This window comes from Salmo trutta, chromosome 10 (assembly GCF_901001165.1).
Source record: "Salmo trutta chromosome 10, fSalTru1.1, whole genome shotgun sequence".
In the NCBI taxonomy this organism is placed as follows: Eukaryota; Metazoa; Chordata; class Actinopteri; order Salmoniformes; family Salmonidae; genus Salmo; species Salmo trutta.
Window position 1 is genome coordinate 21,599,337 of NC_042966.1, and position 72,089 is coordinate 21,671,425.

The 72,089-nt window shown below is 43.9% G+C and overlaps 2 protein-coding genes across 2 annotated transcripts; one reads left to right on the forward strand and one right to left on the reverse strand.

Annotated features, from left to right (window-relative positions):
* Positions 1-2,362: 2,362 nt before the first annotated feature.
* On the reverse strand, positions 2,363-49,259 carry shisa9a (shisa family member 9a). Its single transcript, XM_029763939.1, has 4 exons — positions 48,284-49,259; positions 46,487-46,593; positions 9,729-9,857; positions 2,363-5,054 (listed from the first exon to the last, which is right to left on the reverse strand). Exons 1-4 carry the CDS (start codon positions 48,799-48,801, stop codon positions 3,760-3,762), a joined length of 2,049 nt encoding a protein of 682 aa, XP_029619799.1. The 5' UTR covers positions 48,802-49,259; the 3' UTR covers positions 2,363-3,759.
* A 13,777-nt stretch (positions 49,260-63,036) lies between these two features.
* LOC115200812 (serine-rich adhesin for platelets-like) lies at positions 63,037-64,612 on the forward strand. The gene is made up of 3 exons (XM_029763940.1): positions 63,037-63,780; positions 63,825-64,373; positions 64,470-64,612. Exons 1-3 carry the CDS (start codon positions 63,037-63,039, stop codon positions 64,497-64,499), a joined length of 1,323 nt encoding a protein of 440 aa, XP_029619800.1. The 3' UTR covers positions 64,500-64,612.
* Positions 64,613-72,089: the final 7,477 nt, after the last annotated feature.

Consider the following 72,089-nt stretch of genomic DNA (forward strand, 5'->3'; position numbering starts at 1 on the left):
AGAGAATAACGGTGTAGTGGCTTCAAACATCGTCCCAACATTCTAATGAGTCACTTCCTTTAGACACCTTTACAAGAATGGTTTCAACACGTTTTCAGGTTTCCAAGAAAATGAACAAAAATCACATTTATTATACACACGAAATATTTCCGGGTTCACACAGTTCTTTAATGTAGCCTCTTTGAGTGACAATTGGTACTGTACAGGTTTGCCTCAATTGTTCCCTCAATCAGGGTTAGTTTATGTTAATTGGTCTCTCAATCAGGGGTAGTTTATGTTCAAGCCATACAGAAATCCAGGGTGATTGTTGTTATTAACGAGCAACACTATACTACACAATACTAAATCATATTCAGCCAGGCAGTTAATACAAGACTTCAGCTGCATGCCTGGCAGCCCTGATTGTATCGACCACCCGACTCCTTCGATCAATTTGCTACCGTGAGGCAAGAGCAGAGTGGGGGAACGAGAGGGTCTGATTCCACTAATTAGGCCACTCGCACCATCCAGTCTTAATTTCGCTCCTTTCAGCAGAGCAGAAACAATTTTCTTTGGCAGCAGGTCAATCAGGAACTAGGCTGGGTAGGCAGGAGCTGGCTGGCTCGGCGATCTGCTAATTTCAGACACCTGGCTTTAGAGGGGAAGAAAGGATCAGATGTGATGAGGGGGAATTAGGCTCCATTCCAATATCCAGACTGGCACACTTAGAATGAGGGAATGCATTGGCATGGCCATGCATTCTAAATGGTGTGCTAGTGTGGAATGGTCTGCTAGGGACCTTATACACTTTGTCCGAGTGGGCCGAATCAAGCCAGGTAAAACTATGGAAATGATAAAGCTATGATATCATAACATTACTATAAGGACAGTCACGAGAAGGCAATCATTGACAAAGTAGTAATATACTACACTAGTAATACTCCAGTATCTCCTGCCCTCTCAGCGTCTCAGAGCTGTATGACTGCTACTTCAGAGTGAGTCCCGCTGACCAACTGTGCTCTGAATGCACTCCGAGTCTGCTGCTGGGAAGAACACAGTGTGAAGGATGACTCTTCTCTATTAAGTTATGCTGAGTGCAGAATGCTGCTCAGACAAAATATGTTATGCTTGAGCTGCTTTGACTCCCTGGTTTGCCTGCCTGCCTCCTCCTCTGCCTGTAACCCTACCTGCCCGCCTCCCTCCCTGCATCTCTGACTGCCTCCCTGCCTGCCTTCCTGCCTCTCTGCCTGCCTCCCTCCCTGCCTTCCCGGTGCACTGCTCAGACAAAATATGTTCTGTTTGAGTTCCTTTGCCTGCCTGGTTTGCCTCCCTCCCTGCCTGCCTTCCCATCTGCCTTCCCGCTGCACTGAGAGCAGTGTGAACTTTAATGTTGTTGGTTTGGGGTTCATATTTCCAGATTTCCGCATAGCTGGATTAATTCAATTGAATATTGTGATAATGCACATCCTGAAAACATTGATGTTATTTATCATGGCTTACACAGTGGAACCACCAGGGGAGTGTAGCACATGGAGATGTATGAGACTTACTCCTAATCATGAAGTGTCCCTACTTGCGCCAGCGAATAGCTAGCTTTTCACGTGGAACCGACTTGTAAATCGCTTTAAGAGGATGGTCAGGTGTAAGGAGGATGGTCAGCCAGGCAGAGGTCCTGAGTTCGCGCCAAGTATGGGCCAACTTGGGAGGAAGTGGTACTGGCTAAGCAAGCAGCGTGATGTCCTTTACAGTGGTGCCTAGTGACTCAGATGTACAGTTGCGCTCAGCTCAAAGCTGGGGTCGCAGTTGAGTAAGTTTGGGGGTGAATGTAGCACATGGAGATGTGTGAAACTTACTCCTCAGCCTGAAGTGTCCCCACTTGCACCAGTGTACATTTACATTTACATTTAAGTCATTTAGCAGACGCTCTTAGCTAGCTTTTCGAGTGGCGCTGACTGGTAAGACACTTCAGGAGGGTGGTCACGTGTCCTAGCAAGGCAGAGTTTGCGCTAGGAATTTTTTATTTTTTTATTTAACTAGGGAAGTCAGTTAAGAACAAATTCTTATTTGGTATGGGCCGAATCGGGAGGAAGTGGTACTCGATAAACAAGCAGCGTGACGTCCTTTACATGAACAAAGAAGAGAAAGAAAATAAACACATGAGGGGTTTGTTTGCAATCAGAAACACATGGGGGATGTTTACAATCAGAAACACATGGAGGATGTTTACAATCAGAAACACATGGAGGATGTTTACAATCAGAAACACATGGGGGATGTTTACAATCAGAAACACATGGGGGATGTTTACAATCAGAAACACATGGGGGATGTTTACAATCAGAAACACATGGGGGATGTTTACAATCAGAAACACATGGGGGAAGTTTACAATCAGAAACACATGGGGGATGTTTACAATCAGAAACACATGGGGGATGTTTACAATCAGAAACACATGGGGGATGTTTACAATCAGAAACACATGGGGGATGTTTACAATAAGTACATGAATGCAGTATGCTTTCTATAGGCTGAAATGGGACTATAAATTCAGCTTGTATAGATTTGACTGTTCAATTTGCTTGAAGAGGTTTTGTCTTCTACTTTTAGACCATCATATATTTGGATGCCCTAGCAACAGTATTTTCCACAAATGCCAGAGTGAAGAGATGGCCACGAGGACACAGTCATACAAAAATACAAACAGAAATACAAATGTTGGTACATTATATAAATCACAATACCGTGTAGCAATAATACAGGTGAGGGATATCTCTCAATAGGGTTTCATAGTTCTTATTGGGGCCTTGCCATACACTGTAGAACAGAAACGATTCAGAACCACTTTCTCTCTCTTTACATTGTCTTTACCTGAAGGTTGTCTTTTCTCAGAGGGATAGAGAGAATGAAAGAGAGAGAAAAAGGGGAATATAAAAGCTTGCTGGTATCACTACAGATGGCCATGGTCTGTAGTCACATCTTTAAATATTGGATCACAGATTCTCTGTGATTCTATGTGTGAACAGCATTGGGACTGATGAGTCTTTCAGGAGTACAGTACAATCCTCCAGATAATACTTCCGCCTCCTTGCCTTCGGGTCAGCTGTGATCAAGTACTGTACTTCAAATATACAGGACAATGGCCTCCATTCTCTGTGTTGATGACCAAGAGACTTTTCAAGGCTACAAGCACAGAACAAAGCCCATAATGTTCATAGCCATATCCCATAACCCTAAAACTATGGCTGATTCAATGGCTTTGTAGGAGAGAGCCTCCTTAATGAATGTCTTTTCCTTTCCCCACAGTTTGTTGTTTCCCTGCTCAATGTTTTAGCCCCAGCCATTGTGGTGTCCATAGATCTCATATTGCTTGTCAGATTTGGTAATGCAATCCATGGCAATCTCATGTTTCCTTTTGCTGTTGCTGTATTCACGTTTCACTGTCATTGGTTGATAATGTTGTCATTACACAGATATTATAACACACACAATGAATTTGATACTTCTGTTGGACGTTGCCATGGTTATACAATCCCGCCCCCCTGCCCTCTGACTGAGGATCTGTGTAGGATTGACTGACAGTCACATGTGCAGTTACCCACTCATACTGGACAGCACACGCAAGCACACTGCCACACCACCAGGGTGCACTGTTCTGGCCCCCGCTCCCAGAAAGACACAAAACAACCTGGGCCTTACACACCACCATCTCTGTCCTCTCCCTCTTTGCCTATTGGGTGACTCTGCTTTGGGCAACCTTCGTCCCCCTCTCCCACTCTCTCACACAGTTACCTCCGTCTTACTGTTGGTCACAAAGTAAGGCTGGGTGGGCAGGAAGTGCTGACTGTGGCTCTGGGAGCGGGACTGACTGTGCAGCTTGTTGATCTGCTCCACTGTACACTGGGGCCTCTTGGAGCCGTAACCCTTCCTCCTGCCTACCGTCTCAGTCCCGTCCCAGCCCTTCAGACCCATCCCCCCCCCCATCCCCCTGAGGGCTGCGATGGTGTTGGAGCTGTAGGCCAGTGGGTGGTGTTGTTGCTCTTGATGTTGGTGGTGGTGTTGTTGTTGGTGGTGAGGCCCGGGAACCGTCCCGGTGTGGCGGTGAGGCCCCGGGAAAGTCCCTGTTCTAGTCATGCTGGACATGGTCATGGCTCCTGAACCTTTATTACTGACTCTGTCGCCGCCACAGCCACTGCTGCAGAGTCTTTGGGGCTTCTGTGCGTTCAGCTTGGGCGCGGCTGGCATGGTGGAGCCCTGGTGGGAGCTGGATAGAATGGGCAAGCTGCTGGGCATCTCTGTGATGTAGGTGGCCACGGGCTCTGGGCCTAGGGAGCCCAGGGGGCTAATGGGATTCATGGGATTGTGGGCCATGGGGTTGTTGTGGGCCATGGGATTGTTGTGAGCCATGGGGTTGTTGTGGGCCATGGGGATGCTGTGGGCCATGGGGTTGGTGTGGGCCATGGGGATGCTGTGGGCCATGGGGATGTTGTGGGCCATGGGATTGGTGTGGGCCATGGGGTTGTTGTGGGCCATGGGGTTGTTGTGGGCCATGGGGTTGGTGTGGGCCATGGGGTTGTTGTGGGCCATGGGGTTGTTGTGGGCCATGGGGTTGTTGTGGGCCATGGGGTTGGTGTGGGCCATGGGGTTGTTGTGGGCCATGGGGTTATTGTGGGACATGGGGTTGTTGTGGGACATGGGCTTGATGTAGGACATGGGGGTTTTGTGAGACATGGGGTTGTTGTGAGACATGGGGTTGTTGTGAGACATGGGGTTGTTGTGGGACATGGGGTTGTTGTGGGCAGTGGGGTTGATGTGGGCCGTGGGGTTGATGTGGGCCGTGGGGTTGATGTGGGCCGTGGGGTTGATGTGGGCCGTGGGGTTGATGTGGGCCATGGGGTTGTTCATTGGATTGTGGGTCATGGTGGGGTTATTAATTGGGTTGTGGGAAATAGGGTTGTTGGTCATGGGGTTCATAGGTCGCATGGCGTTCATGTGTTGGAGGGGGAGGCCGCCTTCGGATGGCAGGTCCACCATCAGACGCCGCTTGTTGTAGAAGTCGCCGTTGGCCTTGGCCGCTGCATGGAGATAGAGGCAGATGCATATGTTTAAGATGTTTTGTAGTTTATAATACTACAGTAATACTGCCCTATAGCACCTTTAGTAGCCTACGCTCCCAAAAGTCGTCTCTGGTTGTGCACTTACCATTACCTTTAACTCTAGTTCTTTCCCCTACTGTAATACCATACCAAAACAAACATGGAGCATTGTTCAGATCATAAGGAATCCACATACTTCAGCCATGCCGTTCAGGGTACATTCATCACATTCCAAACTTTATTATAAATGTTAGTTCCTTTATCGAGCACTGAGTCTGAAATAAAACATGTTTTCTACTTCACCCTGTTGGAGGAGAAACTTGCTCAGAAGGAATTATATTTCGCTCAACCTTTCCAACGGCCCTGGAATCACCCAGACAGCCTACAACCATCAAAGTAACACAGAATGCTTTGGTTGAAACCCTATGATATAATACAGACACTGCAGGCTACTACTTCTACACATGTACTGTAAATACCGTAAATGAGGAGAATTTAAATTGGACTCTGCTGATCAATTGATATGAAGGCATTTCTAGGCAGGTGAACATTGTCTAGGCTATAGCATTCTCTGCCTCATATGCTTCCTGTCTCCCAAGACCTGTGCCCTCCAGCTAGCCTACATCATTCAATTTAGTCACGTTAAATTGAACTCATTAATTTCTCTGTCGTTCATGTCGGCAATCTGTAATCGCTCTTATCACTGAGAAATGTGTCCTTTTTACTGGGTGATTCACATTCCCCGGTTCACTCAATAATCTTTAACCTTAGCTGTTGAGCAATGAGCATCCTAGTGTGACTCTTAGGTTAAGGTGGATGGCCCTTCGCTTTTCACATCCTTGAAGATAAAGTTAACATACTAGGGGAGTTTGACTTGCCGCTGCAACTATGCATCGAGTTTATTGCTCTGCTCTCCTTCTAGTGCAGGAAAACGAGCCAGGAGGGCATGGCGAGGCACTGTGAACGGTGAGCTCGCCTCATGTCTGCCTGTCTGCCTGGCTGCAAGAAAACCGCCCCTGGGATCAAACTCAGTCAGGCGACACATAAATCAATCTAGCAACAGTCAGCTCAACGGCACACACACATTCACAGGGAAACGTGACGAGAAACAGAATAACCACAGACAGACAGAGTAAGTTCCTCCGTCACAAAAGGCCACAGACATACAAAAACAATTCAAATGTGGATGCTTGGCGTCGGGACTGTAGGGACTAAATGATGTGTCAACTCCAATTAGGCTACAATAGTATCTGAGAAATGCCAGCGATAGCCTAACTGTTGGTCTCTATGGTATTGGGGTGGTGGAGTAGTGAGACACAAATGCATTTGCAATGCCATACATAGTAATTGGCCATTTGCTCCAGTGAAAGATAGAGATATCCAAACCGTCTTCAGGGTTACGTTTTGGGTACTGGGTCCCTTTTATTAGTCCGTCTCTCCATGTCTGGTTCTAAAATCCAATAGTGTGACCTTATAGATTCGCTTGGGGACAGTACAGATACATATTGATTTGCAGAATTGTGGCTTATCAGCTCTCAGCCTGAGGATTCTGTAGCTACCGTTGGGAATGTGACAGAAAGGCAATTAAAGAAAAAAGGGGAAAACAACACTGTGGTTTCAAACTAGAGTGTTTCTTTCCTTCAGGCCACTTGTGATGAGTGGAATAAGGGCAGAGCAATATGGGGGAGAGAAGAAAAAGTGCTCAGTTAAAGTTTCGCAATAACACAGCTCAAATGAAGGCACCATTTATCGTCTGTCTCCGTGCCGCTCTCTTTCTCTGTCTCCGTCTCTCTCCCTCTTCCTGTCCCTCTCGGCTGCCCTCGTTATTGTGCGTCTCCACGTGCATATCATCGGTTCATGACTCCAGGAGATGGAGATGGTCTCTTGGGACTATGCGTCCATTCCTTTCTAAAGCAGATTAAAATAACTCCCGTGCAATCTCATTGGAGAGCGGCTCTAGAATGAGAAGCTATCAGTTAGGCCGTAGTCAAGGCTCTGAATACTGGGGGTGGGAGACCCTCTATTACAGACATTAAATCAGATAGAGTCCTGGGGAGCGGAAAGGTGAAGATGAGAAAAGGAGAATCACATTGAGATTAGGCTTGGAGGTAGAGGGAGAGGAGCACGGGAAAGAGGGGAGGAAAAGGATGATGAGGGGGAGAAGGAAGAGGAGGGGGAGGAGGAGGAAGAAGGGGAGGAAGAGGGGGAGGAAGAGGAGGAGGAGCAAATATAGGTGTCTCTAAAAAAGTTGCTGGTATTGTGGACCTACTCCAGTATGCAGATAGCCTCATGAATACCAAGCTACTAAGCTCAATTTATTAGTCAAACATAGGAGATATGGGCCATACCAGTCAACATTTCCCATTCTTAATTGTCTCAGATTGAATAGCTAATGGTTATATAAACTGTGTGGCATAAACACAAAACAGAAAAACACTTCATCTTCTCTACTCCCTCTGAATGCCCCAGCATAATGGAGTGTCTTTGTGTAAACAATCACAACAATCTGTTCAAAATGAGTCAGGGACTGAATGGTAAAGTGATGGATTGGGAATTGCATTTAAAATTAAGAGCTTTACTCCTACATTTAACATCTCAATGAGATGTGGGTATTTTGCATTCCCGTGATGTTGTGTTTTCCAAAGGTAGTGACTGGGATTATACAGTACTCAGAGCCAGATGGATCCTATCATTTTGTTTCTGGGGGAGCTGCCTTTAGCATACTAAAGAATAAGACTCAGCACGACTTCTACTCAAATAAATTGTTGTTTGCTTTGCTCGTATGTATTATGGTATTGAAATTAAAAAGTGGTTTAGGCTCTATTCAAATCAAATATGCCGTCAGTGGAATGAAATGTACAGAATGTCAACCACCAAACAAATTGATTCTGTTTTTGACTGTGACTGTGAGACTTTTATATTAGACACCCACCGGTCTTTAGCTCCAGCGAAAGTGGGCAATATACAGAAACCCTTTATGAAACGTAGTGTACAGTTGTGGCCAAAAGTTTTGAGAATGACACAAATATCAATTTTCACAAAGTCTGCTGCCTCAGTGTCTTTAGATATTTTTGTCAGATGTTACTATGGAATACTTAATTATAATTACAAGCATTTCAGAAGTGTCAAAGGCTTTTATTGACAATTACATGAAGTTGATGCAAAGAGTCAATATTTGCAGTGTTGGCCCTTCTTTTTCAAGACCTCTGCAATGTCAATTGACTTCTGGGCCACATCCTTACTGATGGCAGCCCATTCTTGCATAATCAATGCTTGGAGTTGGTCAGAATTTGTGGGGTTTTGTTTGTCCAGCTGCCTCTTGAGGATTGACCACAAGTTCTCAATGGGATTAAGGTCTGGGGAGTTTCCTGGCCATGGACCCAAAATATCGATGATTTGTTCCCCGAGCCACTTAGTTATCACTTTTGCCTTATGGCAAGGTGCTCCATCATGCTGGAAAAGGCATTGTTCGACACCAAACTGTTCCTGGATGGTTGGGAGAAGTTGCTCTCAGAGGATGTGTTGGTACCATTCTTTATTCATGGCTGTGTTCTTAGGCAAAATTGTGAGTGAGCCCACTCCCTTGGCTGAGAAGCAACCCCACACATGAATGGTCTCAGGATGCTTTACTGTTGGCATGACACAGGACTGATGGTAGCGCTCACCTTGTCTTCTCCGGACAAGCTTTTTTCCGGATGCCCCAAACAATCGGAAAGGGGATTCATCAGAGAAAATGACTTTACCCCAGTCCTCAGCAGTCCAATCCCTGTACCTTTTGCAGAATATCAGTCTGTCCCTGATGTTTTTCCTGGAGAGAAGTGGCTTCTTTGCTGCCCTTCTTGACACCAGGCCATCCTCCAAAAGTCTTCAGATGCACTCACACCTGCCTGCTGCCATTCCTGAGCAAGCTCTGTACTGGTGGTGCCCCGATCCCGCAGCTGAATCAACTTTAGGAGATGGTCCTGGCGCTTGCTGGACTTTCTTGGGCGTCCTGAAGCCTTCTTCACAACAATTGAACTGCTCTCCTTGAAGTTTTTGATGATCCAATAAATGGTTGATTTAGGGGCAATCTTACTGGCAGCAAAATCCTTGCCTGTGAAGCCCTTTTGTGCAAAGCAATGATGACGGCACGTGTTTCCTTGCAGGTAAGCATGGTTGACAGAGGAAGAACAATGATTCCAAGCACCACCCTCCTTTTGAAGCTTCCAGTCTGTCATTTGAACTCAATCAGCATGACAGAGTGATCTCAAGCCTTGTCCTCGTCAACACTCGCACCTGTGTTAATGAGAGAATCACTGACATGATGTCAGCTGGTCCTTTTGTGGCAGGGCTAAAATGCAGTGGAAATGTTTTTGGGGGGGATTCAGTTAATTTGCATGGCAAAGAGGGACTTTGCAATTCATCTGATCACTCTTCATAACATTCTGGAGTATATGCAAATTGTCATCATACGAACTGAGGCAGCAGACTGTGAAAATTAATATTTGTGTCAGTCTCAAAACTTTTGGCCACAACTGTATACATAATGGTATACACTACTTAGTCGTTGGGCCGTTCTGGCTCGAACAAGGCTTACTCGTTCTAGACTTAGTCGAACCCAGGCCTCTACAGACACAGACAGCGTCAACAAAGCAGGACAAAGCAGACACTCACCGACGAGCTTGAGCGAGGCGTACTTGTTGAGTTCCTTCCCAGGTTGTTGTTGTTCATAGACGTGAGCCAGCTGGCTCAGAGCAGGGTAGGGGTGTGGCTGGCCCACGGTGTTGTTAATCTGACCTCCCTCTGAAGAGACAAGACACAAAATGGAGTAATGATAGAGGGATTTGGAATAAGTCAAGATAGTGACATTTAACCATTGTAGTTATATGTCAATAACACACAAATATTAGGTATGTCACTTGTGGGGACATATAACACATCAATAAACAGCTATTCTCACTTTACAATACACATGCCTTGTCCCAGTATCAGCCCACCATGGGTCGAAATAATGAACAATTAGTAATATTGATGTTTTTGTTAGGTAAGTACATGACAGGTCTGGTAGTGTCTTTTTTCTCATGATAATGACAGTAAAAAAAAGAGCAAGCTCTCATTTAGAACCATCCTCCTACTGTAATGGAGATGAACGTTAATTGCCATCTTACTCAAGGTAAAGTGATACTTTATAAGAGACTACAGCCCTTGAAAGCCGGATTAAGCGAAGGAGAAGGAGTGGAGAGCGAGTGAGAGAGAGAGCGTGAGAGAGAGAGCGTGAGAGAGAGAGAGCGTGAGAGAGAGAGAGCGTGTGAGAGGGAGAGAGAGAGAGAGAGAGCGCAGGAGAAGGAGTGGAAGAGAGAGAGCGATACAGTATATAGAGAAAGCAGAGCAAGAGGGAAAAAATGAAAGAAAGGGAGAGGGCCGATAGAGAGCAAATAGAGACGGAAAGAGTGAATGAGACAGAGAGCAGAAAAGAAAGAGCTTTGTATGTCTGGAGGATTTACCCAGTCCTCATATTAATATTCCCAACCGACTCCGAGTAGCTTCGTCTAGCTTAAGTCTCAAAATCAAACAGAGAGCCCTACAGAGAGCTAAACGCTGCGCCGCCCAAGAGAGAGGAGAGAGCGGCAGCGGTCTTGTTTACTTACGGCAGCGGCGACATCACCCTTTTGTCTTCCTCCCGTCACAGAGAGACAGACAGAGGAAGGGGAGCCATGTCAGCAACAAGCGCCTATTGATTCAGACAGTTGTTTCCCTCTGTTTCATCTCTTTGGGCTGTCAGAGTGGCGGAACAATCAAAGCACCTGTAACCTCCACGTCACACCTGTCAGACAGGCAGCTAAAGCTGTGACTAATTAATAATCTACCCTTGATGCAGGGTCTGTGACAGAGGGGGAAAGAGCGAGAGAGAGAGAAAGAGAGAGAGGGAGAAGGACTGATTGCAGTCACACCATAACTTCAAGCCCACTCACACACACTTCAGCAGAACCCCTCAGAGTCAGAGGTTAAATCAGGATGAATGCTGTGAGAGGAGTAAACGCTTTTCATACCTCACTGTAAACAGCAATGTTTTCAATTTCCACAGTGTACCACCGTATAGAATGGCTCAATGGTTGCTTCTGATCTGGCTCTAATCTACACACAACAGAGAACACAGGAGACTAACATTTACATTTTAGTCACATGAGCGTACACACACACGCACGCACGCACGCACACACACACACACACACACACACACACGCACACACACAGTAAGTCTGTGACCTTGCAGTACCGTCCCACCTCAACACACATGTAGTCAGTAAGCATCTCAATCTCATCCACTGACTGTGTATCCAAACCCCCATCTGAGTGACAGATGTCAGCCTGTGCATCAGCATGATGAGTCGGCCCAGTGGAAGGCTGAGTTCAAGGGGAGTGCAGTAACATCACTACACATTCACATGGTCTATAGGTAGTAACATCACCACACATTCACATGGTCTATAGGGAGTAACATCACTACACATTCACATGGTCTACAGGTAGTAACATCACCACACATTCACATGGTCTATTGGGAGTAACATCACTACACATTCACATGGTCTACAGGTAGTAACATCACCACACATTCACATGGTCTATAGGCAGTAACATCACTACACATTCACATGGTCTATAGGTAGTAACATCACTACACATTCACATGGTCTATAGGTAGTAACATCACTACACATTCACATGGTCTATAGGTAGTAACATCACTACACATTCACATGGTCTATAGGTAGTAACATCACCACACATTCACATGGTCTATAGGTAGTAACATCACTACACATTCACATGGTCTATAGGGAGTAACATCACTACACATTCACATGGTCTATAGGTAGTAACATCACTACACATTCACATGGTCTATAGGTAGTAACATCACTACACATTCACATGGTCTATAGGTAGTAACATCACTACACATTCACATGGTCTATAGGTAGTAACATCACTACACATTCACATGGTCTATATGTAGTAACATCACTACACATTCACATGGTCTATAGGTAGTAACATCACTACACATTCACATGGTCTATAGGTAGTAACATCACTACACATTCACATGGTCTATAGGTAGTAACATCACTACACATTCACATGGTCTATAGGTAGTAACATCACTACACATTCACATGGTCTATAGGTAGTAACATCACTACACATTCACATGGTCTATAGGTAGTAACATCACCACACATTCACATGGTCTATAGGGAGTAACATCACTACACATTCACATGGTCTATAGGTAGTAACATCACTACACATTCACATGGTCTATAGGTAGTAACATCACCACACATTCACATGGTCTATAGGTAGTAACATCACTACACATTCACATGGTCTATAGGTAGTAACATCACTACACATTCACATGGTCTATAGGTAGTAACATCACCACACATTCACATGGTCTATAGGTAGTAACATCACTACACATTCACATGGTCTATAGGTAGTAACATCACTACACATTCACATGGTCTATAGGTAGTAACATCACTACTCATTCACATGGTCTATAGGTAGTAACATCACTACACATTCACATGGTCTATAGGTAGTAACATCACTACACATTCACATGGTCTATAGGTAGTAACATCACCACACATTCACATGGTCTATAGGTAGTAACATCACTACACATTCACATGGTCTATAGGTAGTAACATCACTACACATTCACATGGTCTATAGGTAGTAACATCACTACACATTCACATGGTCTATAGGTAGTAACATCACCACACATTCACATGGTCTATAGGTAGTAACAGCACGGCACATGATGCACTCCGCAGTATGAGAGCATTACTTTTTGTATCTGTACTCCTCTACTTGTGCCTCTGAGGTCTGTATGGGGTATCGAATGACTCACCTTCACACTGTTTCTGAATTGCATGAATCGCGGCACGAATACAACAGTACTCTATCTGGACTTTTGCTCCATCTCTGCTGAAACAGTAGCAGTGCAGTAAGAACATGTACATGATGAAGAAACTGACAGTTTAACAGCAGCACAGTACATGTGATCCATGTACATGGGAGTTATTCACATGCTTAGTGCTTGGCATGGCTTCATATCGAGCTGCATGTGGAATTCAGTGTTTGTTTGGTTTGGTGTTTAAGAGCGGTGTCATAATAAACCTCCTCTCCAGGATTCAGATACTGATTGCTTTTATGTTCTCCCGTTCTCACGCTTTCACTTTGTCATGGCAACATGAAGTGTGTATGTGTGTGTGTGTGTGAGAGAGCTCTTTTCTGTCTTGTGCGCATCGCCCACACATACCAACAGGCTACTGTGTAGGCATACAGTAAATTGAGAAATCACGTAACTAAACTGAACAAGGAGAAGGAACTATACTATGGAACAAAGATAAAAGATATAAAGAATGCTAGAAAAAAGCTCTGGACTACTTTAAATGAAAAATGAACTCGGCTCCATCCTTCATTGAGGCAGATGGCTTCTTTATAACAAAACCCTTTGATAATGCCAACCACTTTAATAACTTCAGCAAACTTAGGCATGACATGCAAACAACACACGATGAGCCTTCATATTCATGCATAAAGACCAAATAATGAAAGAGAAGCACTGTAGTTGTGAGTTCCACAAAGTGGGCGTGGAAGAGGTGAGAAAATTGCTGCTATATATAAAAATATATATTTTTATTTTATTTTACTTTACCTTTATTTAACCAGGTAGGCCAGTTGAGAACAAGTTCTCATTTACAACTGCGACGTGGCCAAGATAAAGCAAAGCGGCGCGACACAAACAACAACACAGTTACAAATGGAATAAACAAACATAGTCAATAACACAATAGAACATTCTACATACAGTGTGTGCTAATGAGGTAAGATAAGGGAGGTAAGGCAATAAATAGGCCACAGTGGCGAAATAATTACACTTTAGCAATTAAACACTGGAGTGATAGATGTGCAGAAGATGAATGTGCAAGTAGAGATACTGTGGTGCTAAGGAGCAAAACAAATCAATAACTGTATGGGGAGGCACGACTCCAACACCCTCACTAAGTTTGCAGACTACACAACAGTGGTAGGCCTGATCACCGACAACGACGAGACAGCCTATAGGGAGGAGGTCAGAGACCTGGCCGGGTGGTGCCAGAATAACAACCTATCCCTCAACGTAACCAAGACTAAGGAGATGATTGTGGACTACAGAAAAAGGGTCTGTAGTGGAGCAGGCTGAGAGCTTCAAGTTCCTTGGTGTCCACATCAACAACAAACTAGAATGGTCCAAACACACCAAGACAGTCGTGAAGAGGGCACGACAAAGCCTATTCCCCCTGAGGAAACTTAAAAGATTTGGCATGGGTCCTGAGATCCTCAAAAGGTTCTACAGCTGCAACATTGAGAGCATCCTGACTGGTTGCATCACTGTCTGGTACGGCAATTGCTTGGCCTCCGACCGCAAGGCACTACAGAGGGTAGTACGTACGGCCCAGTACATCCCTGGGGCTAAGCTGCCTGCCATCCAGGACCAGGTGGTGTCAGAGGAAGGCCCTAAAAATTGTCAAAGACCCCAGCCACATAGACTGTTCTCTCTACTACTGCATGGCAAGCGGTACCGGAGTGCCTAGGACAAAAAGGCTTCTCAACAGTTTTTACCCCCAAGCCATAAGACTCCTGAACAGGTAATCAAATGGCTACCCAGACTATTTGCATTGTGTGCCCCCCCCCAACCCCTCTTTTACGCTGCTGCTGCTCTCTGTTTATCATATATGCATAGTCACTTTATCTATACATTCATGTACATACTACCTCAATTGGCCCGACCAACCAGTGCTCCGCCACCCACCACCCGCCAAACCCTCTTTTACGCTACTGCTACTCTCTGTTCATCATATATGCATAGTCACTTTAACCATATCTACATGTACATACTACCTCAATCAGCCTGACTAACCGGTGTCTGTATGTATGCCTCACCTTGTTTTTATTTCTTTACTTACCTATTGTTCACCTAATACCTTGGTAGTTGGATGGGCTGTTTACAGATGGGCTATGTACAGGTGCAGTGATCTGTGAGCTGCTCTGACAGCTGGTGCTTAAAGTTAGAGAGGGAGATAAGAGTCTACAGCTTCAGTGATTTTTGCAATTCGTTCCAGTCATTGGGAGCAGAGAACTGGAAGGAAAGGCGGCCAAAGGAAGAATTGGCTTTGGGGGTGACCAGTGAAATATACTTGCTGGAGCGCATGCTACGGGTGGGTGCTGCTATGATGACCAGGGAGCTGAGATAAGGCAGGGCTTTACCAAGCAAAGACTTATAGATGACCTGGAGCCAGTGGGTTTGGCGATGAATATGAAGCGAGGGCCAGCCAACGAGAGCATACAGGTCGCAGTGGTGGGTAGTATATGGGGCTTTGTTGACAAAACGGATGGCACTGTGATAGACTGCATTCAATTTACTGAGTAGAGTGTTGGAGGCTATTTTGTAAATGACATCACCGAAGTCAAGGATCGGTAGGATAGTCAGTTTTACGAGGGTATGTTTGGCAGCATGAGTGAAGGATTTTTTGTTTGCGAAATAGGAAGCCGATTCTAGATTTAATTTTGGATTGGAGATGCTTAATGTGAGTCTGGAAGGAGAGTTTACAGTCTAACCAGACACCTAGGTATTTGTAGTTCTCCACATATTCTAAGTCAGAACTGTCCGGAGTAGTGATGCTGGACGGGCGGGCAGGTGCAGGCAGCGATCAGTTGAAGAGCATGCATTTAGTTTTACTTATATTTAAGAGCAGTTGGAGGCCACGGAAGGAGAGTTGTATGGCATTGAAGCTCGTCTGGAGAGTAGTTAACACAGTGTCCAAAGAAGGGCTAGAAGTATACAGAATGGTGTCGTCTGCGTAGAGGTGGATCAGAGAATTACCAGCAGCAAGAGCGACATTATTGATGTATACAGAGAAAAGAGTCGGCCCAAGAATTGAACTCTGTGGCACCCCCATAGAGACTGACAGAGGTCCGGACAACAGGCCCTCCAATTTGACACACTGAACTCTGTCTGAGAAGTAGTTGGTGAACCAGGCGAGGCAGTCATTTGAGAAACCAAGGCTGTTGAGTCAGCCGATAAGAATGTGGTGATTGACAGAGTCTAAAGCCTTGGCCAGGTCGATGAATACAGCTGCACAGTATTGTCTCTTATTGATGGCAGTTATAATATCGTTTAGGACCTTGAGCGTGGCTGAGGTGCACCAATGACCAGCTCGGAAACCAGACTGCATAGCGCAGAAGGTACGGTGGGGGTCAAAATGATCGATGATCTGTTTGTTAACTTGGCTATCGAAGACCTTAGAAAGGCAGGGGAGGATAGATATAGGTCTGTAACAGTTTGGGTTGAGAGTGTCTCCCCCTTTGAAGAGAGGTTGAACAGGCTAGTAATAGGGCTTGCAACAATTTCGGTGGATCATTTTAGAAAGAGAGGGTCCAGATTGTCTAGCCAGGCTGATTTGTAGGGGTCCAGATTTTGCAGCTCTTTCAGAACATCAGCTATTTGGATTTGGGTGAAGGAGAAATGGGGGAGGCTTGGGCAAGTTGCTGTATGGGGTGAAGGGCTGTTGACCAGGGTAGGGGTAGCCAGGTGGAAAGCATGGCCAGCCGTAGAAAAATGCTTATTGAAATTCTCAATTATCGTGGATTTATCGGTGGTGAAAGTGTTTCCTAGCCTCAGTGCAGTGAGCAGCTGGGAGGAGGTGCTCTTATTCTCCATGGACTTTACAGTGTCCCAGAACTTTTTGGAGTTTGTGCTACAGGATGCAAATTTCTGTTTGAAAAAGCTAGCCTTTGCTTTCCTAACTGCCTGTTTATATTGGTTGCTAACTTCCCTGAAAAGTTGCATATCGCGGGGGCTATTCAATGTTAATGCAGCACGCCACAGGATGTTTTTGTGCTGGGCTATATCTGTTCCTGGTTCTACATTTTTTGAATGGGGCATGCTTATTTAAGATGGTGAGGAATGCACTTTTAAAGAATAACCAGGCATCCTCTACTGACGGAATGAGGTCAATATCCTTCCAGGATACCCGAGCCAGGTCGATTAGAAAGGCCTGCTCGATTATGTGTTTTAGGGAGCGTTTGACAGTGATGAGGGGTGGTCGTTTGACCGCAGACCCATTACGGATGCAGGCAATGAGGCAATGATCGCTGAGATCCTGGTTGAAGACAGCAGAGGTGTATTTGGAGGGCAGGTTGGTTAGGATGATATCAATGAGGGTGCCCATGTTTACGGATTTGGGGTTGTACTTGGTAGATTGTAGGACGGCCAGGGTGTTAAGCATGTACCAGTTTAGGTCAAGTAACAGTATGAGCTCTGAAGATAGATGGGGGCAATCAATTCCCATATGGTGTCCAAGTCACAGCTGGGGGCAGAAGGTGGTCTATAGCAAGCGGCAAGGGTGAAAGACTTGTTTCTGGAAAAGTGGATTTTTAAAAGTAGAAGCTCAAATTGTTTGGCCACAGATCTGGATAGTGAGACAGAACTTTGCAGGCTATCTCTGCAGTAGATTGCAACTCCGCCCCCTTTGCCAGCTCTATCTTGTCGGAAAATGTTATAGTTAGGGATGGAAATTTCAGGGTTTTTGGTGGCCTTCCTAAGCCAGGATTCAGACACGGCTAGGACATCCAGGTTGGCAGAGTGTGCTAAAGCAGTGAATAAAACAAACTTAGGGAGGAGGCTTCTAATGTTAACATGCATGAAACCAAGGCTTTTACATTACATTCAAGTCATTTAGCAGACACTCTTATCCAGAGCGACTTACAGTAGTGAATGCATACATTTTCATACATTTTTTTTTGTGCTGAGCCCCCGTGGGAATCGAACCCACAACCCTTGCATTGCACACACCATGCTGGCATTGCAAACACCATGCTCTACCAACTGAGCCACAGGGAAGGCCATGGTTACAGAAGTCAACAAATGAGAGCGCCTGGGGAATTGGAGTGGAGCTAGGCTCAGCAGGGCCTAGCTCACCAGAGGAACAGAGGAGGAGTAGGATAAGGGTACGGCTAAAGGCTATAAGAACTGGTTGTCTAGTATGTTCGGAACAGAGAGTAAAAGGAGCAAGTTTCTGGGCGCGGTAGAATAGATTCACGGCATAATGTACAGGCAAGGGTATGGTAGGATGTGAATACAGTGGAGGTAAACCTAGGCATTGAGTGACGATGAGAGGAATTGTCTCCAGAGACACCATTTAAACCAGATGAGGTCACCGCATGTGTGGGAGGTGGAACAAAAGGATTAGCTAAGGCATATTGAGCAGGGCTGGAGGCTCTACAGTGAAATAAGACAATAATCACTAACCAGAACAGCAATGGACAAGGCATGTTGACATTGGGGAGAGGCATGTGTAGCTGAGTGATCATGGGGTCTAGTGAGTAGCTAAGCGAGCTGGAGACACGGCGATTTAGACAGCTAGCGGGCCGGGGCTAGCAGAAGGGCCTTAGGGGGACATCGCGACGGAAGAGTCTGTTGTAGCCCCCTCCTGCGGTTACATCGGCAGACCAGTCATGATGGATTGGTAGGGCTCCGTGAAGTAAAAAGGTCCAGTCCAATTGGCAAAATAGGTATTGTAGCCAAAGACATTGGCTGATGGACCTCTTCAACTAACAGTCCGATATGCTCTAGACAGCTAGCGGGCCGCGGCTAGCAGGCTAGCAGATGGGCATTCAGGGGACGTCACGACGGAGGAGCCTGTTGAAAACCCCCTCGGGCGGATTACGTCGGTATTCCAGTCGTGATGGATCGGTGGGGCTCCGTATCGGCAGTAAAAGGAGTCCAGGCCAATTGGCAAAATAGGTATTGTAACCCAAGGAGTGGCTGATGGACCTCTTCAGCTAGCCGGGAGATGGGCCTAGCATAGGCTAGCTCCAGGCTAATTGGTGCTTGCTTCGGGACAGAGACGTTAGCCAGGAGTAGCCACTCGGATAGCAGCTAGCTAGCTGTGATGATCCAGGTGAAAAGGTTCAGAGCTCGCGGTAGGAATCCGGAGATGTGGAGAAAAAGAAGTCATGTATGCTCTGGATTGAATCGCGCTGTGCAGACTGGCAGGAGTTGTCTGGGCTAAAGGTTAGCTGATGACTGCTAGCAGTGGCTAGCTGACTACTAGCTAGTAGCTAGTTAGCTGGCTAGCTTCTGTTGGGGGTTCCGGTTCTAAAGTACAGAAAATAGCAGATCCATACCACATTGGGTGAGGCGGGTTGCAGGAGAGTGTTGTAGTTGAGGTTAAAAAAATATTTTAAAAATAAATATGAAATATATGCGAAGAAAAAGACATATACACGGGACACGACAAGATGAAGACAAAGACTCCTGACTGCTACGCCATCTTGGATTCAGATAAATAAGGACAAGCCACCTCGTACCAACAACCTGGATGGTAAATTGCTGAGGTAGGTAGCGGAATACATTACGACTCCTGTTTGCCACATCTTCAATTTAAGTCTAGAAGATGGTGTGTTTTCTCGGGCCAGGAGGGCGGCAAAGGACATTCCACTGCCCAATAATAGCAGAGGACCCTTTATTGGTTCAAATAGCCAACGAATCAGCCTGTTACCAGTGCTTTGCAAAATTTGGGGAAAAAATGGTGTACAAAGTAAATTTACAGAAAACAAGTTAGCAACAGACTTTCAGCATGCTTATAGGGAAGGGCACACAATCCGCTCGGCACTGACACAAATGACTGATGAGTGGCTGAAAGAAATTGATAGTAAGAAGATTGTGGGAGCTGTTTTGTTAGGCTTCAGTGCAGCTTTTGATATAATTGATTTGCATCCTCTGCCTTATCATGGATTGAGAGTTACCTATCTAATAGAACACAGAGGGTTTTCTTTAATCCAAGTTGCTAAATATTTTTTATTTCAATTTTTTACCCCTTTTTCATGATATCCAATTGGTAGTTAGTCTTGTCCCATTGCTGCAACTCCCATTCGGACTAGGGAGAGGCAAAGGCCAAGAGCTCTGAAACATGACCCTGCCGAGCCGCACTGCTTCTTGACACACTGCTCGCTTAACCCAGGAGCCAGCCGCACCAATAAGTCGGAGGAAACACCATACAACTGCCAACCGAAGTCAGCGTGCATGTGCCCAGTGCACAACAAGGAGTCACTAGAGTGCAATGGGACAAGGACATCCCAGCCTGCCAAACCCTCCCCTAACCCGTACGACGCTGGGCCAATTGAGTGCCGCCTCATGGGCCTCCTGGTTGCGGATGGCTGCGACACAGCCTGGGATCAAACCTGGGTCTGTAGGGATGCCTCAACCACTGCAATGCAGTGCCTTAGACTGCTGTGCCACTCGAGAGGCCTAATGAAAGCCCCTCTAAAGCAAATTCAGTTGAGTGTGGTGTACCGCAGGGAAGCCGGCTTGAGCCATTATTGTTTTCTGTTTTTACTGACCTTGAATAAAGCATGTGTCTCTATGTAGGTTGATGACTCAACAGTATACATGTCGGCTACGACAGTAAAATAAATAACTGACACCCTTAATATAGAGCTCCAGTCAGTTTTTTAACTAGCAATAGGCTGGTGCTAAATATCTCCAAAACGAAATGCATCGTTTTTGGCACAAATCACTCACTCAACACTAAACCTCATGCTGTGGGGATGTTTTTCAGCAGCAGGGACTGGGAGACTAGTCAGGATCGAGGGAAAGATGAACTGAGCAAAGTACAAAGAGATCCTTGATGAAAACCTGCTCCAGAGTGCTCAGGACCTCAGACGAAAGTTCACCTTCTAATTAGACAACAACCCTAAGCACACAGTCAAGACAACACAGGAGTGGCTTCGGGACAAGTCTCTGAATGTCCTTAAGTGCCCCAGCCAGAGCCCGGACTTGTACCTGATCGAACATCTCTGGAGAGACCTGAAAATAGCTGTGCAGCGATGCTCCCCATCCAACCTGACAGAGCTTGAGCGGATCTGCAGAGAAGAATGGGAAAAACTCCCCAAATACAGGTGTGCAAAGCTTGTAGCGTTATACCCAAGAAGACTCAACACTGTAATCGCTGCCAAAGGTGCTTCAACAAAATGCTGAGTCTCAATGAACGTCTCAATACTTTTGTAAATGTGATATTTCTTATTGTAATTTTTTTTTAATGCAAAAAACATCTCAAATCCTGTTTTTGCTTTTTCATTATGGGGTATTGTGTGTAGATTGATGAGGGGGGAATGCAAGTTAATCCAATCCAACAAAATGTGGAAAAAGTCAAGGGGTCTGAATACATTACAAATGCACTGTATATGTATACTAAAACTTGCCCTCTAAGCTGGTTAATCTGCTCTGAGAAGTGTGAGGTCAGTGTGAGCGTGTGTGTGTGTTTGTATGTGGATTTATGTGTGTTTTCTCTATCTGTAAGAGTGTGAGTGTATACTGTATGTGTGTGTATGTGTGTGTGTTCGGCATTTCAGATGCCGTATCTTGATACAGCAGGTAAATAACCCTACAGCATCAGGAAATGTGAATTATAATGTGGATTATAAATAATTTACATATTTTGTAGGGGTTGATACACTTTTTGTTTTAGGAAAATCAAGTCTGACATTTTTAAGTGGAAATTACAAACTTTAGAAGCATTTTTAAACCTTGAATACACTACATGTTTGGATTTTCTTCTGTGCAGGAAAATTCTCAGCAACAAAATAGTGATCAAATTAAGATCCTACATCTGTATCCGTAAATGTGTGATTGTACAGATTGTGGTATTACTGTGTGTTCTATTTCTCACATAAAGGTGGCCATGCATTGTTTTTGCGCATTTGACGCTGAATCTGTCATTTACATTAGCCTCCTCCTGATATACTGTATGCAATCATTTGGAGTGTTGTTCGAGAGTGCACTTAACCGGACTATGCAGATACCTGTCCCTGCACTTATTCCAAGTGTACACTTATCCAGTAAGTATCAACTGATCAGGAGTCTGTATAGCTGCTGTATAGCTGCTGTATAGCTGCTGTATAGCTTAAATTCATAGGTTTTGCAGTAGTCATACTGTACGTTGGCGAAGACAATGTGTGAGATCCACAGTACGGTGCTGTACAATACATGGCTTGTTTTCTAAACATTGTGGTGCTCATTATCATCACCATATGTACATCTCTTCAGCATCTGTCATTAGCAGGACAGGATGTATTCATTAATGAGAATACAGTTAAAGGAGACTCAGAGGGGAACAAGATACAGAACCTGACTGTGTTTTAAATTTCAGACCCAGGCCCTGCACACAGAGCATCCATCCTGCTGCAGAATATAACCTACTAATGTCTATTCCAATTCCTAACTAACATACAGATCACTCATTCCAAGTAATGCTCTTGAGAATCTGTTTGGTATTGTGAATGGTAAACATTGTCCTGAAACATTGTCATGATAATGAAAAATCACTTGGGAGTGCAACCAGTGTGAAATGGCTAGCTAGTTAGCGGTGCGCAATAGTAGCATTTTAATTGGTGATGTCACTCACTCCGAAACCTTGAAGTAGTTGTTTCCCTACAAGGGCCACAACTTTTGTGGAGTGGTAGGTAATGATGCTTCGAGGTTGACTTGTCGATGTGTTCAGAGGGCCCCTGCTTCGAGCCCAGGTTGGGGCAAGGAGAGGGACGGAAGCAATACTGTTACAGGAGCATACAAAATGTGCAGGGTTTCATATATTTGCTTAGAGTGAGATGATCACAGATAAAGCACTGGCTTCTGTTGCTTTCATTGTCCTGCCCGTACCTTTCTGCTGTGATTAGTTGTCTGTGTCTTTTATGCTATGATACAACGTGTTGGATCGCGCTATGAATTCCACTTGGCTCCTGTTATAATATTCCACCCCTATTCCGTAGACCACATATTTATCTCCATTGTTCTATTCACTCACAATTGAATATAGTCTTCCCAGATGGATTCACAAACAAGCAGCCTTCTCCACCATTGTCTTGTCTGGTGAATAAGGAATTGGATAATGAGGGACCTAAACCTAAATATGAGGAAATCAGAAATATTATCTCTCAAAAAGGATAGTTTATAAATTCCAACAGACATTTTGTTATGAAATGTACACATCCAGTTTCTGTCATGCTAGGTGGTTACAGGTTTGCTTTCTGTCTCAGGTCATGCTCTAGTTTCCGGGCAGGTAGGACACTGAACAGGAACCCCCCTCTTGTTTCCCCTGTGACTAGCCTTTGTGTCTCCTCCTTGACAGCTTCATCAGTCAGACAGATAGATAAACAATGGTCCACTAAACAATAGGATTGACAAAGAGCAGCTTGTTCATCATAGTGATGGACCACCACAGCACCACAGAGACCGGAGCAACAACTGTCAAGTTCGTATTGTTCAAGGTGTTCTCTCCAAGCCCTACATGCGTAGAAAAGGTCCATGGTTGCTTCTGTGAGTATAAAGGGGGCCAGCCTGGCTGACAGTCACCCCTGTTAAGTTTTTAATCTTTGGTTTTCCCTGAGTGGTCTGCTGAGAGCATTTTGTTTTGGTCTTCTGAGTAGCTCTTTGCCACCGTCAGGGTGAGTTATATTCCCTGCCTGCTCACAGTTCCTGGACAGCTGTATGAGTCAGCAGCCAGCAACCCTTCGTAATAACAGCTGATAAAAACATCCTACAGGTCTCGGAGAGAGACAGACAGGCAGGGAGGAGATGTGATGAAAACATCCTCTCCGTCAGAGAGACAGACAGGGATGTGATGTGATGAAAACATCCTAAGAGAGACAGACAGGGATGTGATGAAAACATCCTCAGAGAGACATGAGCTCTGATTGTCTTTGGACCCCATCCCTATCAAAGTTGCCCATCCCTGGCCTAGAGTGTAACAGTCTGGCTCCTGTGAAACGACTGTGCGTTAAATAACTAATACCGCCAGCCTCAGCCTGCATGGCCTTGTGTTGTAGGCCTTGGCAGGTGTGAGAGAGTTCCAGGCAAAGCCCGTTCTCTGAGGGAGTTTCTTGGCCCTGAGAAGAGAAGACAGAGCAGAGTAGTTTGATTGCCAGCAGTTCTGCAGTTCATCCCAAGCTGGGTTCCCGAGTAGCGCAGCGGTCTAAGGCACTGCATCTCAGTGCTAGAGGTATCACTACAGACCCTGGTTCAATTCCAGGCTATATCACAACTGGCCGTGATTGGGAGTCCCATAGGGCGGCACACAATTGTCCCAGAGTTGTCCGGGTTAGAGTTTGGCCGGGGATTATTATTTGACCCTGCTGGTCATCTATGAACGTTTGAAAATCTTGGCCATGTACTGTTATAATCTCAACCTGGCACAGCCAGAAGCGGACTGGCCACCCCTCAGAGCCTGGTTCCTCTCTAGGTTTCTTCCTAGGTTCCTGCCTTTCTAGGGAGTTTTTCCTAGCCACTGTGCTTCTACATCTGCATTGCTTGTTGTTTGGGGTTTTAGGCTGGGTTTCTGTATAGCACTTTGTGACATCAGCTGATGTAAGAAGGGCTTTATAAATACATTTGATTGATTAATTGTAAATAAGAATTTGTTCTTAACTGATTTGCCTAGTTAAATAAAATACAAATATTCTTTCAAATTCCTATACAACAGAAGCTGGATGAGAGAGGCAAGTGATTATACGTGGGTTTACGGGACAAACAGGAATAATCAATTAACGGGCCCACTATTTACACGGCAACGCTGCAAACGAATCTTTCACCAGGTCCAAAAAAGAACTCTAGTGTTTTACAAAAAACTATTGATTCTACAAAATTGCTTCTTATTGCACAGTTTGACGTGTTAGCCTACAGTCCATTAAAGTATCATAATCTACTCATCAATAAATGCACCAGTGAATCTACATAGGGATCATAAAGGGGGATGTTTAGAAATGTGTGGTGGTAGCATCAAAACCCTAGCACTCAAACTCACATCAAATCATCTCTGGTAATACTCTCACTGCCTTTTAAAGTGTCCATGACCTTGAATAGACCTGACCCTCTGACCCATCTAAATGTACAGTATGTAACTGGAAGAAGTCATCTGAAATTGTAAATCATGAAATGTGTAATAACTTGAAATATGAAATATGAAAACTGGGAAAAACCTGAATAAATACATATATTTATCTCTGGTTAAAAAAAACAGAGCGAAATCCCAAACAAGTGAGTCAAAGGCATCTGCTTGCCTTTCCGTAGCAGGCAGATCACTCAAGATTGACTTTAAAATTGGACCCCTGTCCTGAGGAAGTCAGGAAATGTCTTCAAAACCGACCACTATGGGTAACGGTGAGTGCTATTACATCAAGAAGGTTTGGGGTTTGCTAGGGTGGATGGGGTTGGTGGTTAGGCGTAATCCCATGACTCCAGATCCGAAAGGCTGCGTGTTTGATCCCAGTGATACACACACACATTTTTTTTGTTTTGTTTTAACCCTATCCCAAACCTTAACCCTAAACTTAACCATTCGGAATGAATGCCTAAACGTAATGTTTTAACCCTATAAAAAACCTCAACCCTTAACGTTGAAATTTGACGCTTGGAGAAACGTGGATAAACGTCAGAATCAAATTGGTAAAACCGTGAGATCTGACTTAGATAATACTGTACGTCTGTCCCCCTGTTCTTTAAACGGCACTGTCATTCTCTTCCTGTTCGGGCCCTCAGGCTACTTCATGCTTTTAATCTGTGTACTGATGTTTTTCTAAATCAGCCCAGACAGGGTAGCTGGGTAGGAATCTTCTGGAGAGGTTTTACCCAGCATGGGGATTAGCGTTTGTGAAAGGCAGCAGTGAAACTATAATTAGCTGAAATTGAACATGATTAAGCTGCTCTTTTTACAGGTTCACTTTCCATTACTGAGAGAAAATGCTAATAAGAGACATTAAACCTCAGGACTGTGTTTTTAGGGCATGGGGAGCTTGATGTGTGTGTGTGTGTTCATGTGTGCACGTGTGTGACTACGTATATGTCTGCCAGTCTGTCCATGTGTGTCTAGTTGTCCGTCTCTTCGCTTTGCTCTCATTTCTCTCTCATTCTCTCTCATTTCTCTCTGTGTTTGGAAAGCAGTGACGGGCCACTGTGTGTTGAAGGTTGCTGCAAAGTCTGTTGACACAGAGAGACTAGGTCAACACTCCAGCAGCAGATACCTTTCCTCTCCTATAGCTCATAAAAGATGCAGAGGCATATCTTTCAGGAGGAGCAGAAGCATCCCAAAGGAATGCAGCAATGAGAAGGGCATATTAGCTCACCAGTGATGTCCACCCTGCATTGGACAAGCCAATCCATCTACATTCTAGATGGATGCACATCATTTTTATTATTAGCTAAAACTGAACATGTAACTTAGTGGCGATCTGAGAGATGAAAATCAATTCAAAGAAGACAACTATACTCCCTTGGAGAAAAATACAAGCTAGCACATTTAGCAGAGAGAAAACTAGGTTACTGAGCACAGCGTGTGGCTCTGTTGGTGAGGGCACAAGCAGAATGAGCAGTAGTTTTGGGTGTGCTTTGCCATTGCGGCGTCTTGGAAATGGTGAGAAAAATATATTGGTCCAAGACAAAGGATCTCCTTCTTCCTAATATGAAGCAGCGCCAGGGAGGGACTACTTTTTTTATGGAGGAAGAAGTGGGTCACTAGGAAAGCCCATATGGAACCCCGGGCCGTTCGGCTCAGCCCCACTGCCTTCAGGGCTGCAGAACTAACTCATCGCCTTCAGCAAGGAACTGTGTATGTACGGTATGCATGCTTTCATGCACACAGACATGAGTGTGCGCAAGCACAAGTGCACACATGCACGCACACACACAAAGATACACACTCCGAGTGAACTAAAATTCTAAAATAGTTAATTATGAGATTCATCCCAGTTAACACCTGTTAGGTAATTAATGCCAATCACTGCCTGAGGAGAAAATGAAACGCTGCCACGACGGAAGAACTTCAGTTTTACCAGCAAGACTCTCTACCCTTCTCCTGCTGCTAGCAAATCATTTAGATAATAAACTAACAAATAAACAAACACTCAGCTGTCTGTTGTGGTCCAGGAGACGAGAGACAGAAGAATAGAGACATGCAACGTTCTTGTTTTTTATCAGGACAATATGTCAATGTAAAGTTATGATACTGTATGTAATGGATTATAATTGGGTACATAAACATACATGCTGCCAATTTTGGAGCTAATTGAGGAACATTGATGTTTGTTAATCATATTTTCATCATTACCAAACTGAGGGGTATACGGTAAGTACTGCAGTACTGTGCTGTAGTGTAGATAAAATACAGAAAACCATAGCAAGCGCAGAATTCCTATGACAACATGTAAAATAATATTCCCGTTTCTCTTACTTCACCCAAGAAAAGTGAGTAATGCATTAAAATCTAGAGAGTTTCCACAAGATAAATATTCTAGGTCAAAAACAGAAATCAGACATACATGCTATGAATTATACATGATTTAGGCCTGTAAAAGGTTTTTTTGAGGACTGCAGGTCCTGGCACACAATCAGTCATTTACCCGAGATGTGGGGGGGTGGAGGCTGGAAGAGCCACAGGTACAGATTAAAATCAATACACACATACACCTGCTAAGTGACTGAGGTCAGGATAGATGCAATTCTATATGATACTAAAATAATTGCAAATGTGGGTGTGCGTCATGCAGACACACACATAAGCACACCGACACACACACAGTCTTGTACAGCTAACCTTGTGATGACACACAATTCAGTCCCATTCAAAATCCTATTTTCCCTAGCCCCTAACCCTAACCCTAACCATATACCATACTATTACCCTAACCCTAATCCTAACCATAACCTTAACCAAAAAGCCTACCGTAATTTCCAGACTATTAAGCGCACCTGAATATAAGCCGCACGTACTGAATTTAAAAAAAATATATATTTTGAACATAAATAAGCCGCACATGTCTATAAGCCGCAGGTGCCTACCGGTACATTGAAACAAATGAACTTTACACAGGCTTTAACGAAACACGGCTTGTAACAAAAATAAATAGGCTTTAACGAAACACGGCTTGTAAAAAAAAAAAAATTAGCAGTAAGCTTTAGTTGTCTTTTTGCACTGAGTCAATTCTTCACATTGCTGTTTCCAACGTCTTATCATCGACTCATTAATACCAAGCTCCCGTGTAGCAGCTCTATTTCCTTTTCCAACAGCCAGATCAATCGCCTTCAACTTGAAAGCTGCATCATATGCATTTCTCCGTGTCTTTGCCATGATGAGGGTGACAAAATGACTACCGTAATCAGAATGATGAAGTTTGAGAGCGCTCGATTTAATCTAAACAGTAAACAAAAAAGTTGTTTGACCTTAACCCGTTCGGCAATTTCATTGGTCTAATGAAAGCTTCATGCCGCCAAAAAACTGAGCACATCACAGAATGTTTTTTTGGAGAAAAAAAAATTGAAAGCGGGAAAATCCATATATTAGCCGCGTCATTGTTTAAAACCTCTTACATCTACACGTTCCGCTAGCGGAACGATTGCTCCAATATCCAATGATGGGCGGGGCGCGAAATTCAAACTCCTCTAAATCCGAAAACTTACACTTTTCAAACATATGACTATTTTACAGCTATTTAAAGACAAGGCTCTCCTTTATCTAACCAAACTGTCCGATTTCAAAAAGGCTTTACAGCGAAAGCAAAACATTAGATTATGTCAGCAGAGTACCCAGCCAGAAATAATCACACAGCCATTTTTCAAGCTAGCATATCATGTCACATAAACCCAAACCATATCTAAATGCAGCACTAACCTTTGATGATCTTCATCAGATGACACTCCTAGGACATTGTGTTATACAATACATGCATGTCTGTTCAATCAAGTTCATATTTATATCAAAAAACAGCTTTTTACATTAGCATGTGACGTTCAGAACTAGCATTCCCACCGAACACTTCCGGTGATTTTACTAAATTACTCACGATAAACGTTCACAAAAAGCATAACAATTATTTTAAGAATTATAGATACAGAACTCCTCTATGCACTCGATATGTCCGATTTTAAAATAGCTTTTCGGATGAAGCACATTTTGCAATAATGTAAGTACATAGCCCGGCGTTACAGGGCTAGCTATTTAGACACCCTGCAAGTTTAGCCTTCACCAAAATCACATTTCCTATAAGAAAAATGTTCTTACCTTGCTTGTTCTTCATCAGAATACACTGCCAGGACTTCTACTTCAATAACAAATGTAGGTTTGGTCCCAAATAATCCATCGTTATATCCAAACAGCGACGTTTTGTTCGTGCGTTCTAGACACTATCCCAACGCTAAATCTCGGCCACGAGCATGACGCAAAATATGACAAAAAATTTCTAAATATTCCATTACCGTACTTCGAAGCATGTCAACCGCTGTTTAAAACCAATATTTATGCAATTTATCTCGTAGAGAAGCGATAATATTCCGACTGGGAATCTGCCTGTCTGTAAACTGAGGAAAAAACCGAAAGCCGGGGGCGGGGCGTGTCACGCGCCTAAGGCTTAGTCCATTGAGTGACCACTTAGCTTTTGCTCTCCTTTGTTTCAGCCAGGGCTTTGAATTACGTCATTCCTGTTTTTCCCGGGCTATGAGACCTCATTGGAGACGTGTGAAGTGTCACGTAAGAGCAGAGATCCTTTGTAAACGATAGAGATAATAAAGAAGGGCAAGAAATGTTCAGACAGGGTACTTCCTGAACAGAAGCATCTCAGGTTTTTGCCTGCCATAGGAGTTCTGTTATACTCACAGACACCATTCAAACAGTTTCAGAAACTTTGGAGTGTTTTCTCTCCAAAGCTAATAATTATATGCATATTCCAGTTTCTGGGCAGGACTAATAATCAGATTAAATCGGGTACGTTTTTTATCCAGCCGTGAAAATACTGCCCCCTAGCCATAACAGGTTAATTAAGCCGCGAGGTTCAAAGCCTGGGAAAAAAGTTGCGGCTTATAGTCCGGAATTTACGGTAACCTTAACCCTAACCCTAAACTTAACCCTAACTCCTGACCCTAACCCCAAAACTAACCCTAGCTCCTAACCCTAAACTTAATTCTAACCTTAAACCTAAACCCCCTAGAAATAGCACTTGACCTTGTGGGGACCAACAAAATGTCCCCGGTTGGTAAAATTGTTGTTTGTTCACTATTCTTGTGGGGACTCCACAATAATAGTTAAAGATGTACACAGACACACACACTGCCCAGCAGGTCAACCAGGCCAAATCTTTTCATCATGATCGTACTGTATGACTATAAAACTGCAGCCAAGTCCCTCAAGGAATCAGTTATCAATGACGCTTCATACAACTGGCTGCTATCTTTTCAAATGAAATTCTACTAGAATGATGCAACCGATTTCCTATTGGGCTCGGGCAGTTCTTTACATACTGAGAATCATTGACTAATTATAAACCCTTACAGAAAAACCACATGATTTCACATATGGAAAATCATATGATTTCATGCGAAGTTTTATGTGAAATCATGTGAAAACGTGTTTTTGGAACACTTCTCATGTGATCACGTTTTCACATGTTGTGTTACATGTTATCACATTAACTTCACATGTGACCACGTGATCACATGAAAATGTGTTTTTTACGTAAGGAAAGTCGAAGCCGTCACCAAAACATTGTGCCAGAATCCAGCACCAGGTGACCAACTGGGAGAATTCTCTCCTGAGCCGTCAGGCACTCTGCAAAGCATGGCTCCCAGATCAATATTCCGAAGAGAGGTGCTCCTGCGGGTGTGTGACACGACTTACTCCCCTTCGGGCTACAAACCATATCAGGGAAAAATATCCTTTCAACTCCTGTGTTCTTTTATTTTCCAGGAATCCTAGGGGTAAACTCAATATAATTTCTAGAGAGAATGACAGTGACATTCAAGGTATTTTTCTCCCTTTGGAGCTCTTTCTCCCCATGCCCTGTTTGAATTTCAACTTTACAGAGTTCTTATACCTTTTCAGTCAATCTCTGTTCTATGTTTTCAAGATGTCTAGATGTTTGATTATATGCTGTGTGACCGTGGGAGTAGTATACTTACTGCCTGCTTGAGTTTAGCCTGTGCATGTTCAGACAATGGACATGTTTCACTTTGAGGAAAGGACAGAAATCCTAAAAGTAGGGTTGGAGTATTCTGCAGTGTGCCATACTGACAGATAGATAGACAGATTCAGACGTTTTTGATCCCCAAGGGGAAATTCGCTGTCAAATCGCAGAGAGAAACATACTACTGACAAGACAGAAAAAATGTCAGAGTCAAAACATGTCAATATGTCACAGTGCTGGATACAGTACGATGTGACAGTGCAAGATAAAGTCATTAATCAACCTGTAATAATATCATATTGTAAGCTAAGTAGTAACATTAACACTATGCCATCCAATTGCAGTCGCTGTGCTCATAATATACAGGAGAACTATAACCTTATGGTGAGGCTCAACCAGTGTCGCTCATTCAGCCGACAGGAACATTCAACCTGTAATAATATCATATTGTACCAGTGGAGGCTCCTTAGAGGAGGAAGAGGAGGACTGTCCTCCTCAGTGGATTTCATTTTTTTAAAAAGCATAACATTACAAAATTATGCTTTTTAGATAAAACTATACTAAATATATTCACATCACCAAATAATTGATAAAAACACACTGTTCTGCAATGAAGGTCTACAGTAGCTTCAACAGCACTCTGTAGGGTAGCACCATGGTGCACCATCAAAGGATCAGAGAATGAATCTAGTCCTGAAAGCATAAGTTACAGCTAGCTAGCACTGCAGTGCATAAAATGTGGTGAGTAGTTGACTCAAAGAGAGAGAAAGACAATAGTTGAACAATTTTGAACAAATTCATTTCTTCTAAAATAAAGGACAAGCAAGAGAGAGATAGAGACGGTCATTTCTTTAAACTTTCAGTTTCACTTACTTAGCTAGCAAATGCAGAGAGCTAGTTTAGCCCACTCAAACACCCAGCTCAAACAGAGAGATGCTATGTTAGCTAGCTGTCTTTGACTATCCAACACAACACTGGAAGTCTTCCAAGTCAAGGTAAGCTTTTGGTTTTTCAAAAATATTGCCACCGGGCCGCTGGTGTAAGTTCGAAACTGCTTACTGACTGTACACTGTAATGTTACTGCATGATTGTAGCGGATTTACTAACTTGTTAGTTCTATTAGCTATGCTGACTGACGTTAATATAGCTAATATGATGACTACAATGTAGGCTGTCTGTAGCGGTTATGATATGGTCTGGCATGGATTTTTTTTTTTGCCTGGTCACATACAGCTGATGTGTTGTGCATTGAAGTCCACAAGCAAAGGGAAAAGGTGAGAGGAGAGCGCATAGATGCGAGAAGGAATACAACGTGGCTGCTATGAAAGTGAACTGTGTTTACCCGTGATCAGGGGTGTATTCTTTCCGCCGATTCTGTTTAAAAAAAATCTTAAACGGACGCAAACGGAACGAAATGAGGATAAACTTACCTGAATTTGTCCAATAGAAAAACTGTTCGAATAATGATTACACCCTAGATCAGCTAGATGCATGAAAGAGTGTGCAAGCGGTATTGAATGTGTCACTGTCTGTCCATGTGTCACTGTCTGTCAAATCAAATCTTCTCTCAACCTGTGTGCACCTACATTGTAAACATGTATTCATAGGCTAGGTTGTAGCAACCTTATGAAGGGTATAGGGAACATTGGAGTATCATGTAGTAGCATTTGCATATATGCATGAGACGAAATATAGTGGGTGACAAAAAGGCAGAGAAACTGCCAGCATTTCCAGAACAGTCACCAGATTCACAAACACACACTGAGAAATCTATGAGAAGAGTGAAGGGGATGATACTGTACATGATAATAGATCAAGCTATGTAGAGATGATGATGGGTGGAGATTATATCATTTGATCTCATCTATTCAAACAGATTTTATCCCTGGATTTATTTTGAAGGCAAGGTTGTATGAATGTCTTTGATGTTATACATTCAATCAGGAAGGGTAACATTAAAAACTTTGACCAATCTCTTTGATACTGCGTCTCTGTGAGTGATCGTCTCAGATTCAAGGTTGCAGGTATCAGAGGTATCAACGTTTCTGAAGGACAGTCCTGACCTTTGATGGAAGTATTACCTGTCAAACAAAACACTTTTTTCACTCTGAGAAAATCTGGCTTTAAATGAGATACTGTTACGACCTGACAGTATGAAGAAATATTATTACTTTGAAGGCCACTATAAAAATGTAAAATACACTATATGTCTCTGTATGTCTCTGTTAATTGTAAAACATGTTTACTAGCTACTTAGCGCATTGGATGAGTTCTGTACAGCTGCTATCTTGATTTTTGAACACTCCCAGACAGTCCTAACAAACTTCCGGACTTGTCTCCATGCTGCTGTGCTATTTGTTGCTACTTGACTATCTATCTGCCAAACATTTTGGTTTTTTCCTCGCTCAACTTTTTTCAGTAAAAATCTTCACCCCGGACGCTATATATGTTTCTACAGGACCTCCACCCGCAGAAAAAGCTATGTAGTAACATTAACACTATGCCATCCAATTGCAGTTTCTGTGCTCATAATATACAGGAGAACTATCACCTTATGGTGAGGCTCAACCAGTGTCGCTCATTCAGCCGACAGGAACATTCAACCAGTGTCGCTCATTCAGCCGACAGGAACTTTCAACCAGTGTCGCTCATTCAGCCGACAGGAACATTCAACCAGTGTCGCTCATTCAGCCGACAGGAACTTTCAACCAGTGTCGCTCATTCAGCCGACAGGAACTTTCAACCAGTGTCGCTCATTCAGCCGACAGGAACATTCAACCAATGTCGCTCATTCAGCCGACAGGAACTTTCAACCAGTGTCGCTCATTCAGCCGACAGGAACATTCAACCAGTGTCGCTCATTCAGCCGACAGGAACATTCAACCAGTGTCGCTCATTCAGCCGACAGGAACTTTCAACCAGTGTCGCTCATTCAGCCGACAGGAACATTCAACCAGTGTCGCTCATTCAGCCGACAGGAACATTCAAGCAGTGTCGCTCATTCAGCCGACAGGAACTTTCAACCAGTGTCGCTCATTCAGCCGACAGGAACATTCAACCAGTGTCGCTCATTCAGCCGACAGGAACATTCAACCAGTGTCGCTCATTCAGCCGACAGGAACATTCAACCAGTGTCGCTCATTCAGCCGACAGGAACATTCAACCAGTGTCGCTCATTCAGCCGACAGGAACATTCAACCAGTGTCGCTCATTCAGCCGACAGGAACTTTCAACCAGTTCTCCCCATTAAGCAATGAGTCGGAGTCAGAGGCCGAGCATTCTCAGGTCTCTCCTCCACCCGTTACGGGGTCTGAGCCGCTGAAGCGTCCCACCATTAGCTCTGACAAATTGAAAACCCTAGTCATTGGCGATTCCATTACCCGCAATAAAAATTCAATACTCATCCAGCGACCATACACTGTTTACCAGGGAGCAAAGCTACTGACATAAAGGCTCATCTGAAGATGGTGCTGGCTAAGGCTAAAACTGCAGAATGTAGAGAGTATAGGGACATTGTTATCCACGTCGGCACCAAGGATGTTAGGATGAAATAGTCAGAGGTCACCAAGAGCAACATAGCTTCAGTGTGTAAATTAGCTAGAAAGATGTGTCGGCATCAAGTAATTGTCTCTGGCCCCCTCCCAGTAAGTGGGAGTGATGAGCTCAACAGCAGTCTCACAACTCAATCTCTGGTTGAAAACAGTTTTCTGCCCCTCCCAAAAGATAGAATATGTAGATAATTGGCCTACTTTCTGGGACTCACCCACAAACAGGACCAAGCCAGGCTTGCTGAGGAGTGACGGACTCCATCCAAGCTGGAGGGGTGCTCTCATCTTATCTATCAACATAGACGGGGCTCTAACTGCTCTAGCTCCACAGGCAGGCTTAGTGGAGTCTGCCACTAGCACAGTCAGTGTAGTCAGCTCAGCTATGCCCATTGAGAACGTCTTTGTGCCTCAATCTAGGTTGAGTAAAACTAAACATGGCGGTGTTCACTTTAGCAATCTCACTGGAATGAAGACCTCCTCCATTCCTGTCATTATTGAAAGAGATTGTAATATCTCCCATCTCAAAATAGGGCTACTTAATGTTAGATCCCTCACTTCCAAGGCAGTCATACTCAATGAACTAATCACTGATCATAATCTTGATGTGATTGGCCTGACTGAAACATGGCTCAAGCCTGATGAATTTACTATGTTAAACTAAGCCTCTCCTCCTGGTTACACTAGTGACCATATCCCCTCGCATCCCGCAAAGGCGGCAGTCTTGCTGACATTTACGACAGCAAATTTCGATTTAGATAAAAAAATGTCATGAAATCTATGAAGCCTACTCAATCACTTTTTATAGCTATTGTTTAGCTATTGTTTCCTGGGCCGTATACCGCATTCCTCAGAGTTCTCTGAATTCCTATCGAACATTGTAGTCATGGCAGATAATATTCTAATATTTGGTGACTTTAATATTCACATGGAAAAGTCCACAGACCCACTCCAAAAGGCTTTCGGAGCCATCATTGACTCAGTGGGTTTTGTCTAACATGTCTCCGGACCTACTCTTTCCCACAGTCGTGCCCTGGATCTAAACTCAGCAAAAAAAGAAACGTCCATTTTTCAGGATCCTGTCTGATAATTTGTAAAAATCTAAATTACTTTACAGATCTTCATTGTAAAGTGTTTAAACACTGTTTCCTAATTAATGAACATTCACCTGTGGAACGGTCGTTAAGACACTAACAGTTTACAGACGGTAGGCAATTAAGGTCACAGTTATTAAAACCTAGGACACTAAAGAGGCCTTCTACTGACTCTGAAAAACACAAAAAAAAGATGCCTAGGGTCCCTGCTCATCTGCGTGAACGTGCCTTAGGCATGCTGCAAGGAGGCATGAGGACTGCAGATGTGGCCAGGGCAATAAAATAAGTCCGTACTGTGAGACGCCTAAGACAGCGCTACAGGGAGACAGGACGGACAGCTGATCGTCCTCGCAATGGCAGACCACGTGTAACAACACCTGCACAGGATCGGTACATCCGAACATCACACCTGCGGGACAGGTACAGGATGGGAACAACAACTACCCGAGTTACACCAGGAACGCACAATCCCTCCATCAGTGCTCAGACTGTTCGCAATAGGCTGAGAGAGGCTGGACTTAGGGCTGGACTTAGGGCTTGTAGGCCTGTTGTAAGGCAGGTCCTCACCAGACATCACCGGCAACAATGTCACCTACGGGCACTAACCCACCGTGTCACAGCATCATCGGACTGAGCTTGTTGTCATTGCAGGCAATCTCAACGCTGCGTGTTACAGGGAAGACATCTTCCTCCCTCATGTGGTACCCTTCCTGCAGGCTCATCCTGACATGACCCTCCAGCATGACAATGCCACCAACCATACTGCTCATTCTGTGCATGATTTCCTGCAAGACAGTTAAGAGCCCGGATCTCAATCCCATTGAGCACATCTCGGACCTGTTGGATTGGAGGGTGAGGGCTAGGGCAATTCCCCTCAGAAATGTCCGGGAACTTGCAGGTGCCTTGGTGGAAGAGTGGGGTAACATCTCACAGCAAGAACTGGCAAATCTGGTGCAGTCCATGAGGAGAAGATGCACTGCAGTACTTAATGCAGCTGGTGACCACACCAGATACTGACTGTTACTTTTGATTTTGACCCCCCCTTTGTTCAGGAACACATTATTCCATTTCTGTTAGTCACATGTCTGTGGAACTTGCCATGCTATACATTCTCGGACAACCCAAAGATTCCTAGATGCCCTTCCAGACTCCCTCCACCTACCAAAGAACGTCAGAGTATAAAATTGGTAAACCACCTAACTGAGGATCTAAATGTTGTCACGTCCTGACCAGCAGAGGGCGTAATTGTGTTAGTCTTGGTCAGGATGTGGCAGGTGGTTTGGGTTTGTTAAATGTTGTGTTGGTGATTGGGACTTTCAATTGAAGGCAGGTGTGTTGAGTTGCCTTTGATTGGAAGTCATATAGGTGTGTGTGTTTTTCTTTGGGGTGGTGGGTGGTTGTCCTTGCACTGCGTTGTAGGAGCCTGCAAGTCTGCTGCTGTCGTAAGTTCTGTTTATTGTTTTTTCAAGTGGATGCTTTACGTGTTTTATTTAATAAACATGAGTGTCCACAATCCTGCTGCGCCTTGGTCCATTCCTAACGACGGACGTTACAGAACCACCCACCACAAAAGGACCAAGCAGCGGAAGAGGAAGGAGCCACAGGAGTTCAACGTGATGGACCAATGGACGTGGGAGCAAATCCTGGACGGAGAGGGACCATGGACTCAGGCTGGGGATTATCGCCTCCCGCAGTGGGAGATTGAAGCGGCGAGAGCGGAGAGGCGATTCTATGAGGAGAGAGAGCGCAAGGAACAGGTGGAGGCACGGAGAAGAGCGGAGGACAAACTAAGGGAGCTAAGGGAACCCGAGAGGCAGCCCCAAGATTTATTTGAATGTAGTCTCCAGGGGTGCGAAGGTGAACGGCAGGGCCTTGCTGTCTGCCTGGCCGACTCCCCTCTCTCCACTGGGATGCTCTGCCTCTGACTCTATTACGTGGGCTGAGTCACTGGCTTACTAGTGCTCTTCCAAGCTGTCCCTAGGATCTTCCTGTCCAGTTTTGCGCCCCCTCGGGCTTGTGCAGTGGAAGAGATCTTCCAGGGGCTATAGTCAGCCTTGTCTCAGTGTAGTACATTGGTGGTCTGTTGATATCCCTCTAGTGGTGTGGGGGCTGTGCTTTGGCAAAGCGGGTGGGGTTATTTCCTTCCTGGTTGGCCCTTTCCGGAGGTATCGTCGGACAGAGCCACAGTGTCCCCCGACCCACCCCTGTCTCAGCCTCCAGTATCTATGCTGCAGTAGTCTATGTGATGGGGGGGATAGGGTCAGTCTGTTATATCTGGTGTAATTCTCCTGTCTTATCTGGTGTCCTGTGTGAATTTAAGTATGCTCCCTTTAATTCTCTCTCCCTCCCTCTGCTCCCGGAGGACCTGAGCCCTAGGATCATGCCTCAGGACTACCTGACCACTGGCTGCCCCCATTCCACCTGGTCGTGCTGCTGCTCCAGTTTCAACTGTTCTGCCTATGGCTATGGAACCCTGACCTGTTTCACCGGACACGATACCTTGTCCTGGACCTGTTGTTTTCGGACTCTCTCTCTCTATCGCACCTGCTGTCTCGACCTCTGAATGCTCGGCTATGAAAAGCCAACTGACATTTACTCCTGAGGTACTGACCTGTTGCACCCTCTACAACCACTGTGCTTATTATTTGACCCTACTGGTCATCTATGAATGTTGGAACATCTTGAAGATCAATCTGGCCTTAATGGCCATGTACTCTTATAATCTCCACCCCTCATAGCCTGGTTCCTCTCTAGGTTTCTTCCTAGGTTCCTGCCTTTCTAGGGAGTTTTTCCTAGCCACCGTGCTTTTACATCTGCATTGCTTGCTGTTTGTGGAATTTAGGCTGGGTTTCTGTTTAGCACATTGTGACATCTGCTGATGTAAAAAGGGCTTTATAAATACCTTTGATTGATCGATTAGCCATGGGTGGCAGGTATTATCATCATACATGACTGATGAAAGAAACTACTAGTTAATTAAAAACATCAATCAAAAAGATCACACTTCAAACAAAGTACACCATAACAAACAAATGCTTTATGAAACCTTCATGAAGCCTTTATAATCCCTACATACCTGGGGATCACCAACAAACTATCATGGTCCAAACATACCAAGACAGTCGTGAAGAGGGCATGACAAAACCTTTTCCCCTTCAGGAGACTGAAAAGGCTTGGCATGGGCCCCAAGTTCTACAGCTGCACCATCGAGAGCATACTGACCGGTTGCCGCCTGGTATGGCAACTGCTCGGCATCTGACCGTAAGGCGCTACAGAGTGTAGTTCGAACGGCCCAGTACATCACTGGGGATAAGCTTCCTGCCATCCAGGACCTATATAATAGGCGGTGTCAGAGGAAAGCCCATAAAATTGTCAGAGACTCCCGTCACCCAAGTTATAGACCGTTTTCTCTGCTACTGCACGGCAAGCGGTACTGGAGCGCCAAGTCTAGGACCAAGAGGCCCCTCAACAGCTTCTACCCCCCCTTTTGTACACTGCTGCTACTCACTGTTTATTATCTATGCATAGTCATTTCACCCCCACCTACATGTACAAATTACCTCAACTAACCTGTACCCCCCCACACTGACTCGGTACTGGTGCCCGCTGTGTATAACCTCATTATTGTTATTCTTATTGTTACTTTATTATTATTACTTTTCATTTTTGTCTACTTGGTAAATATTTTCTTAACTCTTCTTGAACCGCACTGTTAGTTAAGGGCTTGTAAGTAAGCATTTCACAGTAAAGTCTACACTTGTTGTTTTCGGCGCATGTGACAAATAAAGTTTGATTTGATACCTGATCATTTTTCCCAAATCAATTGCAAGCTAATTACAGATCAAAGTCTGTCAAAACCAAAAACCAGAAAGCAGCAGGATTCAGTGTGTGTAACCACCAATCCTAAATAGATAAGATCAGCAGTAGACCTGTGAATGTGCCCAGCTCCGTGACGCACTTCTCACTGCCACCACATGTCCCTGTTTCCCGGGCTGGGCCAGAGCCCAGGAGGCATACAGAGAGCTGCTGCCAGAGAATCTCTAGGCGGGGGAGAAGGGGCCAACTCTCCATAGAGCCGTGCCCTAAGAGAGAGGGAGGTGGTGCATCACAAAATTTGCCCTCAGTGGGTGGTCCCCCTGCCAGTAATATGACATCGCTGGTGGCGTTAGTCAGTTAGCCAAAAGAATCTGCTGCCTGCCCCCAGGGCAAATCCTGAGGGAGGGAGAGTGTGAGTGTATGCGAGTTAGTGAGAGAGTGAGTGAGTGAGTGAGTGAGTGAGTGAGTGAGTGAGTGAGTGAGTGAGTGAGTGAGTGAATGAGTGTGTGTGTGTGTGTGTGTGATTGATTGATTGATTGAGCAAGTGAGCCAAACGTCTCAGTCCGTGTAGAGAGATTGAACCAGAACTGCCAGTATGTTCTGTAATGTCAGAGCTTAGAACCAACATGAAAACTCTGTATAGTCTTTCTTCACAATACAATTTTGCAATGCAAACCTACATACAGAGGCGTTCATCAACATAATGTAATTGTAATTAATGGAAATTCAAATAGAATTTTCTCACTGAAAATATGATGAAAACCCTCCAACTATGCAAGACATTAAGGGGATTTCTCACTGTGTAGCACAGCCACATTCTAGGGAGACAAATACTAACTCAGCCACATGTTCGGCAAGCTAAATACTACTGTGTAGCCACATACAGAAGCTAAAGAGTGCTAGAATGTCTCTCTCAGATTTGCCTCCCTTCGATATTTGTATTTTATTAGGATCCCCAATTGTTTGGACCCCAGAGGAGCAAAACAGACATTTGAGCATCTTTTTGTTTTTCAGTAGGAGCTACATCGATGTATTCCATATGCATCATAATCTGAGCCTCAATCAATAACAATTTTCCGCCCTAATTTCCTTGGGGTATTAAATTACATTACATTAAAACTTAAGACATTTAAAATCAGAGGACATCTGGAAAAATAATTTCCTTTTGCAGATTAAACACATAATCCTAATATTTGTGAAGATCTTAATTCAAATGAATTAAACTGTGTAATAAGATATACTCACTGTAGCATTTAATTACAATCCAATGGATTCCCGACTGTTCAAACATACAAAGGAGGAATGCTCATGTTTTTATTGATGTTGATGTAGATGGGTGTAGTAATACAAATGTCTGATGAGTCGCTCCCTTGAAGACAAGACAGACTCTTATCCACTTGCCCTCCTCAGACCCAATCCACACACACACGAGCAGATACACATGCACGCACACACCCACTCACGCACGCACAAGCCAAACACGCACACATGCAGAAGCCACACACACACGTAATTATCTGTCAACATTTTTATTTTGAGTCTCTAGCTGTAAATGAACTGATTAATATTCCCCAGGGTCGTACAAGGAAATGGGCAGCCCGCTGATTACACCCTGAGATATTCAGCCTCCTTACAGCTTATTTTGTTATTACACGATGACAACAAGATGGCAGATTATACAGTACATAGGAACAAAGTCATACGTTAAGACCAAGTCCAGTAATCAGTCAGATAGAGGACAATTAGGACATACAGGGGAACTTCCCTCCATGAAAAAAAATCCTTAGATGGTTAAATACTCCCTAAAAGCATTTAAACAGCGTGCGGCTATTCTACTTCCCTTGTTCAACTTTAGTTCACTTCCTTTTTCTATGTTTCTACTCGACTTCTTCCAAGGAGCAGTGAGTCCCAGCCTCCCCATGTGTATGACTCTGAGCTGATTACTGTGTCTGGTCGATCAGAGCCGTCTGAGGAGGCTGGGAGACCCACAGCCCTAATGAACACAGCCTAATGGATCTCCGGTGCTGCTGAGGGGACCCATATTAGTGTAATTAGCCTGAGCAAGGGCACGGGAACGAGGCCCGGGAGGAGCACGTCTGGACCTGGGTCTGTCTGTAGATTAAAAAACATTCTGCAACTTTTAGGAGGACAATGGATTAAAAAAACACAATGGAAGTTCACGGTATACACTTGTGACCTGTTTCAAGAAACTAGGCGTATGTCGCTCATTACTACTTCACAGGAGAAGCATTTGAAAGTTTTTTGCGGGGGGCAGAAATGCCTTCTGGAACATGCAAACTTTCATGTGCCTTAATAACAAACTTGTATGCCATCAGTAAATACGAATAAAATTGTTAAATAATGAGCATAGTTGGTTTAGCCAAGGAAAAATACAGGAACCTTCCCGCTAGCCATGATTGGCTGAGATAATGGATGGGCTGGACATGCCAAGAGATGAGTTCGGATTGGTCTGCCATGTAGCATGCTTCTGTCTTTAACATGAGCTGCTAAGTATGTGTGGATAATCCTGTCTACAGCAGATTTTTTTTTAAGATATCATGAAGAACTGAAAAAGTTTTGCTATTTGCTCTCAACATTGCTGCCCTGAAGTTAACAGCGCTATCGACAGATCAGTGGGAAAACGTTGTGATGGACTACTTTCTGGAAGATGATCGTGCCATGCTGACTCTCACCAGAGAATGAGGAAATCCCTGATTTAGGTAAAAGCATTTTCATTGAACCAGACATTGTATAGTCTTCTGATGACAATGCTGGGGATGAAACGGTGTCGTTGTCAGGGAATAAGTTAACCGAGTTTTGAAATCAGTGGAATGCCCAGTGAAGCAGAGAGATGATTGCCAAATGCGGAGAGAGTCCAAAAAGAGAACATAGAAAGAAGGCTGTTGTATAAAACACCTGTCTCTGGATTACATCTTCAAACTAAGGGCAACCATGGCATCCATGACAGAGGGAGAAGCGTCCATCCATGTATACGGGTAAGAGTCTAGCTACATTTTCAGATATTATACATTTCAAATTTTGAGTAAAAAAAAAGTTAAAGCGTGCTGTTAGCTAGCTAGCTAATGTTAGCTGGCTGGCTCGCTAGCTAAAGTTACGTGTATGATCTGTGTAGGAGCTCTAGAAAGAGGCCAGAGTTCCTGAGTTGGAATTCCGAGTTGGATGACCGTTCAAATAGATTTTTCCCAGGTAGAGTTTTTTTCTTCTGACTTCCCAGTTGTTTTGAATGCGGCATTAGAGTTGGGATTATGGTTCACTGTTTAGCTAGCTAGCCAAAAAGACTCCATTATGCAAGTAACCATTTCACTGTAGCATTTACACCTTCTGTATCCTTGGCATGTGACAAATAAACTTTGATTTTATTTGATATAGTGTGTGTTTACCAGAAATGGTAATGTGAAGAAGAACATGACCTGCACCAAAGTCAGATTAGAATATAGGCCAAGGACTAGATAAAGTTTATTTTTACTGCTACTTTTTGCTACTACTTTCACTACTTGAAATCTTTGGTTGTTTACTACACTATGAATCCTTAAAGAGATGGGTGTGAACGTTGCTGAATGGGTGTAGACAAAGAAGAGCTTCTCCAGTAGGTGTACCAACCTATTCACAGGCCATTTTCTCAAAACCAGGCTACAAGTTTATCAACTTTCGAAGCAGAATTACTTTCTCATTGTTCCTCAACTGCAGAGTATGATATACCATTTTCTAGCTCGGATTCGGGACTTTTATCCAATGTAAAAAACAATTTCAAATTTTGCTACATAGGACCGAATCCAGGTGGTGGGTCACATTTTTTCTTTATTGTTATGTTTTTTTGCCAAAAATAAAGAACTATTTTTGATGTGAACTCTTATTGTCCTCCCTAGAGTTGCTGAATATTTTTTTATTCTTAGCTTGCTCCTGTTCCTGCACCTTGATTGGAAAATTACAATTTTCTTTATTTTCCTTTCCTTTGCTTTGTGCCTGTCTGTAGCTGCTTCCCTGGACGCCTGTCTGTGTAGGATTCAGGATGAAAGAGTCTGGAGTCTTAGGTGATGGGTGACTTAGAGGTCAGGGTAAAGTTGTATCTCTCAACAGAACTGTGTGATCTGATAAACCCAGCAGTAGTGTTACATTTTAGACACACTCACACTCACACACACACACCCACACTTACACACACACACACACACACACCCACACGCGCACGCGCACACGCACACGCACACACACACTATTGCTGCAGGTGATACATTTTTAGCATAATTAATAAACAGTAGATGAGGTTAGAGAAATCCAAGAGTGGAGAGTGTTTTGGAGACAGAGCCTTTCTTCATGCTTTGTAATCTCCAAGCAATTACTTATTAGCAATTTCATACTTCATATCTGGAGATGTTTAAGGGAAGATTAGAACTGCTGGGCAGGTAATTACCTTTGTGAACGTGAGTTGTAAATACAGATCACTCTCAGTCAGCTCACGGATGGAAAGCCTACCCTGCTCTCTTCCTGGGGCTCTCATGTAATAATATTTCATTTTTTTCAGAGTACCATTTCTATCTTCTATTTTCTCAATGACCCACCTCATGAGTTTAGGTTGAGGTGGGAAAAATCTACCAGAAGCAGCAGTGACTTTATATCGTTTGTATGACACTTTTCCCTTCACAGATGTAAACGAGGTTACATTCTGCCTGCAGGTTGTCAACTTTGTCACTCTAAAGACATTTGACTGTTGACATTGCACTGATCCTCTCCGACAGTCTTGACATGTTGTCCTCTCTCCCTTTCTCTCTCTCTCCTTCTCTTTCATTCTCTCTCCCCATTTCCCCTTCTCCTTCTCTGTGTCTGGCTGCCTCTTTATTTCTGTCTCCGTCTCTCACCCCATTTCTCACTTTGTGCTTTGATGCTGAAGGCTCGGAGACATGGGATTTTGAGCTCTTTAAGAATTTTTTTAAAGTATCCCGTTTTGAGATGACATGAAAGTGTTATCACCAGCACAGCAGGGCTTGGGAGGGCTGCTTGGTTCATGGCCGTGGAGCCACCAAGATTAAACTGTTAATTTTTCATATGTAGAGGGGTACAGAGCAGAGGCCCCAGTCCTCATTGGGTCTAACATAACATGGAGAGATCTGACGTATTACTCACTGATGTGGTGTGTGAGACATGTCTCACATGTGTGATACATGATAAAGGGTTTTAACGCATTACATCCCATATGATGTCAAAACAAAGCAACGTAAGGAGCAAAACGCTTGCTCTAGTCTTGTCCTTAGCTAATACTCAGAGGTGCTTGAAGAAAATGCTTGGGGGAGAAAGTAGCTCATCCCAAGCTGTTATCCACCATTGCCCTGCTGAAAGAGGCATTGTTATGACTATCAGCCATACAAACTGCCCTCGTCATTCTTTTCCAAAGCTGGGTGAGGACAGCTAAGATGGGATCTACTGATAATGTCAGTAATAGGGTAATCTGGCCATAAGCTATAATCAATAGATGGTCTACTCTAAAAATAGAATGTGATCAACAAGACACGTACACAGCTGAACTCCCTTCATCCATCCCTCTCGCTATGATAAATCTGTCTGCTGGCTGGTCGAGACCTCTAAACCCATATGAAGCCTCTCTGGGGATCTAATCAGATCACAGGGGTTAATAACACTCCACATGATTACCCACAAGACCCCAGACTAAAGAGTGGAGCAGGGTTCCACATCAATAATAATCACTATTTCACCAGCCAGGCCTCCCAGGTGATATTATCCTATTTCTGTGTTCCCTCACAGCAGCAGAAGACATATATTACTATGCATACTTCAGAGAGCCTGGCTTTAGACTAGAGCCTTGTTTAAGATTTCCACACACGTCTCCCCATGTTTGGTACTTCTATCTATATATATTTTACCTTCATTTATTTTGAGGTAGACCTGGTACATCTGCCTCTTTGAAACATCAGTGGCAGTTATTTATAGATATAGTTGATGACAGAAGACACCAGCACCCCAGAAGACATTAGAGACAAAGGACACTACTTTAAAATGATTCGAAGGAGAGCTGTTAGGAGCCCAGTACAGTCACACCAGATGATAAGGTGTGTCAGTCAGATTGTGTTTGATAGTATCAAGAAAATAGGACAAATCCCACTGACAACAGCACTGTCAGCTACACTCTCAGTTTCAGTCAATACGTCTCAAAATACATCCTTTCAAGTAGGAGGGGGCTTAGATGTGCCGCTGGCTTTGTGTTTTAATAATTTTTCAATTTTTAGGATGAAACACATCCAGCCACAAAAGATGGTGATGTAATCATACTGGAATCAGAATCACTTGGTACAGCAGTATGGAATGTGTATGAAATACTCCAGATTAAGCCTCTTCTGTGTTTCTGAGTTGTTTACACAAAGCCTATAACTGTGCTGCCCACATGATGCAACAGAAATAGATGCCATTCACACCGCGCTCTCTCTCCCTTTCTCTCTCTCTCTCGCTCTTTCTCTCTCTCTCTCTCTCTCGCTCTCTCTCCCTCTCCTACACATTTTGAATCATGTAGGCATGGGACAAAATAAAACTGTGAATTACCACTGGATTTCTAAAGCATAAGGCAGTTTGTTTCCCTCCACATGACTCCATCTAAGATTATAAAATGAATGCCACACTTGAAACGAATACATCTGGCTATGATACAAGCATCATACCCATACCCTTACAGAGACCAAATGCTTCATTGAGAGTCAGTGTACAATATGCAACAATGCAACCTGCCCACATTACGTTTGCTATTATCTGTTTGGGGCCCTCATGGCCAACCCTCCCAGTCTCAAATTTCTCTGAAGTTGCAGATACATCCACACACAGCTGTCCACAACAATCACCACCAAAAACTTCTGCTTAAAGGGGCCAAAACTGTGAAACTTACGGAGGTTGTTGGACCTTGTGTCATAGTGCTGTGCGTGCATGCCAAGGGTGTCCTCCCCCTGGAACTGCTCACCTGGACAGCCGACCTGTAACACGCTTTGGACAGCCCTGTGTGTGTGAGAGAGAGAGAGAGAGAGAGAGAGAGAGAGAGAGAGAGAGAGAGAGAGAGAGAGGAGAGAGAGAGAGAGAGAGAGAGAGAGAGAGAGAGAGAGAGAGAGAGAGAGAGAGAGAGAGAGAGAGAGGGAGAGAGAGAGAGAAGAGAGCGAGAGAGATAGATAGATTGAATGAAGAATTGTGCCTAATGCTTGATTTCATGCTAAACACCGCTGCTCTGCAACCTGGTCTCAGAGCATTTCGTATTATTCTGTAAGGAAATCTGAGACAATCCATTTAGTATGATATGCTATGTTTCGTATAGTGTGTATTCATTTGTGGATGTCCATCATCCATTTTGTATATGTTACGAATTACAATTCGTATTATATGTTATGAATTAGCAAAACGTACAATATGTTACGAATTTTCAAAACGTGTGACATGTTACGAATAATAGCTAGGTGGTTAGGTGGCTAACGTTAGCTAGGCCAGGGATTAGGGTTAGGGTTAAGTTTAGGAGTTAGGTTAAAGGGTTAGCTCAAATCAAATGTATTTATAAAGCCCATCTTACATCAGCTGATATCTCAAAGTGCTGTACAGAAACCCAGCCTAAAACCCCAAACAGCAAGCAATGCAGGTGTAGAAGCACGGTGGCTAGGAAAAACTCCCTAGAAAGGCCAAAACCTAGGAAGAAACCTAGAGAGGAACCAGGCTATGAGGGGTGGCCAGTCCTCTTCTGGCTGTGCTAAAAGGGTTACGGTTAGGGTTAGGGGAAGGGTCAGCTAAAAGGGTTACGGTTAGGGGAAGGGTTAGCTAAAATGGTTACTGCTAGGGGAAGGGTTAGCTAACATGCTAAGTAGTTGCAAATTAGGAAAAAATAGACGTTGAAAAGTTGCTAATTAGCTAAAATGCTAAAGTTGACCAAACACGTAACCATCTGTCTTATGTAACCCTACCAAACATAACATATCATGCTAATTTTAGTGTCTCAGATTTACATTTACTATGATATGTCTAGTCTATGAGACTAGACATATCAGAGAAAGCAAAATTTAGTTCAAGAGAAAGCAAAATTTAACATTTTCAAATGAATAAGTTAATTTGACTAGTTAATTGAACGGGTTCCACATTAATTCGAAAATATTAAATTCTAAGAATAAATAAGACGTGATGATGAAAACTAATAGGACATAATTGGTCCATTGTTCGAGAAAGATCTCCAAATAGAGGCATAGCATGCGCATGTTGTGGATGGCATTGTGGCCTCGCTCACAACTGCAAGAGACACACGCCCCCGTGCTCTCTGCGAGTGAAGCAGGCAAGCAACCCACACAGGTGAGCCAAGTGTCTGATTACATTATGCAATCTAGTCCAATTGATAAACTGTCGATGACAGCTACTTTCTGTCCACCGAAGAGGTCTTATTGGGCGCGTAAAAGTAATATATTGGGTGGATTTCTTATTATAATTTTAAACAAGAACCACATTTAGATTGGATCCTTCCTACTATCAGTGACAAGGCTATTACAATAGAGTCGTTTACCAATCTAATACTGGCAAGCACGAGTCTAGAACTCAAGCTTTAAATATTATTGTGGCGCGCGCTCTAGCCTACATGTGCGCACCAAGCGAGCTCCATAAAAACAAGCGCATGAAAGGAGCTCGCGGCGCGCTCAACAGCAGCAGAACCCCAGAAACCCACCTAGCCATATTCTCTCTCTGGGGTCGGTGCGCCTTTTCCAGGCCGAGTTTGGTGAATATCCCAACAAGTGCCATGATAGCAACTACTCCACAGATTATATACACGATTAAATTAGTTTTATCTTTGGTGGGGTCGTGCCGGAGGTCGTTTTTCTTAAACGGGGTTTGACCTGTCATCATCCACACCGGAGTGTCGTAGTTTTTACAGGTGCTCTGATCCAGCCGCGAGGTCTTGTAGGAGCAGCAGAACCGAAAGCCACAGGTGCCGCAGCAATACAGATAATCGCCCGTTTTGCAAACGAACGGCGGGTCCCACTGGCCCATCACATCATAGTACCCGCGGCACCGGTCCTCCGTGTGTGGGGGCTCTGAGAAGCCTGCGCCCTCGTCCTCCCTAGATCCGTTGGACGTCGTCATCATGACAAAGCCATCCAGTTGTCCTGGTTCTCCGTCCGCCTTGCAGACCAGCGCCATAACTTTGACTAACAAGTAACCGAGCAGAAAGTATTTCCCCCTCATTGTGTTGTCCTTCTCCCCCTTCCTTTCAGCTCCTCTAGCGCATTTCAGAAGACACTCGAAGAAGAAGAAGAAGCAGAAGAAGAGCGTACGGTCTTGGTATTATGAAAAGTCCAAAAACATACATGCAAATTGCAGAACACTGCCATCAGTGTTGGTGAGCGTTTTCACTAATGTCCTCGACATCCATGAAGGTAAAGAGAACCATTTGTTGTTATTTTTTTCTCCAAATAAAACGTTGCATTTATATGGATATTGTCCTTAGAATAGTTCCCCAGTGCACAATCTCTCTACAGGTGTTCTTAGAAAAATAATTCCATGATGTTATCAAATCTAGGCTACTTCACTTCTCACATCCATCAGCGCGCTCTCACACACAGGAGTCGATGGAGCTAGAACTAACTGCACAAATGTTTTGAGCGGGAGTGAGCGAATAAGAGCTGAGGTGGGAGAGCATGGTGCGCAAAAAGATAGGAGGAGAGAAGGTAAGGAGGAATTCCGAAGAAGAAAGAGAAATCACTGTATTGTTAAACATGTCTGTGGCGGCCCAAAACGCGCATTACGAATTGTGGGTCGAGTTGTGCTGCCTAGCAATTCAGTTTGTTCCTTATAATTTGCGCACGGACAAAATATGGTCACGGGATGCAGACATTTCGTTATGGTAACTTCCAAATGAGATTAGAGAGAGGGTTATAGGGGGGTTGTTTTGCCAGCCCGAAGAGCATAGGCTACACGTATGTATTTATTTTTTACACTCGAAGGCTAATGCTTTTATACACTGGCCTGACTAAGAGTCCACACAAACACTGGTTTCTTTCCATGCACAGTGACATCATACACAGAGACGTTTCTCTATTCATCACAAAATTATATTTGTTATGCCTCACAAATGTTGGATTATAGAGTTCTGTGGATTGATTTCCTTTAGGAATAATTTCCCTTATATCCAATTCATATTTCCCATATGCTATCATATTCTACTCACTTTCACCTGCTCAAAAAGCTCACCTCATCAAAATATTGTGCAGAACCATGTCTGTACCTGCAAAACACCAGTCTCAACATCAACAGTGACAGTGAAGAGACGACTCCGGGATGCTGGCCTTCTAGGAAGAGTTGCAAAGAAAAAGCCATATCTCAGACTGGCCAATAAAAATAAAGATTAAGATGGGCAAAAGAACACAGACACTGGACAGAGGAACTCTGCCTAGAAGGCCAGCATCCCGGAGTTGCCTCTTCACTGTTGATGTTGAGACTGGTGTTTTGCGGATACTATTGAGGACTTGTGAGGTATCTGTTTCTCAAACTAGACACTCTAATATACTTGATCTCTTGCTCAGTTGTGCACCGGGGCCTCCCACTCTTCTTTCTATTCTGGTTAGAGCCAGTTTGCGCTGTAATGAGTAGTACACAGCATTGTACGAGATCTTCAGTTTCTTGGCAATTTCTCGCATGGAATAGCCTTCATTTCTCAGAACAAGAATAACTGGCTAGTTTCCAAAGAAAGTTATTTGTTTCTGACCATTTTGAGCCTGCAATAGAACCCACAAATGCTGATGCTCCAGATACTGTGCTAACATAATTGCTAACATAATTGCAAAAGGGTTTTCTAATGATCAATTAGCCTTTTAAAATGATAAACTTGGATTAGATAACACAATGTGCCATTGGAACACAGGAGTGATGGTTGCTGATAATGGGCCTCTGTACGCCTATGTAGATATTCCATAAAAAAATCAGCCGTTTCCAGGTTCAATAGTCATTTACAACATTAACAATGTCTACACTTGTGGGAGGTGCTTCAGGAAGCATGGGGTGAAATCTCTTCAGATTACCTCAACAAATTGACAACTAGAATGCCAAAGGTCTGCAAGGCTGTAAATGCTGCAAACGGAGGATTCTTTGACGAGCGCAAAGTTTGAAGGACACAATTATTATTTAAATTAAAATCATTATTTCTAACCTTGTCAACGTCTTGACTATATTTATAACTCATTTCATGTATATTGTTATGGAAAACAAGGACATTTCTAAGTGACCGTAAACTTTTGAACGGTAGTGTGTATATAAACTCAGCAAAAAAAGAAACATCCTCTCACTGTCTACTGCGTTTATTTTCAGCAAACTTAACATGTGTAAATATTTGTATGAACATAACAACTGAGACATAAACTGAACAAGTTCCACAGACATTTGACAAACATAAATGGAATAATGTGTTTCTGAACAAAGGGGGGGGGGGGGTCAAAATCAAAAGTAACATCAGTATCTGATGTGGCCACCAGCTGCATTAAGTACTGCAGTGCATCTCCTCCTCATGGACTGCACCAGATTTGCCAGTTCTTGCTGTGAGATGTTACCCCACTTTTCCACCAAGGCACCTGCAAGTTCCCGGACCTTTCTGGGGTGAATGGCCCTAGCCCTTACCCTCCGATCCAACAGGTCCCAGACGTGCTCAATGGGATTGAGATCCGGGCTCTTCGCTGGCCATGGCAGAACACTGACATTCCTGTCTTGCAGGAAATCACACACAGAACGAGCAGTATGGCTGGTGGCATTGTCATGCTGAAGGGTCATGTTAGGATGAGCCTGCAGGAAGGGTACCACATGAGGGAGGAGGATGTCTTCCCTGTAACACACAGCATTGAGATTGCCTGCAATGACAACAAGCTCAGTCCAATGATGCTATGATACAACGCCCCAGACCATGACGGACCCTCCACCTCCAAATCGATCCCGCTCCAGAGTACAGGCCTCGGTGTAACGCTCATTCCTTTGACGATAAACGCGAATCCGACCATCACCCCTGGTGAGACAAAACCACCACTCGTCAGTGGAGAACACTTTTTGCCAGTCCTGTCTGGTCCAGCGACGGTGGATTTGTGCCCATAGGTGACATTGTCTGGTGAGGACCTGCCTTACAACAGACCTACAAGCCTTCAGTCCAGCCTCTCTCAGCCTATTGCGGACAGTCTGAGCACTGATGGAGGGATTGTGCGTTCCTGGTGTAACTCGGGCAGTTGTTGTTGCACTCCTGTACCTGTCCCGTAGGTGTGATGTTCGGATTTATTGCCCTGGCCACATCTGCAGTCCTCATGCCTTCTTGCAGCATGCCTAAGGCACATTCACGCAGATGAGCAGGGACCCTGGGCATCTTTCTTTTTGTGTTTTTCAGTGTCAGTAGAAAGGCCTCTAGTGTCCTAAGTTTTCATAACTGTGACCTTAATTGCCTACTGTCTGTAAGCTGTTAGCGTCTTAACGACTGTTCCACAGGTGCATGTTCATTAATTGTTTATGGTTCATTGAACAAGCATGGGAAACAGTGTTTAAACCCTTCACAATGAAGATCTGTGAAGTTATTTGGATTTTTATGAATTATCATTGAAAGACAGGGTTCTGAAAAAGGGACGTTTCTTTTTTTGCTGAGTTTATATATAGAGAGAGAGAGTGTCACGACTTCCTCCGAAGTTGGTGCCTCTCCGTGTTCGGCGGTCGATGTCACCGGCTTTCTAGCCGCCACCGATCTACGTTTCATTGTCCATTTGTTTTGTCTTTATTGTACACACCTGGTTTCCATTACATTATTATTTATTCCCTATTTAACCCTCTGGTTCCCACATGGTTTTGTGCGTGTTTGTTCGTTGTTAAGTGTTCGCTATTTCTGTGAGCTGGAGTATGTTCCCTGCGTGGAATTATTTTTGTGGTTTATTCGAGTAAAGTACGTTTTTTTACTCAGTTCTGTGTCCTGCGCCTGACTCCGTCCTACCCGCTGCACATTGACACTTGACAGAGAGAGAGAAAGTTAAGGGACAGCTCCCAGATGCAGTCAGCCAGTCACACGGGTTGCTACAGAAAAGTTATGCAGCCAAGCAAAATTAATAGATAGATGATGTAGTCGACATTGGTAGAGAAATTAACATTCAATTCTCTGGCAACAGCTCTGGTGGACATTCCTGCAGTCAGCTTGCCAATTGCACACTCACTCGAAAGTTGAGAAATCTGTGGCATTGTGTGATGAAACTGCACATTAGAGTGGCCTTTTATTGTCCCCAGCACAAGGTGCACCTGTGTAATGATCATGCTGTTTAATCAGCTTCTTGATATGCCAACCCTAAGAGGGATGTAAACAAATTTGAGCATTTTATTTGAGAGAAATAAGCTTTTTGTGCATATGAAACATTTCTGGGATCTTTTTTTTTTAGCTCATGAAACATGGGACTAACACTTTACATGTTGTGTTTATATTTTTGTTTGGTGTATATTGGCTATATCATAATGTATTAAAACAAATAATTTGTTTTTGGCATTAATTTAAGGTTAGGCATAAGGTAGAAGTGCAGCCTTCCCTGTGGCTCAGTTGGTAGAGCATGGTGTGTGTAACGCCAGGGTTGTGGGTTTGATTCCCTCGGGGGGCCAGTACAAAAAAATATAGAAATAAAAATGCATGAAATGAAAATGAAATGTATGTATTCAATACTGTCAGTTGCTCTGGATAAGAGCGTCTGCTAAATGACTAAAATGTTAAAGTTAAGTTTAGCCTTAATGACTTTGTAGCTGTGGTAACTAGTGAAGACCCTATCTACCTTAGACCAGTGAACAGACTGGGCTGAATAGTCCAATTTCTGGCCAGGTTTACAGAGGCATTTGAGTGTTCAGACTAATCTCTTCCTCTGACAGCTTTGCTGATTGCGCCATCACATCTCTACAAACCTTGTTAGTTTTTCAGCACCTCAAACTGATGGTGGAATTAATAGGTTTTTCCTCTTCAAGTGACAATTCCACATAGGTTCCAGATTTTATTCATTTTTTAAAATTTTATTAAAAAGGCCCTCAGTGCTTCATGTTGAACTATGATTAGCATTGTTTGAACATACCATCTGCCACCTGAGAAATCTCACCGATTTATGTTTGAAGTGGCGCTCGCTCAGCGAATCCGCACAAAGTTGCGTGTACTTTTCAGCGGTCATGGGAGCTTTGGCTCCTTGTGTAAAAAACTATTTATGCTTTTTTTTTTAAGTTGCCTCTAAAATAGTTCACACAGCAGCGATTCCTGAGACGCACACTAGTGTAAAGTTTGTTTAGTGTTAAAAGGTACCCGGCTTGGCTAGAATGAGAGATTAAAGGCTAGGCTAGTATGAAAGCCTTGCAAATCACACGTCTGTCTCATGAGGCAGTAAAAAAAAGAGAGGGCTTAGCCTGTTACATATCTAGGGTTGGGAGGAAACACATATCCAATTGGTGATTGAGAGATCAGTGAACTAAGGCCCATATGCTGATGCAGGATATTCCATTATATTGCTGCATAAACCTTAACACCGTAAGGATTTTGCTGAATTGTAGAAGTTCAGGGAAGTTTTCAACCTATGAAAAGTACCCAAGCAACATTCTGTCTTCAGTGAAAATGATAAACTTAGACTGAAAATTGTAATGTCAAAATAAGAGCATTTGCCTGTAATGAACACGATGGGAGACAGAGCTGGTTTCAAGTGCAGGGCACAGCAGGTGTTTATTGGTAAAGGCCCACAGGAGGAGGCAGGTAGCTGGGTCCAGGGGCAGGCAGAAGGTCATACACAGGAGGATGCAGGTAGCTGGGTCCAGGGGCAGGCAGAAGGTCATACACAGGAGGATGCAGGTAGCTGGGTCCAGAGGCAGGCAGAAGGTCATACACAGGAGGAGGCAGGTAGCTGGGTCCAGGGGCAGGCAGAAGGTCATACACAGGAGGAGGCAGGTAGCTGGGTCCAGGCGAAGGCAGAAGGTCATACACAGGAGGAGGCAGGTAGCTGGGTCCAGGGGCAAGCAGAAGGTCATGCACAGGGATTCCAAAAAGGGCAATAGTACAGGCAGGGAAAAGGCTAGTAACATAGTCCGAGAGATCAGGCAATAGGTAGATAACAGGAAATCCAATAGGCTAACGTACAGGCAGGGAATAAGCAAAACTACCATACACGGGAAGCGTAACTCACAGGAAACCCAACACTCCAAAAGCCATGTGTTACAAAACAAACAATACCTCACAGTAATGGGGTGCAAAGAACTGAATTAAATAGTGTGTGACAAAGAGATACAGGTGTGTGAACAGGTGATCAGAATTCAGGTGATTGGGATCTGGAGAGTGAGCTGTGTTCAGGGGATCTAGGTGTTTGAGTGTGAGCTGGAAAGTGAGCTGGAAAGTGAGCTGCGTTCAGGGGATCTACGTGTTTGAGGGTGTGAGTTGGAAGCAGACATTACATTGCCTTAACCTTGATCCCTCCAAATACCCTGCTATTTCCCATGCCATGATTGTGCATTTATAGTCATCAAGTAAGACATCTAATTGGTATTGTGTTTAATAAATCTGATGTTTTAAGCCAATTCCAACTCTTTTCAACTTCATTTTCATTATCTCCAGCACAATACCAGTCTACATATATGAAAACGGTATATTTATACTTTTTGTAATAAGAAAAGTTTTACCTGATGACATCATCAAAATATACAATATTTTTAAACCAGTGATTTCCAAACTATGACATTCGTGGTGACTTGGGGAGCAAGAAAATACCCTCCCTCTGGCTAGAAACTTGTTGCAGGTTTTAAAAATCACAGTTTTCCTTACTTTTAATTCTACCATGTGAAGTCACAGAGAAGCATTTTTTAGGACCTTTCTTCTTATTGTTTTAACAACAGATCATAGAAACGTGCTGTTGTCACATTATGTAAACACTGGTATGGTGCTGGAGATAATGAATATGAGGTCAAAATGTAGCAGAATTGCCCTTACTGTTAACCATAGAAGCAAGGAATGATCCCCATTATTTCCTAAACGAAGATACAAAGACCAAAGACAAAGCTCTTTTCTGTTGTTCCAAGTACTGTGATTCACCATCATTAATTTGCTGCTTGTTAAACATTGAAGATTCTGATGAGAAAGGAAGTCCTGCTGTGTACGGCCATGTGTGTGTGTGTGTGTGTGTGTGTGTGTGTGTGTGTGTGTGTGTGTGTGTGTGTGTGTGTGTGTGTGTGTGTGTGTGTGTGTGTGTGTGTGTGTGTGTGTGTGTGTGTGTGTGTGTGTAGTCCTATGTGTGTATACACAGCGTATAGCTTTTTGAGCTTCTAGAACAGAATGAGGGATGCAGACCAGACTAGAGAGTTTGTTTGTCCTTCCTCTTAACACATTGTACAAACAGTGGATGTGTGTTTCTGCTGGCCATTTTCATGCAACAAGGGCAATCCATTAAAAACAATGTTAGATCTGTCTTAGGTCCTCCCGACTGCTACTCACTGGCGGCGCAGCATGCCTACCTATCTCTGTGAAAACAAATTCCTTTTGAAATTAATATTTGAGTGAGATTATTGTAGGTTATGGGCCCGTTATGTAATGTCCAGATTATTTAAAACACTTTGCCATGCACACATCAATATCCATAGTTCTGTTAGGCCTAATTATTGAACCTTTTTCTTTATTGAGAGGGGAAACACGACTATGACAATAATTGTTACATCAGTGTTGTTCTCCACTCCTGGTCCTGGACCCACAGGGTGTGTAGGCTTTTTGTTACAGACAGTAGTAACATACCAGACTGAACGATTCAAGGGCTTGATGATTAATTGATTAGTAAGGGCTTGAACAAAATCCCCTTTGGGTCTACAGGACCATTCTGTAAGAATACTGCTATTAGGACTATAACTCCGGCATTACTTTCACGAACAGAGGAGAGACTGGGTGTCAAAAAACGTATGTTGAGTGTATCTTTTATCAAATGTCTCTGGCATGACTCTCCCCTGTTCTCCTCTCCTCCTACCTTCCCAGGAGAGCAGAAGGAATGGACAGGTCCATTCTGCTTCATCTTTTGCAGACCTCCTGTATTCATATGGTAGACATACTGTATAGAAGAGAGCAGTCCAATCATGCTTTGACAGTGATGGGATCCTTTTTGAGTCACTGTCCCTGACATGATGCCATCGTTTGTATTCATAAAAACAACTGGGAGTGGACGAGTATAGTTTTGCTACGGCACATTTCATTGCAGTTGTGTGACCATAACAGTTTTATGTCCAGCAGCTATGCAGATGCACTGTTACTGACATTCTGATAAATCAGTTTGAAAGTCTCTGATATTATATGGGTCTATAAAGGGAATGGAATATGGCTGTTATATAATGATTCATGGAGTCCCCTTCCCCACTGAGATTGTTCTGATTAAATGTATGCACTCTTGAGAACGTTAGAGCGTTTGGAATCATTACAGAATGTTCTCTATGAGAGGCAGAAGAATGAGCCGCATCTTGATACCGGCGGACTTAGCAGTAGACTCCCTCCCACTACTGTATCTGTGTGATGTTTTATCAAAAATATATGAGGGAAGCTTGCCTCTAGGAAATTTTTCCCAAATGGTAGATCTTGGAAAATTGATTAGTTTTATCTACTCAAATAGATCGGAGTCTGGCTTGGGAGAAAGCAGAGCAGAGGTTTGTTGGGCCTCAAGGAAAACTAAACTCCCATTTGTCAATGTAAGAAAAAATGCAGAAAAACCCAATCCTTCCCTGTGTGGTTTTAAAGAGGAGAACAAGTTAGAGTGGTGTTCTCTGTATGCCTGAGAGGCATTAGCGGGGAAACAGGTGCTGGTGGTGAATGCAATTAAGTGAGCGGCTATAGCTTGGTGAGTGTTTGATGTCCAGCTGACTAATTTGATAACAGGGTAAGAGGAATTGTCAGGCTAGACCCACTGCAGAGATTATATTGTTGCACGCCAACGTGCTGCTTCCCAATGGAACTATCTTTGCCTGACAATTAGGGACTGTGGGGTGCTTTGCCTTCCAAGGGTGGATCTGTGGAATATTTGGCTCAGATGTGCATCTGCAGAAGTCATCAGGCTTGTCTGTCTGTCTTCTCTGGGATGTGTACTATACGTGACCAATATAGTTCTCATGAACATCATTTTATTATGACTATATAGAAAGGTATCATTTTTCTGTATTGTTTGTTCACATTTTGCAGAATGCACATTTAGCTAAATGACGAGGGAAAAAATCTTACTTCTGCTTACATAAGAAATCCTGTGCATACAGATAACCCCAGAGCTACCCTCTTCCTCTCCTTTTGTCCATGCTTAGTAATAATGACCTCCAATTTGCCTTGTACTGTACATTCTGCTGACAAACACTATAATGGATACATTTATACATTAAACACATTCCACTCCTGCACAATCCTCTGAGTGCTCGGTAAGTAACTAATATTTTCCCTGACTGTACAGTTTAAGTCGGGCACGATTCCCTCTCATTCCCCTTTGTCCCTCCCTCCCTCCCTCCCTGATCAGTTGCATTTATAGGTCACTGTGATTTCACATGTCCCTACCAAATGCATAGTGATAGTCTAACCGCCCAGGGTTTGGGGACATTTTAAATGGCCTGCCGTCTCTCTTAATTACCGTCAGGCAGCCTGAGCAGGTTGTGTGTGCCAGGTGCATTACAAGCTACGTCCGTCACACGCACAGCCGTTTCCACGGCTCCCACTGCTGGGGGGGTGTATCGCCAGACAACACTGCCCAAATTACATTTGAAATCCCCCAAAAACTGTTTGTGTTTATTTACAAACAGAAAAAAAGTATTTTGCTGGCCAGAGGAAGTTGCCTGTCCACAAATAGTGCTGTCAGGGAAAGACAGGAAATTGGCCCCAAATGTCTCCTGGCTGGGTGTGTCTTTGAGTAAACATCTCCCTTCCCAACTTGTTAGGATACCTCACTTTATTGTGTGAAAATACATCTCTTATTTCACCATTCTTCAGTCACCACGAAGGGAGAAAGGCTACATAATTAATTAAATTCTCTACTTGTATCATTCAACACCGTACATTATCACTGTAGTGATCAGGAAAACACATGGGCTTGAAGGACTCAGCAACTGACAGTTTGATCATCCATCACCTTTGTTAACTACCTGTGGTGTGCCACAAGGCTCCATGCTGGGCCCAATGAAAATGCCCATCCCTGACCCCCTACTCCAGCAATCCACAGGTCTTCTTCCCTAACTAGCAGCTGTCAGAGGAAACATATCCCCTGTCACCATCCCATTCCGTGCTGCTATTATTGACAGATCTCGCTGTGATCCCAAGGTGGAAAGTAGCCTTGTGGTTAAGAGCATTGGGCCGGTAACCGAAAGGTTGCTCTTTCAAATCCCTTGAAGTGCCCTTGAGCAAGGCACTTAACCCTAATTGCTCCTGTAAATCGCTCTGGATAAGAGTGTCTGCTAAATGACTAAAATGTAATCCCATCCCAGGAGAGACTGAGGGAGAGACCCATCAAGGACTTTTCTCTCACAGAGAATAAAGAGCCGTGAAACGTTCAGAGAAGGAAGGATGATTAGATTAAAGCAACATGCTGGACTAAACACACTCCTAATGAGCACTACAAAGGACTTCAGGGGTTGGTTAGGGGACGACAGAAGAGCACATGAATGGGGGAAGGTAAGAGTGAGGTTAGTCTCTGACTCACAGTAGTATAGAATATAATAATATGCTGTATGCCATTTAGCAGATGCATTTATCCAGTCATGTGTGCATACATTTTACGTCTGGGTGGCCCCGGGAATTGAACCCACAATCCTGGTGATGCAAGCACCACGCTATACCAACTGAGCCATACAGTCCCCCTCCACCCATGCGGAAGCCTCCTAATTGTAGTTGAAGGCAGATAAAGTGGGACTCTGTGGAATTGAGCAGCAGCAGCACATCATTTGGACAGGAGAGAGAGTGGGGAAATCAGGCTCTGTGAGGAGGCGTAGTGTGCGTGTGTGTGAGCGTGTGTGTGTGTGTTTTGCTGATGGGGACGTCCAATGGGAAGAGCTTCTAATGGGCTTATGAGGGGTTTGGGGACAGCGGAGAGGAAAGGAGAGAGGAGACTATGGAGGGGGGGACCCCTACAGAGAAGAGTTAGAACTAACTGTCTCTGGTACATCTGTGTCAGAATGTACTGGCTGGCTCAGTTGATTCATAGTGAAGTCAATACAGTACTTTGTAATACTGCCTGTGCCCTTGTTTTGTTATAGCTCTTGTGAATTGCCTATTATGTATTCAGTTTAATATAGTTTTAATCTTTTAGACTAATTGTGATGCAAATTTTTGTACTTTTTCTCAAGGGCAAGGTTGTACGCACATGAAGTTAAGTATGCAGTCTGATGAATATGGATACATAGGTTATATACAGTATTTGGCTAGACTGATGGACTAGCAGCTAGAGAACCCTTCAATCTCCTAAATGCTTGAGCCAATGATGCGGTATACAGTACAGGACTATAGTTTTCTCAGCAGAGTCCCATGGGAATGTGTTTATCCAGACCTGTCAAAATCCTCTCTTTCTCAGATATTCTCTGAGCTCAGCTCAGCCTATTAAAGTGTGCCTTTCGCTGTCTAAATAAAATGATACCATCATTGAAGCTAGTGGCCTTAGCGTTGCAATATTTGGTATTTATTAGGATCCGCATTAGCCGCTGCAAAAGCAGCAGCTACTCTTCTTGCGGTCCACATATATCATAACTTTAATATCAGAAATCAATGGGTGGATGAAAACCAGCATCACAGCTAGACATGTGGTTCTTGGTTACAGCTGCTGTCAATGCCTTAATGGGGTTGTGTCTACAGAAATCACAGCTAGCCATGGTTCATGAATCTCAGTTGACGTGTTGGGCAATTTCATGGTAATAATGCTGAGACTCCGATATTTCACTTTAAAATGTATTACACATTCATTTTTTTTAGAACAGTGCAGATGCAAAGTTTGGTAACAGAATGACGGCACTAAAACAACACAAACTCTCATCCTGATACCCATCTTTGCATCTGCATTGTTCTTCAAGTAAGCCTAAATATGTTTTTGTAAAATTTGCAGTGGAAATTGAAAAAAGTAGTCATTGTGCATAGAGTTGTATGGTTTGTTTAACTTTGTAATAATTTCACATTTTAGGGTACTAGGCGGGTAACTAGCCCCCTGGGGGTAACTGCCCCCCCCCTGTAATTCAAATTAAGACCACAAGATGTCACCAAATTATTTCCCCAACACTTTCCCTGGCTGCCACTGCTCTTGCTCAACCAAAAATGTAATCTGTGTCATCAAAACTTTTGGATATATTTCAAGAAAACAATTTTGTAATTTTTTTTTATATTTAAAAAAATAATAATATATATATATATATATATATATATATATATATATATATATATATATATACAGTTGAAGTCAGAAGTTCACATACACTTAGGTTGGAGTCCTTAAAACTCGTTTTTCCATCACTCCACAAATTTCCTGTTAACAAACTATAGTTTTGGCAAGTCGGTTAGGACATCTACTTTGTGCATGACACAAGTCATTTTTCCAACAATTTCCAACAATACATAAAAAGATATAACATAACTAAATAGCAGTTGTAAATGTTTGCACTAGTGACTGATAGCTTTACAGTTAATCTTACTTTATAGCCTTTTAGCTATTTTACACAGAATTTTATGTCATATTGCTAGATAGCAAGCTACGTTTTTAAGAGAGGGCTTTTGAATTGGCACCTCTTCCCTCTGCAGGTTAATAATAATACTTTGAGTCAGGTGGTTTGAAAGAAACCGACTTGTCAAAAGTTACACAGTCCTGTGTGGGGTAGTTAGGGTTAGGGGCCATCTGTTAGATTAGGGGTCAGTTCCTTACAGTTCCTAAAATAATTTCCTGTTTTTATTTGCAGATGAGAACATACAAGAAGAAAACAGACCGTGGAAGCTATGGCTCTTCGGTGATACAGCATGCCCTGAAGGCAGTAGAAAATTGGCAGACCTTAAAGGAGGCTGCCAGGGTGTTCAACATTCCACCAAGAACCCTACAGCACCACAGAGGAAAGGAGGTGAAAAACCCAGGCTTCAGCCAAATGGGCGGGGTGCCAGCCTTCTCTTCCACGTATGAAAGTGACCTTGTCAACCACATTCAACAAATGGAAAGAGCCCTACTTGGCCTAACATCATGGGACGTGAGAAGACTCGCCTTCGATCTGACAGAGAGGATGGGAATCAAGCACAGGTTCAGCAAAGGAACGGGGTATGCAGGGGTAGATTGGTGCAGTGGCTTCATGAAGCGCAACTCTCAACTATCAGTTTGAGTACTGTAAACAACCGGTCTTGTGAGGTTGAATGAGCTTTAATGAGCTTAAGTTTGACCAGTTCTTTTAAACAGCATCAGGGATGTTGGGCCAATGAGGATTTGGAACATGGATGAGATGGGAATACAAAGTGTCCAGAAACCATTGCCTGTGGTGGCCACCCAGGGAGCAAAACAGGTTGCACGGATGACCAGCGCAGAGAGGGGCTTCACAGTCACAGTAATTTGTGCTATCAGTGCAGCGGGGCAGTACGCACTGCCCATCTTCATCTTCCCCCAGAAGAGGATGAAAGAACAGCTGCTGGTTGGAGCACCTCCAGGGTCCGTTGGAAGGGTGAGTGACTCAGGCTGGGTCGACAGGATCATCTTTGTCGTCTGGCTCCACCACTTCACCCATAGTGTTGGTTGCATCCCTGAGGAACCCCACATCCTCATCCCCGATGGGCACCCCTCCCATTAGACCTGGAGGCTGTTCTGATGGCAAGTCTTCCCTGTGGCTCAGTTGGTAGAGCATGGTGTTTGCAAAGCCAGCATGGTGTGTGCAACGCCAGGGTTGTGGGTTCAATTCCCACCGGGGCCCGTACAACAAAAAACATTTTTTAAATGAAATGTATGCATTCACTACTGTAAGTCGCTCTGGATAAGAGCATCTGCTAAATGACAAAAATGTAAATGTAAGAAGCCAGGGAGTGACTCTCATCACTCTGCAGCCACAAGATGCAGCTGTTAGACCGTACTGTCTTCAAGGGTCTGAAGGCCTTTTACAACAGGGCAGCAGTATGACGACCCATCCTGGGAAAACGATAGGTATATATCAAATGGCTGGCCTCTTCGCAAAGGCCTATAACAAGTTGGCCAGTGTGGAGAGAGGAGTGGTCTGTGGGCTGTGGCCTTTGGAGAAGGACATCTTCACAGAAGCGGACTTTGTGTCCGCTGAGGTTATAGAGGGGCCCATTGCCGGTAAGAAAAAGTAATCAAAATTAACGAAAAGTTGCAGAAGCAGCATGTACTTGGTAGAAAGTGTTTATTGTACTAACACCGATGTATTGTTTTTGTTGTTTATTTTCAATGCAAAGAATTCATTCAACCACAGTGCTCTACCTCCGCCGCTGCCACCTCTACCGATATGGCCACCAGCTCTACCGCCGCCACCTCTACCGGCACCATCACTAGCTCTACCTCCACTGCCACCAGCTCTAACGCCGCCACCTCTACCGGCACCATCACTAGCTCTACCTCCACTGCCACCAGCTCTACCTCCACCACCTCTACCGGCACCATCACTAGCTCTACCTCCACTGCCACCAGCTCTACCGCCGCCACCTCTACCGGCACCGTCACTAGCTCTACCGCCACTGCCACCAGCTCTACCGCCGCCACCTCTACCGGCACCATCACTAGCTCTACCTCCACTGCCACCAGCTCTACCGCCGCCACCTCTACCGGCACCATCACTAGCTCTACCTCCACTGCCACCAGCTCTACCGCCGCCACCTCTACCGGCACCATCACTAGCTCTACCTCCACTGCCACCAGCTCTACCGCCGCCACCTCTACCGGCACCATCACTAGCTCTACCTCCACTGCCACCAGCTCTACCTCCACCACCTCTACCGGCACCATCACTAGCTCTACCTCCACTGCCACCAGCTCTACCGCCGCCACCTCTACCGGCACCATCACTAGCTCTACCTCCACTGCCACCAGCTCTACCTCCACCACCTCTACCGGCACCATCACTAGCTCTACCTCCACTGCCACCAGCTCTACCGCCGCCACCTCTACCGGCACCATCACTAGCTCTACCTCCACTGCCACCAGCTCTACCTCCACCACCTCTACCGGCACCATCACTAGCTCTACCTCCACTGCCACCAGCTCTAACGCCAAAATCTCTACCGGCACCATCACTAGCTCTACTCTACCTCCACTGCCACCAGCTCTACCTCCACCACCTCTACCGGCACCATCACTAGCTCTACCTCCACTGCCACTAGCTCTACCGCCGCCACCTCTACCGGCACCATCACTAGCTCTACCGCCACTGCCACCAGCTCTACCGCCGCCACCTCTACCGGCACCATCACTAGCTCTACCTCCACTGCCACCAGCTCTACCGCCGCCACCTCTACCGGCACCATCACTAGCTCTACCTCCACTGCCACCAGCTCTACCGCCGCCACCTCTACCGGCACCATCACTAGCTCTACCTCCACTGCCACCAGCTCTACCGCCGCCACCTCTACTGGCACCATCACTAGCTCTACCTCCACTGCCACCAGCTCTAACGCCAAAACCTCTACCGGCACCATCACTAGCTCTACCTCCACTGCCACCAGCTCTACCGCCGCCACCTCTACCGGCACCATCACTAGCTCTACCTCCACTGCCACCAGCTCTACCTCCACCACATCTACCTCCGCCACAACCTCCACCCTGCAGCCTACCCGTGTCCAAATGTTGGTAAGAAAATTAAAAAGTCTGTTAGAAGTGTTTATTGTACCAATACTCATGTGTTCTTGTTGTTTGTTTGTTTTTGCTTAAACCAACAACCAACAGCTGCAGCAGTTCTATTGGAGTTGTCCCTGAGGCCGAGGCTCCAGGAGTCGAGTCCGAGGAAGAGGAAGGCAGAGTCTGCGGCTGTACTGACAGCCTCACCTTACAAAAGGTTGCTGGAGGAAAAGGCTCGACAGAAACATCAACAAGAAGAGAGAGAAAGTAAGAAAATGATGCAGGTTCTTCAAATAAGTTGTCTCAAAGAAGGTTGTTGCAGCACAACAAGCCACATCAGCCACCAAAGAAGGGGATGCGGAATGTCTTTTCTGTGAGGAGCTGTTTTCAGTCACAGGTGGGGACTGGATTAGGTGTGAGCAGTGCAGGAGGTGGGCTCATGAGTTGTGCTCCAATTTTACTGGAGATTTTACTGGCTTCATTTGTGACCTAGGTACAAATTAGAATTGTGCAATAGCAGAGCATAAGAGATGCAACATCGATGTTACACTGAATTAGTTAAGTTATGTTTTATTGTTATATTCCAATGTTATTTAATGTTATTAGTTATATTCCATTCCAATATCATATTCCAATGACTATATGTTTTAATGAATTAAACAACTATTGAAAACCTTTTTCTCCTGAATGTCATTTTAAAGGCTGCTGGGATTTAAAATCTTGCATTATTCAAATAGATATTTATTGCAATTTTACATAATGGGTTGTAAGGAAAAGGAACAACAAAGAAAATGAATGTGCCTGTGAGTTAAAAAGAGGGACTTTACATAAAATCTCCTCATAGTGCAGATATTAATAGTGACATGTGCAACACCATTTTCCCCCAAATTTGATTTAAATAATTAAAATATGACAACTAGACTTAGATTTTAAGTATTACTTACTTAAGAATTTCTAAATAAAACTGATTAAATAGACATTTATGTCCATTTATAGTTTATTCGCCAAAGCATGACCTTCATTCAGATACACATTTTTTTCTAAACATTGCTTTTTTTGTGTCAGCAATTAGACACTGTTGTTAGGGGCGGCTAGTTACCCCCTAGTACCCTAATGTGAAAAATCTTAGTCTCATCATCACTCTGCTACCATGGTATTGACTTGTCCCAAATGCAGATTGATGAGGTATAACTGTAGCAGGACTGGAGCTACAGCTGCACAGAACTGATTTATTCATCCCGCAACTTTTCATATCGCACCTGCCCACACCCTCTGGCTTTCTGTCTGACTCCCACCACCGAGGTAAAGACTTGGATATCAGGTTGGATATTTGACGGATATTCACCTGTAGTTTCCCTTATGTCTACCAACAGAAGTTAGGGACCGTCAACATAGTGACAAATCACATTTTTCAAATTTCAATAGCTCTTTAACCATTACTCCTAAAACTTTCCAAACTGGTTATAGCTAACCCGATGGCATAGGCACACATGGCACACACTTTTTTTTTGTCGATTTACATCTCGCACTATTTTAAGTTATTTATTTACATTTTAGAATTTCAATAGCTCCTTGGTCATGTGACCTACTGACCTCAAACAAAGTTCAGAATGTCCACTGACTCCCCTTCTCGTCACGTTGGCATGAATGATTCGGGAGACAGGCGCAAAAATGCCTAATAGGGTTTTTTATTCCACCCAAATTACGGAGTGCCGTGTAAAGTCACGGGGACGAAGACCAAACAAACACGTAACAGAAACACAGCGTTGAAACCCAAACAAAAGAGCGAGAAGTACCTTGAATAAAGAACACACACGCACGATGATTAGCACACGGGATAAGACCCGTAATCATCTGCGCAATCCACAAGGGCACGAAAGCCCAAAACACACAGCACAGGTACTCACACGCACCAACGGACATAGTAACAATAATGGACAGCACCGTGGTGAACAAAGGACACATATATACAAATACAATCAGTGGGAATAGGGGCCAGGTGTGCGCAATGAAAGTTCCAGAGGGATCTGTGACACTTCTATGTTGCACACCCTTTAGTTTGTCAATTTTCATCTCACACGTTTTTACATTAATTTTCAATGTTTCTAATTTCAATAGCTCCTTGGTCATGTGACCTACTGACCTCAAACAAGGTTCAGAATGTCCACTGACTACCCTTCTATATTGCACACCCTTTAGTTTGTCCATTTTCATCTCACACGTTTTTACATTAATTTGTTTAACTTTCTAATTTCAATAGCTCCTAGGCCTAGGCTAACGCATTCCAATCACAAAGTTGACTGTTTCCAAATAATCTGCAGGACAACAAAAATATTTGAATCCCAAAATTGTCTGTCTGAACGCCCGTTCCCAACTGCTGCATGAAAAATGCTGACCGCGCCACAATGATCTCTGTCAGGACCTGCAGCTGAGCAGGTTTGGGGCTGCTGATTCATGGACGTGTCATTAAGCTAATGCTTGTATGGTGTAGTGTGGTGGATCTAACAACAGTAGCCTTGTATGGTGTAGTGTGGTGGATCTAACAACAGTAGCCTTGTATGGTGTAGTGTGGTGGATCTAACAACAGCAGCCTGTATGGTGTAGTGTGGTGGGAATAAAAACAGTAGCCTTGTATGGTGTAGTGTGGTGGATCTAACAGCCGTAGCCTTGTATGGTGTAGTGTGGTGGATCTAACAGCCGTAGCCTTGTATGGTGTAGTGTGGTGGATCTAACAGCCGTAGCCTTGTATGGTGTAGTGTGGTGGATCTAACACCTGTAGCCTGTATGGTGTAGTGTGGTGGATCTAACAGCCGTAGCCTTGTATGGTGTAGTGTGGTGGATCTAACACCTGTAGCCTGTATGGTGTAGTGTGGTGGGAATAAAAGCAGTAGCCTTGTATGGTGTAGTGTGGTGGATCTAACAACAGTAGCCTTGTATGGTGTAGTGTGGTGGATCTAACAACAGTAGCCTTGTATGGTGTAGTGTGGTGGATCTAACAGCCGTAGCCTTGTATAGTGTAGTGTGGTGGATCTAACAACAGTAGCCTGTATCGTGTAGTGTGGTGGATCTAACAGCCGTAGCCTTGTATGGTGTAGTGTGGTGGATCTAACACCTGTAGCCTGTATGGTGTAGTGTGGTGGGAATAAAAACAGTAGCCTTGTATGGTGTAGTGTGGTGGATCTAACAACAGTAGCCTTGTATGGTGTAGTGTGGTGGATCTAACAACAGTAGCCTGTATGTCTATCTGTGTCTGTATGTGAGGGCTCCTTTTTTTATAATTGTAGTATTCTTTTGAAAATGTATTTAAGAGGACAGAAGCATTTATTTACTAGTTGTATTTAACATAATGACACAAATTGTTGAAAGCCTCAGACCAGACTCCCTGTATTGTCCCCATTGTTCACAGCAGCAATCAGCAGTCAGTTGGCAGTCATTGTACCTCATTTGATTGTTATTCTTTCTTACTTGACTGATTTTGTTGCTCTATACGATAAATGTTCCTCTCGTCTAAATCATGTTAGTGTATTGTAACTATTAGTCCAGATGGCTCTCTGATTTGGTTTAGTCTCTCCGGTCTCCACATCAGTCATCAGATAATTAGCTGCTCGTCCATTCCTTTCTGCAGGACATATGGGCTGATTGGGCTCCCTACCCCACGAGGATCCCCAAATGTTAATAAAGCCAATGCATGCAGGCATTGATACAGTACAGACACCACAGCTGCTTGAATGGGGAATACAAGCACCAGATTAAAATGACAGAAGGAGCTATCCTAATTTTCCCATTTCTTTGTGTGTGTGTGTGTGTGTGTGTGTGTGTGTGTGTGTGTGTGTGTGTGTGTGTGTGTGTGTGTGTGTGTGTGTGTGTGTGTGTGTGTGTGTGTGTGTGTGTGTGCTTGTGCGTGTGTGTGTGTGTGTGTCAGAATATAGAAAGGTTCACTTAATTATAGCAGGGATGGTAAAAGTCACTGGTTTTTTAATCTTTTTAATTTTTTTACTAAACTATTATTCTCTACTTCAAGCACAATTCGTATTGCCGGAAATGCTCTTGTCTTATGAAACCAACCCTATCCAAACTTCTAAGGAATTTTTATCTCCAAAAGTAGGGCAGTAAAATAATTAAATGGAAAAAATAAAAACCGGAAGAAATACTTTGCTATGTATTGATGGGTTTGTTTGATTGTAAATTATAAATAGACTTATTTTACTCTTTCTCCTTACTTTATTCACAGAGCAGATATATTCACTTTGTTCAATTTCTCAGTTTTTAATATGTGGATGGTAATGAATGTTGTGAACAGGCAGGGGGCCATAATATCCATCCAAACTTTAAATGGGGAAAAAAACTACCTTGGAAGTTAAAAATAATACCACCAATTCTCAAGCCGGATGAAAGGCAGGCTTGGGCTTTTTCTAGCCCACAGGTCGCCACTTGCCGACCCCTAACAGTGAGTGTGTCCTCTCTCCCCCATGCAGGCACCACGTTCCCGGGAGGGGCAGGCGCGGGACTTGAAGGTGGCTCTGAGGGGTACAGACCCCTCCATCCCTCTGGTGTTTGTCAGTGAGAACCATGACCTGGGTAACACACCCACCCCGGAGACTGCAGCCCAGTTCTGCAACACCTGGGGAGACGACTACTTCAGCTTCTGGGTGGGTGGCTAGAGTGAGATGAAAACATACTGTAGAAGGAGATTCTACAAAACCCTTACAGTCCCTTATATAAACACTGGTCATTTTGACCCGGATAGAAACAATTGGCCTGTAGCATGAATGGTAGGGACAGAGTGCCACCCCTTACCTAACACATTAATCCAATGTGAATTAGGCTACTGCTATTTTGTTTATTTATTTGGATCCCCAGTAGCTTTTGCAGAAGCAGCAGCTACTCTTCCTGGGGTCCACAAATAACACAAAACATGACAAGTAACAAAAAACGGATAGACAAGGACAGTCACACAAATGATGCTCTGAACAGGTAAAAAACCTAGGTGTCATTATAGATTCTGAACTCAATTTCGATTGTGCGGCTGTTTCTCTCTCAGGCTGATACAGAGAGACTCATCCATGATTTTATTACAAGCAGGCTTGACTACTGTAATGGTCTCCTGTCTGGTCTACCCAGGAAAGCCATTGGTCAACTGCAAAGCATACAGAATGCTGCAGCACAGATACTGACCAAGACCAGAGAGCACACGACACCGGTTTTAAGGTCTCTGCACTGGCTGCCTATGAGTTTTAGAATTCATTTTAAGATTCTTCTATGGGTTTTTAAATCAATCCACAATTGTGCACCCCAATACATGTCAGACATGGTTTAAAGTTATGTACCCAGTAGGTCCCTCAGGTCCTCTGGCACTGGCCTTTTAACTATCCTGAAGCCTAGGACCAAGAGGCATGGAGAGGCAGCTTTTTAGTTACTATGACCCCAGCCTCTGGAATAGCCTGCCAGAGAAATTGAAGGGGCCAAAACTGTGGAAATTTAAAGAGATCTTAGTGTGCTTTTTAGTCGTTCAGTTTTTATTGGTATTCTTTAGTTTTTTTATCCTCTTATGTTTGTTGTGTAGTAAAAGTTTCATTGTTTTTTATTCGTTTTTTCCTGTGAAGCACATTGCGTTGCATTCCATATCTGAAATGTGCTGTATACATAAAGCTTGATAATGACATTATCTAAATTACATTAACCTATACTGTAATCCCAACCCAGCTGTTCTTTGGTGTGTCGGCCTGCCTGGACCTGAGAGACGTCCAGGAGGCCTGGTTAGAGGGCCAGCTGCAGAAGGCCTCCCAGGGGCCTGGGGTCACTCCCAAACAAGCCTTTAATTTTAGTAATTTAACTTGGTTTAAACTTTATTTAGGAGAGAATCTTAACTTACACTAAAAACATATTTTCACTTCATGCATTGATGTCTAGGAAGGCATTCCACTAGATGTTAGAACATTGCTGTTGGGACTTGCTTACATTAAGCCACAAGATCATTACTGAGGTCGGGCACTGATCGGTATTCATCCCAAAAGTGTTCGATGGGGTAGAGGTTGTGATTCATCACTCCAGAGAATGCGTTTCCACTGCTCCAGAGTCTAATGGTGAGCTTTACACCACTCCAGCCGACGCATGGTGATCTTAGGCTTGTGTGCGGCTGCTTGGCCATGAAAACCCATTTTATGAAGCTCCTGATGATCAGTTCTTGTGCTGACGTTACTTCCAAAAGCCCTTGTGCTTACAGTTTGAAACTCGGTAGTGAGTTTTGCAACCGAGGACAGATGATTTTTACACGCTGTGCTTCAGCACTGCGGTCCCGTTCTGTGAGCTTGTGTGGCCTATCACTTTGCAGCTGAGGGCAGAAATTTGATGAGCTGACTTGTTAGAAAGGTGGCATCCTATGATGGTGCCACGTTTAAAGTCGCTTAGCTCTTCAGTAAGGCCATTCTACTGGCAATGTTTGTCTTTGGAGATTGCATGGCTGTGTGCTCCAGTTTATACACCTGCCATTAATGGGTGTGGCTGAAATAGCTGAATCCACTAATTTGATAGGGCGTTCCACATACTTTTGTATATATAGTGTACCTCATGAAGCAACAACTGCTCTCTATATCACCTCATGATCATGCATTCTTCTGTCTCTTCCATAGCAGGCGTAAAAGAAACACAGACCGGACAAGTAGATGCTCAAAGGATTATGATCATTGTAGTTAATTACCACGTTTTATGCGCTTAACTATGTAGTATATTTGCTTGTTGGAAACTAGAACTCCCTACTACATTGCACAGTTCGGGCTGGATCTGATTTATTTCTAGAGAAACTGTGCAATGTGTGCATTGAGCTCACAGAAAAAAGAAGAAAAAATGAAATGGATTTTAAATAATTGAACTGATGTTGGTCAATTAGTTGTTTAAAAAATGAAAATGAACATTTCGGTTAATCGCTCAACACTAGCAGGTAGGAAGTGGTTTCCTTCTGTTTTGTGCTTATTGAGCACAGCCCAGATTTAGCTGTGCAACACAGCCCTCACAGCAGGAAGAGATCGGATTAGTGTATCAACAGGTTTACTTCTTGATGAGTCATAGTGAGGAGGACAAAGGAGGAACACAGTACAGTAACTGGAATAATCAATGCACTCACTCGCTATTGGCAGTGATACACCAATCAGGGCCGGTTGTTATTGGATTATAGGGTTCGAGACAAGGGTAACTAACTTTTGAAGGAGAGTATCTCATCTCTTATCTGGACAGGCCAACTTCCTTCCTCACCCCTTCAGTACCACTTTACTGAACGTACTCTTTTTCCCCTAGTAGTTACAGTGTAATACCCATGTAAGTACTGTGTAATTACATTGCAGGTAGCTAAATAGTACTTTTTCACAACTCTTATACCTGTTTTCAGCTTAAATGAATATAACCATCACATTACCCTAGTATATGGTCTATAGTGGAACCAACCTTTCTATAATGTGACAAGATAATTACTGTACTTGTACACCACCAGGTCACACTACTTCCTGTAGAACACTAGTTAAAGATTCACAAAACATGATAAGACCTGGGACACAGCACCTTGCATCATACACTCCTATATCACCTCTTATATGCTCTCTCTCTCTCTCTCTCTCTCTCTCTCTCTCTCTCTCTCTTCCGTACACTTGTTCATACATGTTCTGGTGTTAATTATAAATTCAGACTACGTATATGGCCTGTACATATTTTTTATTATTGATGACAGCCTTCTGTTCT

Excerpts from the sequence above, each read along its gene's own strand:
- shisa9a (XM_029763939.1), bottom strand. The coding sequence starts at position 48,801 with ATGAGGGGGAAATACTTTCTGCTCGGTTACTTGTTAGTCAAAGTTATG. Across the intron at positions 9,858-46,486 it reads CACAAGGTCCAACAACCTCC|AGGGAGGTCAGATTAACAAC; the intron begins GTAAGTTTCACA and ends TTGTCTCTTCAG. Across the intron at positions 5,055-9,728 it reads CGCCTCGCTCAAGCTCGTCG|CGGCCAAGGCCAACGGCGAC; the intron begins GTGAGTGTCTGC and ends ATCTCCATGCAG.
- LOC115200812 (XM_029763940.1), top strand. The coding sequence starts at position 63,037 with ATGGCCACCAGCTCTACCGCCGCCACCTCTACCGGCACCATCACTAGC. Across the intron at positions 63,781-63,824 it reads TCACTAGCTCTACCTCCACT|CTCTACTCTACCTCCACTGC; the intron begins GCCACCAGCTCT and ends CACCATCACTAG. Across the intron at positions 64,374-64,469 it reads CTACCCGTGTCCAAATGTTG|CTGCAGCAGTTCTATTGGAG; the intron begins GTAAGAAAATTA and ends AACAACCAACAG.